Source organism: Lygodium microphyllum, chromosome 28 (genome assembly GCF_053477565.2).
Source record: "Lygodium microphyllum isolate KBCC chromosome 28, Lygodium_microphyllum_v1.1.10, whole genome shotgun sequence".
Taxonomy (NCBI): domain Eukaryota; kingdom Viridiplantae; phylum Streptophyta; class Polypodiopsida; order Schizaeales; family Lygodiaceae; genus Lygodium; species Lygodium microphyllum.
The window spans coordinates 75,450,173-75,522,261 of record NC_141162.1 but is presented as its reverse complement, the minus strand read 5'-3'; the positions used below and the strand labels follow the sequence as shown (position 1 = coordinate 75,522,261).

The following is a 72,089-nucleotide window of genomic DNA, read 5'->3' as shown; positions in this document are numbered from 1 at the left end:
CGAAATCACCCGCTATGGAATCACCCACTTGCACATTAAATTAACAAGACACCCGAAAAGGACAGGCGTCCCCATTGACTTTTCACACAAGGAATCCACCTTGTGTATGAGCCCCGGCAATAAATAAAATTTTACGAAATCCACTGCAAAACCTCACAGAATCCATCATGGAATATGCCTCCTAGCATCATACCCCCGTGTTGGGATAGCAATTGTCCTCAATTGCTATTAATTTAATGTGGAGCTAGTAGTGAGGGGTAAGCACTAAGGTCTCGAGTGTGTATCCATTGGGCCTCTTCAATAGGATGATTTTTAAACTTAATAAATATCTAGAATATCTACGGCCAGTTCTAGTGGTTATAAAGTTAGTATCTAGAATAGTTTCAGGCTCAAGGATTTCAGTTTCTTCTTCTAACAAAGGAGGGTTTTCATAGACAGGGTGTATAGGTAATTGTCCTCTAAAAGGTCGTAGTAAACTGATATGAAAAGTGTTGTGGATTTTCGAGTGTTGTGGTAATTCTAGTTTAAATGCATTGTCATTGATTTTGTGAATGATCTTGAAAGGTCCATAAAATCTAGGTGCTAACTTTACAACAGGGTGTTTGTCAGCACTTTCTAATCTTCGCTTTTCAATTCGTAACCAAATATAATCATCAACTTTGAAACTCATAGCTTTACTTTTCTTGTTGGCTTATTTTGTGTATGATTGCTGGGCTTTGGCAATCATATCTTTAACTTCATAAAAAATAGTAGTATGCATGTTAGCAATATCATCAACATCTTGGACTTTGTTTGACAATGATGTACCAGGTGTAGGTAATCTATATCCATAAATAATTTCAAATGGTGCTTTCTGTGTAGCTGTATGTGGTGTGCTATTGTATGCAAACTGAAGTAAATGTAAATGCGTATCCCATGTTTGTGGTTTTGAAATTGTGTATGCACGCAAAAGATCTAAAATGATACTGTTAGTAGCTTCTGTTTGCCCATTTGTTTCACGATGAAATGTAGATGAAAAATCAATCTTTGTTCCTAAGTTAGCAAACAAAGTAATCCAAAAATTATTGCACAATCTAGAATCACGGTAAAAAATAATTACTTTTGGCAAACCATGATTAGTGAAAATAGTTTTCAAGAACAATTGAGCAGCTTGAGATGCAGTTAATGTTTTCTTGCATGTAATGAAATATGCTTGTTTGCTAAACCTATCAACAATAGTCCAAATCATGCCATGATTAGCTTTAGTGTTAGGTAAACCAGTGATAAAGTCCATTGAGATCTGTTCCCATGGTCGTTCTGGAATTGGTAAAGACATTAATAAACCATATTGTTTACCATGGTGTCTTTTAACTCTTTGACAAATTAAGCATTCAGATACAAAGTTAGATACATCAGATTCCATGTGTGGCCAATAAAAATCTTCAATCAGTGTATACAAAGTAGAAATAATTCCTCTATGGCCTTGGTATGGGGAACAATGAATTTCATGCAAAACAAATGATCGAAATGGAACAGTTACACATAATCTTTTTTCATAAAACATAAATCCATCAGTGTAAGACAATGAATCAATGGGAATCCAGTTATTTGCAACTAGTTTATTCCAATCAGCTTGAAAAGTAGGATCTTGGTCATAAGTGTCTTTCATAGGAAGAAGAGAGTCAAAAGATATCACATAAATATTATGAATAGTCGGTCTTCTACTTAAAGCATCGGCAACAACATTCTCTTTTCTGGGTTGATATTGTATGAGTGGATGAAAACTTTGAATAAAAGCAGCCCATTTAATGTTGGTCAAATATTTGTGGTTGATTAAGGAGATGTTTAATACTTTTTTGGTTAGTTTTGATCATGAATTCAGATCCCATTAAATAGTGTTTCCATTGACGTAAAGCTTGTACTACAGCTAGCAATTCCTTATCATCGGTAGAATATTTAAGTTCAGAGGGTTTGAGTTTGCAGCTAGACTAGGCTATGAGATGAGAATCTTACATAAGGACTGCTTATATTCCAGATCCACTAGCATCAGTAACTACTAGGAAAAATGGTCTATTGAAGTCAGGTAATTGCAATATAGGAGCATGAGTTAAAGCATGTTTCAATAAATCAAAGGACTTTTGTTGATTGTCAGACCAATGATACACAATGCCTTTCTTTAATAATTTTATCAAAGGTAATGCAAGCAATGACAAATTTCTCAGAAACTTTCTATAAAAGCTAGCAAGACCTAAGAAAGAACGTAATTCGTGCACATTTTTAGGTATGGGCCAATTCAAAATTGCTTCTATCTTTTTAGGGTTAACTTTAATACCTTCAGATGAAACAATATGTCATAGGTATTCAATTTGTGTTTGCTAAAATTCACTCTTTTCTAGATTGGCATATAATTGATTCTCTTTCAATAATTTGAAAACCAAATATAAATGTTCATAATGCTCATTCTCATTCTTACTGAAAACCAATATGTCGTCAAAGAAAACAATGACACAATGTTGATGCTTCAAAAATATGTGATTTATCATACGACTGAATGTGGCTAGTGCATTAGTTAAACCAAAAGGCATAACAAGGAATTCATAGTGTCCAAATTGGGTTCTAAATGCAATTTTGAATACATCAGATGTGTCCAATCTTACTTGATGGTATTCAAATTTAAGATCTATTTTGCTAAATATTGCAGATCCTTGTAGCTTGTCCATAAGATCATCTACCCTAGGAATCTGATATTTATTCTTAACAGTGATTTTATTTAGGGCACGAGAATCAATGCACATGCGATATGTATTGTTCTTCTTCTTCACTAAAAGGACAAGTGCACCAAATGGAGAACTACTAGGTCTAATGAGTCTTCGGGTTAACAATTCTTCAATTTGGGCTTGAATTTCTTATGTTCAATTTGGTTATGTTTATATGGTGCTTTACATGGTGGTTGCGATCCAGGAATTAGGTCTATCTTATGATCTTCGGGACGTACAGGTGGTAAGCCAAGTGGTATGTCAGCAGTAAAACAATCTTGAAATTGTGAAAGAAATTTTGCATGCCTAGGATGCATCTGATTCTCTTTAGCTTTGATTTCATTCACCCATATTAAATAGGATTTGCTAGCTTTCCGTAATGCACGTTTAGCCTGAATATGACTAAGTAATGGAAAATTATCGAAAGTGTGCATACCATGCAATGTGATTTGTTTCCCATTAGAATGAATTTTCATTGAATGCGTAGAATAATCTATATCAGGATTATACTGATGACACTAAGGCATTCCTAAGATAATGTCACTAGACTGCAAAGGCATAACTAAGAAATTCCTACGTTCAACACAATCACCAATTTTAATTTCTAAGTCATGCACCTCTTGTGTTCCATTGTATTCAGTGCCTAAGAATGCACCCTTAATGCAATAATGTGTAGAAACAGTATGTAAATTCAATTCTTTGACCAATTTTGCAAAAATAAAGTCGTGTGTGGGGATTTGGCATATTTGGTAAAGTATCTAAAGTAGCACCAATGTCATCATCATCTTTCGTGAAATCTGGCATTTCTTCATGTTCTTCATCTTCTATCGCTCCCAAATAATTGATATGAACAGGTGGCTTTTTGGATTGACAATTTACCACTAAATGTCCAAGTTGATGACATTTGTAATAGACTATGGAATTGGCTTGTAACATCAAGAAGTTTAGGAATGTTGGGATTTGGCTGGAGAGATGGCTTAGGATTTGGATTTGTATTTGATGGTAAAGCAAGTGGTCATGTCCAAATTTACGGAATGAAGATGGAAGGAAACGAATTTGACTGAATCTTCAAAAATTTGAATCGAATTGTTTTGAACCAAAGTTACTATTAGTTTGAAATTGTTGTGGTCGCTTCTCTCGTCCTCGAATTTTGTCTTCGGTGTCATGAGCCAAGGAAATTGCATCTTCAAGAGTCGTTGGCTTGAACATGTTGACCTCCGCATAAAAAAGTCCAAGTAAGCCAAACATAAACTTGTGTTTATGGGTTGCCTCAAGTACATCTTCAAGCATTCGTAGTTGCAATAAAGCATTCCAAAAACGCTCGGTATATTGTGAAATATGCTCACGATCCCTTTGTTGCAGAAGATCCTGTTATTTGATTGCTTTTTCGTGGAATTGGGATGGAAGGAAATTTTGCAAAAAAATCTTTTGGAAAGTCTCCCAAGTAGTAGAACAATCAATGCTCTTGCAGACAACACTCCACCATAGGGATGCTCGGTCAACTAGATGATTAGTGACACACTTAATTTTGTCTTTCTCAGCATGCTGTTCTTCATGGAAATAATCATCAAATTGACTGATAAAAGCAAGTACAGTCTTTCCATCGCGTGACCCATTGAAAGTATGAAATTTGAAATTTCTTTTACTTATCTTTGTTTCTTTTCGAATAGATTGCACTGCAAGTGTTGCATCAATTATACGTCGTATAAGATCTTCAGATTGCCATCCATCTTCGTCGGCAGTGAATCATTGCACATTGGTCAATTGAGCTTGCAAGGTTTGACGTGCTCTTCGTTCCTCTTGAAGCTGCATCATAATCAAATCCAGTTTTTGCTCCATCGTTGGTTCAGGTAGGTCACCATCAGCCATAAAATCTTCCATGGTTTGATCAAACATCCTGCAAAATTCCAAAAGACCCCACACACTCAAAATCTCATTAGCGGGATGAGTGTAGCTCAAAGTCGAGTTTACAAGGCTTCTTTCTTTCTTTTTTTAAAAATGGCTTTTTGTAGTATTTCTCCTTTGCGGATGCAGAATTTGTTATCATGGTCGTCTTCCAAGAAAATAATCTTGTATGTAGATTGCATGTTGTAAATTGTTAGCTGGAATTGAATTTTGTCACAGCAAAGGGTGAACAGTGGCTTGCTAAGAGGGTAAAAACCAGTTCAGAGTTAACTAGTGTGAATGAAGGCAATTTGGAAGCTTCAAACCGGTTCAGGAATCCAAGTAATGTGAACACCCATGATAGAAGGAATAATTAGTTACTTTTATAACTAAGGTTTTGAAGCTTAGTAAAGATTATAAGTCATTTTTCTTCAATGGCGTGAAAAAAAGGGGCCGTTTATTGACGCCGCCTTCCCCCACGATGTCCTCTTGCCATGATTTGACGAATTGCTTAAGCTTAAGCAAATCTTAAGCTTTTCTTTAAGCTTTAAGCTAATATTAAGGAAGTTTCTTACTGTTCTTCTCTGAGAGAAAAAACGTGTTGATGAAGAAGCTTCCTGTGTGGTCGTTCGCCTGCAGAGGCCAGTCTTTCGCGATCTGACTACGTAGTAGTGGGTCCTTGACTGCCAGGAACACACTGGTATTGACGGATTGCCACAAGACTGAATGTAGAGCTCGATCATTCTAGGAGCTCCACCTCACCAAGAGATGGTAAGCGATTAAAAGCTCTTGATCTCAGCTTCGCTCTGATACCACTGGTACACAAATCGGATATTGTATGTGCGCGCAGTGAGCGTCCAAAGGTCCCCAAGAACAAAAGAACTCTACTTTTGCACAAAAAATAAGAGAAAAATCTTGCACGATAAAAATCAAAAGACTAATTGGGTACAATCTCCCCCCATGCCTTGTGTGAGCGCTCCACAAAGCATGTATTTGATATATTATTGATCTCCAAGCTCAAAAAATAGCCCAATTTACAATTAGCACGCTTTAGCTTTTGTGTTTGGTTTTGTCCCACTAAAGAATTAAAGCTATTGGGCGCCCAAGGAGTCGAGCGGTACCCAAAGACAATGTCCAATACAAATATTTAAATCGTGCGCCCATGTGCATACAAAATAATAAATAAATATCAAGCGCTTCAATAAATAAGTGCGTCGAAATAAATATTGGCGCCATGCCTAAGATACATGCCCATAAAAAATGATAATAACTTGAATACACGCTATCGCCCAGTGCTTCCCAATGACATTGCTGTCTGCTTTACACATCAACTGAAGTATTCACAATTGTTAGAAAATAATAAAATTAAAACAACAAAAGTGAATACTCAGCAGTCTTCAGCTACAAAATAAATAAATTGGTTATAACTCAATCTAACCTTAATTTATTACAAGTGCACACTCTAAACTCATAAACATCTATTAATTTAAATATGCATTTTGCGGAATCACCCGCTATGGAATCACCCACTTGCACATTAAATTAACAAGACACCCGAAAAGGACAGCGTCCCCATCGACTTTTCGCACAAGGAATCCACCTTGTGTATGAGCCCCGGCAATAAATAAAATTTTACGAAATCCACCCCAAAACCTCACGGAATCCACCGTGGAATATGCCTCCTAGCATCACTATTGCAACTCCCTTGGTGGATAGGCTTAAGAAAGGGGCCTTTTTTTGGGATGCCATAACTAATAAGAGCTTTAATCAGCTCAAGTAATTGCTTACCTCAACTCCCATCTTGGTTTTCCCAGATTTTTCGAAAGAATTCACCATTCAATGTGATGCTAGTGGAAGAGGCAGAGGGGCTATATTGTTACAGGAGCCTAGGGTTATAGCGTTTAAGAGCTGCAAACTTGCTGAAAATGAGATGTCCATGAATGTATATGACCAAGAGATGCCGGCCATCCTTCATGCCATTAAGAAATGGCACCACTACTTATATGGCAGCAGAGTTAGGATCAAGAGCGTCCATAGGGTCCTCAAGTATTTCCTCTCTCAGTCTAATCTTACCCCCAAACAACGCAGATGGGTAGCTACAATGATTCATTATCTAGAATGTGAGCTTGTAAAGTTTCGGCCATCATGGAACTTCATAATGATTGGATAGAAGAGCTTCAGGAGGCCTACTTATTAGATGTTGATTTCAGCCACATTTTCTAGAAATTATAGTAAGGGCATGTGGAAGAAAACTCTCCATGTCAGCTTTAGAACGGTCTCTTATGGTTTCAGGGCAGGATTGCCATCCCATACACTTCTTCATTCAAGCAAAAGATCATGCAAGAGATGCATTCCTCACCTATAGCTGGTCATTTGGGCATATTTAAAACCTATGACATGATTGCCAAAGGCGTTCATTGGAAGGGCCTATGGAAGGATGTAAAAGATTTTGTCTTGAGATGCATGCCATGTCAGCAAAACAAGGACAACACCTTAAGACCAGCTGGTTTCCTACAACCATTTTCTATGCCCAAAGGCAAATGGACACACATTACTATGGACTTCATTACCGGCCTACCGGTAACCAAAAAAGGATGGAATAGCATCTATGTAGTTGTGGACAGACTCACCAAGGTAGCCCATTTCATTCCTACAAAGACTCAATATAATGCTTCTCAAGTAGCCATCCAATTCATAGAACATGTTTTCAGATTACATGGCTTACCACAAGTCATTGTGCATGACAGGGATGCTAAGTTCATGAGTAACTTTTGGCATGCAGTTTTCAGCTCTATGGGCACTCAATTAGCCCCTTCCACTGCTTACCATCCCCAAACCGATGGCCAGACAAAGAGGGTTAACGAGTGACTGGAAACTTACTTGAGGAATTTTTGTTATGATGTGCAACATGCCTGGGACTCATGGTTGCATTTGGCTGAGTTTTCCTATAATAACTCCACACACTCTAGCATTGGAGTTTCACCTTTTGAGGCATTGTATGGCTATAAGGTGCCCCTTTCCATTGTTATCTTCAATGATAAAATAAACCCACAAAGCAAGGAGGAGTTGGATAGAATGAAGCCTTGCTTCAGCAGTGTAAAGACAACTTGAAGAAAGCTCAGGATCAAATGAAGCTTTATACTGATGACAAAAGAAGGGATGTTGAGTTTCAAGAAGGGGATTTGGTGCTTTTGAAGGTACCCAAGTCCAGATATGCCACCCTTAAGGATGGGTAAGTTAGCTCACAGGTTCTATGGGCCATACTGGATTGTCAAAAGAGTGGGAGACTTGGCATATCGATTGGCATTGCTCCCATCCATGAAGATTCATAATGTCTTCCATGTGAGTCAATTGAATCCCTTTATTGGATCATCAGTGGATTATGTTGAAGAGCTACCACCGATAGATGAAGAAGGCATCATTCAATACATACCCGAGCAAGTCATAGGACAAAGGGAAAAGAAGCTTCACTCTCGCTCCATCATGGAATACTTGATTAAGTGGCGAGGTTTACCACTTGAGGAAGCTTCTTGGATGCCAGCTTCAGTTTTGGAAGAATTTACATGCCTACTGGAGGCAGATTTGGCTGAAATCTAGCTAGCTATGGCCCTGTTTTCTCTTAGTTGATTGCAGTCAGCTCTCTGTTTCAATGCAAATTTTACTCTTTATTATGGATAGCAATGGACATAACACACAGGTTGAAAGTACTACTTGAGAGCTCTATTTTGATATATGGTACACCCCAATCCTAGTCTCCTACAGAAAGTTATGACAGATTTACTACAGCAAGGCCCTGTAATAAACAATTTGTTGTCCAATGTCTACAGCTCGCATTTACTCAAGATATTTGGGTCAAATTTCATTTTTTATAATTCCCCAGTAAGGCCCATGTATCGTACGTACCCCAATGACCCATCATACACAATAATACCTCTTCATTCATTAGTATACTCCTGTAATAATGCAACAGAGTAGTACTTTGATCTGCTCCTGCCCAGTTATCATAAGTGCCCAAATTGTTTTTGAGGGAAAAAACCTTCGGGTGGGGATAGAATGTAAGAGAGGGGGATTTAATAATGGGGAAACACTAGCTACAGTGACTGGTGTATAAGGTGTTAGGGACTTGATTTTGGATCATCAGATTATAATACAAGTCTCCTTTCATCTTCACCTCTCTCTCCAAGCTTTCATGGCTTCTTTCTCTCTCTCTATCTTTCTCTCTCCTTTTTTTGTATTTTTCTCTCCTCGTCACTCTCTTTCTCTCTCTTCCTGCAATCTTTCTCTCTCTTCTGCACACACACTCTCTCTTTCTTTCTCTCTCCCTTGTCCCCTTCTTGACATTCAAGTGGGATATGGGTCATGAACTCTAGACAAGCCTGAAGTATTGTCCCATATTTAGGAACCCAATTGGTGAAAAGTCATTGAGTTGTGCAAAGCTCAAGGTAACAAGTCATTTGAGAAAGCTTGGGATATCTTGCCCTTCATGTGCCCTAGGACTCTATAGTGAGGAAAGTGATAGGGGATTAGAAATAGATCTACCTAACTAAAGCCACTAAACACACCTAACTTGTTTTCAAACAATCCCAAAGAAGGAGCTACTACTACAACATTACAAAATATTGTAAGGTTGAGATGTCAATCTAGAGGAGTGGATTGGTATTGAGGAGATTTAGCTCAAAGTCCTCATGTGGAATCTCATCTCCTTTCACTTGTGCCTTATTATCTTTGTTGCTTAGCCATTCTAATGAAATGGTTAATGGTGTTGAAATGGTCAATGGTGTCTCTTCTTGAGACTCCTATTACTCTATGCTACTTTGTATGGTGCTTTTCAATTCATTTTTGTATGCATTTTGAATTGAGAATTAGGGAAGGTTCTCAATCTTTCCCTCTCCTCTACAATACACTTTAGTGGGGCTTCCTTCCCAAATACCATCTCTATTAAGGCTTCTAAATCCTCACTTGTCCAAGAACGAGGAGATTCAACATTCACACACTCTAAGTTCTATAGAAAATGGTCATATATATTATACTTATGAAGAAATTATCCATTCCCCAGATAATTTGGGCTTTGACTTTTGTCACACAAACCCCTTCATAGCTTGCATGAGTCTTTGAACCTAAAACATGCTTTGTGTGCTCAAATCTCCACTAAGCTCTATCTATTCAACAAGGTGAATAAGAACATGGATTTGGATTTAAAAATGTTGTATGTTTTTCCTTGTTCCATCATATGGAGGAGCTCCATGCACTCCATCTTTTTTTAATGGCATGTCAAGATAGTCATTGTCTTCTTATGTAGTCTATTTGTGACAATCCTAAGAGTCATGATAATAAGTTAGTAGATTGGTTATTTTTAAGAGAAAATGGATATTACTAAATAAGTATAATGGTAATTTTCAAAATAGTAATGGATACTTTGCAAGTGATGCCCATAAGTATATAAGTACTTGAATACCATTAAATAAAATTTGTTAGTATCAATAACAATACTTGTCACCCTAGAAGCCACCTAAAGAAAAGACTTAAGCTAAGGATTTTAGTGCTAGTCAATGACTTTTCCACTAAGAACCAACTTTCTAGGATTGACATTCAATGTCTAGAACACTAGCCTCAAACAAACCATCTCTACAAAGTCTTCTCCATTTATATTCCCTTAATTTCAAGTTTGTTGAATATTTAGGGCAGATGGTGCCATAGATTTTGATGTCATGTTATCCTTATTACATGTAATATGTACTTCTAGATCCACTAGAGATTCCCTTGTTCATTTTTCATGCTAGTCCATATGAATCATTTATGTAGGACAATATATGCTCTCAACATTTTCATTTAAATCCATTGCTTATTCTTTTTCTATACTATAGATAATCTGTAGAGATAGAAATCATTTAGATTGATGATATATAGCTTTTTCTAGTATCTTTCTACATTTGAGTGAACTCACTTGACACACATAGACAAGCCCTATATAACCATTAATTGAAATATTAAACATTATAGGGAACTTTGGATAATCCTTGTTCTCATTTTTTTAATAAATCTCTTAAATTGATGAACTTGATGCAAAATCATAGGCAAGATAGTAATGGATTATCCATGTTAGAATCTTGCAAACCTCCAAACTTCTTGCTTCTATAGTCTTGCATATATTAAGAACCTTTATTCCTTTCCATAACTACTATAGATTGTTGATGTGTACTTTGCACACATGGATACCTTTTATTAGATGTTTTTTTTTGTTCATGTCTCTTATCAATTGTGTGTTTCATAAAGTCTAGAATGCAATTTAGGCATAAGATTGTTACTCACATACCTTGATTTACTAAAAGTAGTATTAAGTACTATTTCTTAAGAGACATGAATGGTTGTAGGTTACATTAGATAAGAACTATTAGCCATGTTCATCCACTTTCTTGATCACATTGAAAGGAGATTGATTTCTTCAATTTTACTACAATATATGAAGGCTATACCAATGAAATCTAAGATGGAAATTTGTGAAAATTCTTTGATAATATCAAGTCTTGCTATCAGAATATGCATTGGTAAATATTTTGGTTTGCATACACTAGTATAAACAGTCAAGTATGTGATGAAACGCTCGTAAAAAAATACCTTGGTGTGCAACAATGATATATCAAGGAATATTCCAATGTGTGCAAAAAAAGAATACCAATGGATACAAAGAAAAAAAGAAGCAAGGATCTAGCACCTTGTAGGGCCATATCCTAGTTGTCCATGTCTCCTATCCTATTAGGCATGGACTAATGTTTGGACATGCATGAGTGCTCATTAGGTGTTTTTTACATAATTAGGACCAAGAACATTCTATAAAAAATTATATACAATAATCTAGCTTAACATAACAATATCTTGAAGGAAAATATAAGAAAATACTAAAAATGACCAAATAGTAACATTCTTTGTATTACAATATGTTGTAAATGAGGGTTGTCTCTCCTCTTTATTTTTTATTTTCTTTATCTTCTTTCTACTCTAAATTCTCTCTCCTCTCTCTACTCTTCCCTATATGTCTCCTCTATCATCTCCACTCTCTCCATTTTACTCTTCTCTTTGTACTTTCTCTACTATCTTTTCCCTCTCCTCACTCTATTTTGTCTTGTCTCTCATTTCTTTACTCTAATTTCTCTCTCTTTGCTCTACTCTTCCCTATCTCTCTCCTCTATTCTATGTACTCTCTTCATTTTTACTATTCTCTCTCCACTAAACTCTCCCATCTCTCTATACTCTCATCTCCTCCCTTTTCTCTTTCTCTTCTCTCTTTTCTCTCTCTACTTAATTTAAACAATTGGTATGAAATAATTTTTACTAAATAAATGATTAAGTATTTTAATATATTAAACTAAAAAACATCAATTTTACATCTTCTCTCTATCTCCCTCTCTTTCCCTTCCTTTATCTCCTCTCCCTCTTCTCTCTCTCATAATCCAACACAAAGACTTTCAAAAAATATTGAAACCTTCACTAATTTATATGTAGAATCCATATTCATACTTAAAGATTTTAAAAACATATTATGGAAGTGAGAAAAAAGTGAATAGCTATAGTTTTTGGAGAGTGCTTACCTAGAAGGTCAATGGCATTGAGATGAACAAAATAGTAAACTCCCAATGGCAGCAATGTTTCAACATCTATATGTGCCCTAGAATGTGCATTACAAAATGCTTTAAACTACATTGGTATACCTGTTGATATATGGGATGGTGTGTTTAGCAATAAATATCACATTGTTACTGATGGGTATCCCAGTGATAACACTGAAACTTATACCAATTGATACTTTTTTCAAAATTGTATATCAAAACTTTTCATTGGTAGTCCCCACATCCCTTATAGTGATATGTTGAGGTTCTAACACAAACTCTGGCCATATGGTATAATTGTGCTTGAATGTTGCACTTTCACTTGATATCCTCTTAATTTAGTCTTTGTCGAATATCCAATGTATGACATTGGCTAGTTTGAGGCTCTCTTGACACTCTAAAACATGATGCACCGCACTTCAGACAAGTAATAATACTTACATGCTCACCTCACTATGAAGTATAATCATTGTGATCATACAACATATAAATGGTGTAGTGGCAAAAATTTTAACAACAATTCACACAAAAATGTTTTAAAATGTTTGGACCAACCATCAAGATGTGATTGGTATGACCATCAACTTGAGATTGTTGTTATCCACACTTAAAATTTATTCAAAATAGGTGCTAATATAAATCTCGACATATATTATACTTCTACTAGTGCTTATTTTGACATGTGTAAAAAATGATACAGATGTATATATCAACCAATGTATAGAAAAAATATTTGTTACGGTTTGGGCCACTTGAGGATCCTCAACAACTTTGGTTCTCATACTCTCTCACTCCCATAACCTCAATCAATGGTCAATCCAAACTAAGAAAGCATGAATCATCATCCTCCATCACTAGAACTTCAATGAAAATCATCACCATAGTTTTACTTGACTTTAATTCCAAGATTTCAACCCCTTTTAAGCTTGAATAGGACTTCACTTTATACCATTGCGTTCATCATCCCAACTATATGTAATTTCTTCAAGAACACATCCAAAAAAATCCAACTTGTTCCATGCTTTTTCCGCTTTGGAGCTTGGTGCACTTTGTTGCGACAAGAAATATTTTGTGGATGTCATGGAGCTTTTTCATTCTACATTTAAGTGGGAATATTGTTTTGTTTGGCCTAACAAACATTTTGCACATTGATTTTTCCATTTCAATCAATTAATGGTGAGTTAATGGCTAACCAAATTTCTTCTTTTTTAATTGATAAGTTATTCTTTAAAATTCCTCTTCCCAAGTCTCATGGTGCAAATACATATTGCAATGCTTTATGCTTCTCAATGACAAAAGAACATGCCACTTCACATGATTTTCAAAGATTTGAAAGATATGTGTGGAAGATAATTTATCTTCTTGTATGCCTTTTCTCCACTTTGCACAAATCTTCAACCTACCATGGTAAGCTAGATTGTAGCAAGAAAACCATGCTCATCCCCTCCTAGCTCTTCTTCTTGATAGATTATAACAAGATAAACAATTACCACTACCAAGATATACTACAACAAGACATCCCCTAGTTCTTTGTATTGATGTATAGCACCACGAGAACAAGGCTTAGCCTCTAGGACTTAGAGTCTAGAATCTTAGATGTTTTCGTTAATTTTAAAACTAACAAGGCATCATATTTGTTGATAAATGATGTTGCTCTCCTAGGAATAGGGACAACATTGAAGAGGAAGAGAATGTGGCATTACAAATCGGCTATCACTATGCCAAGGGGTGAGCTACTAATCCAAGCTCAGATGTTGCCTTCTCCCCCTCTTTTTCTTCCTTTTCATATCTCACATGCAGTATTTTGAGTGCATCAAGAAGAGGGCAACTCAAGCCTAATAACGAGCGACAGGGGTTGCTAGTGGTAGGAGTATGTTGAGAACAATAAATGGATGGGGTGAAAAGACACAGCCATTGTGGGTGGCAAAACACTACAATTGAGGTGACAAAAAGAGCAAGGATAAAGTGTGGAGGGATCCCTCTCTTTCTCTTCTTTCTTATTTCTGAAATGGTCTCCTTCTCGATTATGCTATGGATGGCTAGTGAGATGCCATTTCTTTTGCTTCATCTATTCTTTAGGTACGCTTGACAAATAAGGTTGGCAATGTTGGGTGGTTGTCAACATGCTGCATGAGGCTAGGCTATTAAATCACTTTCTTCTTCTACTTACATCTTCTTCTGTTCTAACATTGCCACTTTTACTTCTATTTTTTATGGCCATGGTAGTAAGCAAGCAACCAAACAAGGAGCTGGACAAAAACTTTCTCTACTTCTCTTCTAACAATGGGAGAGTTTCTCATCCCTCTTCTTCTCACTTCTTCCAATTCTTATGAGGCTCATTCCATTATATCCCATTTCTTATTGGTACTTCCTCTTATGAGGCTTCCTCCATTTTATCCCCTTTCTTACTGGTGGTGCTAATAACATTTATTAAAGGTGCGAACTTTTCTTCTAATTTCCATGTTTTGAAACTAAGAAGTTACACAAGCTAAGGTGAGCAAGGAAGTAGTCACCACATAAAAGAGGATATTCAAGGTTGCATTGCTTTTCAATTTCTTTTTGCTATTTTACACAAAGTATTTCAAGAGGTAGAAGGCTACTCCTTACATCCACAGCATATTCTTTCAACTCCCTTGATTCTTCTTTCTTGCTCTCCTATATAGCAAATTGAAAATCCCACCTTTGTAAGGATGAGACAATGTGATGGTCTACAAGTTGTGGACACAAGCTTTGAGTGTGCACCGCCTTGTAATGTTGCCTTGATTCTTGACCTAAAGTTTTTGTCAATGAATCTCAACATAGAGTTATCCTTGGATACTTTGCACTTGCATGTACCATTTTGACCTTCTGCTTGGAATATTTGCCAAAAACCCCAAAATTTTGAACCTAAATCTTGAATGTTGAAATTTTGAAACATAGGAAGAATGCAAGGGTGCATCAAATCCCTCTTTGATCTAAATCAAACTAAACTTTCTTTACCTTCCTAACTATTTGCTACCATTGTTCTTGACCTCACCATTACATCCTAAAACCGAATGCCTAAATCCAAAGTTCTTATAGGTCAAGTATCCTAAACTTGAAACCTTGAACCCACATGTAATCACCATTCTTGAATATAAATCCATCTTTAGGATACATATTAAAACCACTTTGGCACAACATTTCTTCCCTTCTTTGCACCAAATCTTGATATTTTTGCCATAAAATTGTAGAATTACAACCAAACTACTCATTGAAGTTGAAACTTGAGACTTGAATGCATCTTCTTCACCACATTGAACTATTGCAAATTGTTATAGCATCTTGGCATCACCAAAACTTGCAAGACTTGTCCTCAATCCATCGTGTTGATAAAATGAAGTAGAGTTTCCAAGTGTTTATGGCATGGATGCATACAACCATGAAATCACAAAAGCCATAAAGGTAACAACAAGACAATAGACACCAAGGAGAGAGAAAGCCATATATCCATTCTTCCATTTCTTGAACAAGCAAGTCACAAGACAATACTCCTTTCTCTCATTAGATCCTTCACAAGATTTTCATATCCACACCTTCCCACAAAAAATGAAAAAGTGCCTCATAATAATGTGACTATTTAAATATAGATAATGAGTATGTATATTAGTTTTCACCTCCTAATAGTGAGTGCACATGCTAATATGAACTATTCAAGCCTAACATATCTCAATCATTCAAACCTTTTTGCCTTGTGAAAGGTGAGAAGGATCGAAGCTTGCATGGGAGAGCTATGGCAGTAGAGAGAGAGAGAGAGAGAGACCAAATGGGAAATTCAACAGTCACAATGTGTGACCGGGCCTTCCTTTATGCAAACTCCCACTAAAATAATAAAGAATAAAGTGATGGTGATGGGCACCTGCCACTTGCAGTGTGTAGTGGTGGGTATTGTCAGTGCAGTAATACATATGCGGCTAGGCAGAGGCGCAAATTTACCCCCAACAAACTCCCACTTAAAGGCAAAACTTCCCCAATGAGAAGTGAAAAGAAAAAGAAAAGACAGTACAATGTACACATGTACAACAGGATGAGGAAAAACGTCATCTCATCCAACGCCCATCACTCTCCTGAGGAAGGCAAAGTGCTCAGTAGTGAGGCTTTTCATGAGCAGATCTGCAGGATTTGCATTAGTGGAGATCTTGACAAGGTCAACAGACTTGTCCTCCACAACCCCACATATGAAGTGATACCTCACCTCAATGTGTTTCGTCTTCGCATGGAAGACCGATTCTTGGCTAGTTGAATAGCACTCATAGAATCCGAATGCAACATAGGCATAGAATCAATCCCAAGGTCATGAACCAAACGGCCCAACCATATGGCCTCCTTGCAAGCCTCAGTGGCTGCAACATACTCGACCTTAGTTGTAGAGGGAGCCGTACACTTCTGAACCCTAGACATCCAAGAGACAACACCTCCAGCATAGGTGACTACATAGCCAGAAGTGGACTTCCTACTATCTGCATGTCCTGCATAATCGAAGTCTCTGCACTTAGTTGTAGAGGGAGCCGTACACTTCTGAACCCTAGACATCCAAGAGACAACACCTCCAGCATAGGTGACTACATAGCCAGAAGTGGACTTCCTACTATCTGCATGTCCTACATAATCGAAGTCTGTGCACCCTGCAACTCCAGTATCTTGGCTACCATAGTAAATACACATATCTATTGTGCCTTTCAAGTATCTCATAATACCCTTCACGGCATCCCAATGTTTCTTGCCAAGTATAGCCATATAGCGTGCCACAACACCAACTGCAAATGCAATATTTGGACGAGTGGCTATCATGGCATACATCAAACTACCCATGACTGATACATAAGGGAACTTGGCCATCTTGGCCCTCTTCTCACCTATCTGTGGACAATCGGCATGTGAGACCTTCACATAAGAAGGTAATGGATAGCCAATGGGCTTCACGTCGTGCATGTGGAAAACAAAAGTAGGCGATGAAGCCCATGACCAATAGAATTTAGTAGTCTTGAAATTTGAGCAATGAAATTAATAATAATTATCAACAAATCCCTAGAAGAATTTAGATTCTTTATCAAAGGTTAAGAAGGAAATTACAAAAGAATCATTTTTCAAATACATAAGGAGGCTGTGGGAATGACGGTTCGATACTTGTTGCTATGATTGAGCTTAGGGGTTGTGTTTCATAACAATAGCAAGTTCATAAACTGATGGGTGAAAATAGGGTTGTGTTTACAATTTCATCAAGGCTAAGTACAAACTCAAAGGAATTTCTAGGAAATTCATGGGCTGCTCTATTGTTGCAAGTGAATATACTGAAGAAGAGGCATGATCTCCTCTTAGTAGGGCATTTTTGGGGTTAACAAGACAATTGAGCTAGTTTCAATGGATTTTTTGTGGCCTCAAATGTGGAGACTACTTAAGGACTTTGTGCATTCTTATAACATGTGCAATTGAGCTAAAGCCCCCTGACATCCCAAGCCAGCATACAAGGCTAGATTGGTAGCAAAGGGTTTTAAACAGGAGCATGGAGTTGACTTTGATGAAGTCTTTTCTTATGTGGTTAAGATGACCACCATGTGCTTAGTCTTGGCTTTGGTTGCACAGCTTGACTTGGACTTGTACCAAATGGATGTTAAGACAACTTTCTTACATGGGGACTTGCATGATGAGATATACATGGAGCAGCCTAAGGGCTTTGCAGAACTTGGCAGGAAGCATCTAGTGTGCAAGTTGAAGAAAAGTCTTTATGGCTTAAAGCAGACACCTAGGGAGTGGTATCATAAGTTTGATGCTTTTATGCAATCATAGGGCTACAATAAGAGTGCTATGGATCCGTGTCTTTATACAAAGAAAGCTCGTGATGGCTCATTGCTTATTTTGGTACTTTATGTGGATGATATGCTCATAGCCGGGAAAGCTCATGATGAGCTAGATGCTCTTAAATCCCAACTAAAGAAGAGCTTTGAGATGAAGGATTTGGGACATGTCTCTCACATTCTTGGTATGTGCATTAAGCGTGATAGACATTAGGGACTACTCTATCTCTCACAGAGGGAGTACATTCATCACGGCAGGCTCTGTTGTGTGTCTAGCATCCTGCCCAACACCCTGACCATGTGTACCAACTGCTGCTGCAGGTTGTCCCATTGATTGTGTAAGAGCACGTTGCTCCTCGTGGAATATAACCCTGTGTATCTCTACCACCTTCTCAGGCTGCCTATGCATCTTGTCTTCATGGAAGACTACATCATGGCTGTAGATGACTTTCCGCACTTGCAGATCCTAGAGGCGGTAACCCATCTCGACAACATCTCCATAGCCAGGAAAAATGCATTTGACACTCTTAGGATCTAGCTTAGTGCGCTTGTCCTTGGGCATATGGTAGAATGCGTCATATCCAAAGACATGTAGATGTGCATAAGACGGAGGTTTTCTAGTCCATACCTCCTCTGCAACCTGGAAATCCAAACAACTGGAAGGTGATCTATTTATGACATGCACATCTGTATTGACTGCCTCAATCCAAAAGCTATGTGATAAGCCTGCATGGCTAAGCATACTGTGTACACGCTCTTAGATGGTTCTATTCATCCACTCAGCCAAACCATTTTGGGGTGGGGTCATAGGGGGCAGTCAACTAACACTTAATACCCCTCTCATCACATAGCTGCTCAAAGGCACGTGACACATATTCTCTGCCACCATTGTCAATCCTAAGGAATTTCAGCCTATGCCCAGTCTGGTTCTCAACCAATGCAAGCCATCTCTGAAACACAGTTAAGACATCTGACTTAAGCTTGATGAGGTAAACCCAGACTTTACACGAAAAATCGTCAATGAACATCAAAAAATACTTTGCACCACCCATAAATTGATAGGGCATGGGCCCACAGACATCCAAATGTACCAATGCTAGGGGCTCACTCATATGTGTCCTATTAAACTTTTTATGCGTATTCCTAGTCCGTCTGCCATAAATACAATGCTCATATGATGTGAGGAGGCATATTCCATAGTGGATTCCGTGAGGATTTTTTATTCCACGGTGGATTCCTCGAGGTTTTACAGTGGATTCCATAAAACTATATGTATTTGTCGGGGTTCGTACACAAGGTGGATTCCTTATGCGAGAAGTTGACGGGGATGCCTATCCTTTTTGGGTGTCATATTAATTTAATGTGCATGTGGGTGATTCCACATCAGGTGATTCCATAAAATACATATTTAAATGAATGGATATTTCTAAGTTTAGAGTGTACTCGTATTAAATTAAGGTTAGGATAGAGTTCCAACCTATTTGATTATTTTGTAGCTCAAGACTGCTAGGTATTCACTTTTGTGGGTTTTATCTTATTATTTTCTAACAATTGTGAATGCTTCAGTTAATGTGTAAAGCAGGCAGCGGTGGCGTTGGGAAGCACCAAAGGCGAAAGCGTGTATTCAGATTATCCAAAAAAATTATTATTTTTTATGAGCATGCGCCTTATTACTAAAGGCATGACGTCAATATTTGTTTAGGCATGCTTATTTATTAAAGTGCTTGATAACTATTTATTATTTTGCATGCGTATAGATGCTCAGTTTAAATATTCCATTATTGGACATTGTATTTGGATATAGCTTGACTTTTGGGATGCCCAAACATCATATCTCAATATCCTTTGTCAAAACTTTTTTTTTTCAGAGAAGCAAAGAAGAAAAATTCAATTAGTTGGAGTTTAATAAGCTTAAAAATCTTAAGAGAAAAAGCTTAAGCCCCAAAGTTCAACGTCAACAACGACAGCATGTTCTCAACAGCATCGACTCTGATCACAACATCCTCTCGTCCTACGTGCTAGCAAATGGCTTATCAAAAGCTTTTTCCTTTAAAAGCTTAAAGCTAAGCTTTATTAAAGCTTAAAGATTTCACTCTTAAATCTCCTTCTTAGTGGGTGTTTACACTCAGCTCTTCCCAAATCAATCCCAAAAACTTCAACAAGCCTTTGTTCACACCTGCAATTTGATAGAGTTGATCTCCAACAAGTAGGCTATCACGCACGGTCTATTTCTCGCTTGGAAGAAGACCGTTATCAATTGCTATACACACGAAAGAAGTAGGATCGAAAAAAAAAGCTATTTAAAAAAATCAAGTCTTGTAAACATAAATTTGACCTATGCTCATCCCTCTAACGAGATTTTGAGTGTGTGAGGTTGTTTGAGATTTTGTAGAATGTCCGATCAAAACATGGAAGATTTTATGGGCGAATGTGATTTACTGGAACTAACTATGGAGCAAAAATTGGACCTAATCATGATCAACTTCAAGAAGAGCGAAGAGCACGCCAAAATTTGCAAGCACAACTCGCTACACTTCAACAATCCATTATCGATCAAGACGGAACACAACTTGAAGATATTATTCAACGTATGATTGACACGACACTTGATGCACAGTCTCTCAAAAAAGAAGCTAAGATAAGTAAAATAAATTTTAAATTTTGTACTTTTAGTGGGAAACATGACAGAAAAATTATTTTTGCTTTCCTTAGTCAGTTTGATGATTATTTTCATGAAGAACAGTCTGTTGAAAAAGATAAACTCAAATGTGTCACTAACCATTTAGCAGACAGAGCATCATTATGGTGGACTATTGTCCGCAAGAGTGTGATTTTTCCTCTACTTGGGAGGCATTTCAAAAGAATTTTTTGCAAAATTTTCTTCCACCTCATTCCCATGAAAAAGCAATCAAACAGTGGGATCTTCTGCAACAAAGAGATCGTGAATCCATCCCATAATACACTGAGTGTTTCTAGAGTGCCTTACTTCAACTTCGAATGCTTGAAGATGTTCTTGAGGCGATCCATAAGAGCAAGTATGTTTGGTTTGCTTGGTCACTTCTATGCAAAAGTGAACATGTTCAAGCCAAAGACTTTGGAGGATGCGATTTCTCTAGTGCATGATTCGAAGATAAAATTCGTGGACGAGAAAAGCGACCACAACAATTTTCAACAAATGGTAACTTCGGTACAAAGCAATTCAATTCTAACTTTTGAAGATTCAATCAAAATCACTTTATTCCTTCTTCTTTCTACAAACCCTAGACTCGACTCCCTACTTTACCATCAAACAAAAACTCAAACCCTAAGCCATCTCTCCAACCAAATCTCAACATACCCAAATTTCTAGCCCTTACCAATAATGTTTCCAAAGCAAAGTCTATAGTTTGCTACAAGTTTCAACAACATAGATACTCAACAGTGAATTGTCAATCCAAGAAGCCAGTTGTTCAAATCAATTACTTTGGAGCGACTGAAGACAAAGACCATGAGGATATGCCAGACTTCACTAAAGGTAATGATGATATCAGTACTGCTTCAGATACTTTACCAGGTATGTCAAATTCTCATTTATTATTAATGATGAAATGTCTTTTGCATGGTCAAGAAAATATTATTTTGCATGCTGATGGAAGCACACATAATTTTATTTTCTCAAAGTTGGTAAAAATATTAAATTTACCTACTGTTCCAACTCATTATCACATAAAGGTTGCATTTTTAAGCACTAGATATGATGGTACATGATAAGTTTCTGATTTAGAGATTAAAATTGGTGATTATGTTAAGCTTATAAATTTCTTGATTGTGCCTTTGCAAGCTAGTGATATTATTTTAGGAATGCCTTGGCATCACAAATATAATCCCGACATAGATTATTTCACACATTTCATGAATATTCATCTTAATGGAAAACAAATAACATTATATGAAATGTACACCTTTGATCATTTTTCCTTGCTTAGTCATACACAGGCTAAACATGCATTGAGAAAAGGTAGCAAATCATACTTAGTATGGGTGAATGAAATTGAAGCTAATAAAAATCAGATATATCCTAGGCATGCACAATTTATTTCACAATTTAAAGATTGTTTTGTTATTGACTTACCACTTGGTTTACCACCTACATGTCATGAAGATCATAAAATAGATTTAATCCTTGGTTCTCAACCACCATGTAAAGCACCTTATAGACATAATCAGATTGAACAGAATGAAATCCAAGCACTAGTTGAAGAATTGTTAACTCTAGAACTCATTAAGCCAAGTAGTTCTCCTTTTGGTGTACCTATCCTATTAGTTAAGAAGAAAAATAATACCTATAGGATGTGCATTGACTATCGTGTCCTAAACAAGATCACTATTAAAAATAGATATTCGATTCCTAAGGTAGACGACCTCATTGATAAACTACAAGGAGCCACTATTTTTATTAAGATAGATCTTAAATTTGGATATCATCAAGTACGATTGGATACACCTGACATTTTCAAAACTGCATTTAAAACTCAATTTGGTCATTATTAATTCCTTGTTATGCCTTTCGGTTTGACTAATGCACCAACTACATTCAGTTGTATGATGAATAGAATAATTTTGAAGCATCAAAATTATGTCATTGTTTTCTTTGATGATATATTGGTTTTTAGTAAAAATGAGAACGAACACTGTGTACGTCTATCTTTGTTTTTTAAATTGTTGAAAGATTCTACCTATGATAAGGAATTGTTAGCTGTAGTTCAAGCCTTACGTAAATGGAAACACTATTTAATGGGATCTAAATTTATGATCAAAACTGACCAACAAAGTATCAAACATATTCTTAGTCAGCTACAAATCTCTGACCGTCATATTAAATGGGCTACTTTCATTCAAAGTTTCCATCCATTATCCAATATCAACCTGATAGAGAGAAAGTTGTTGCCAATGCATTGAGTAGAAGATCAAGTATCCATAATATTTTTATTCTATCTTTTGATTTCCTTATTCCTATGAAGAATACCTATAGCCATTACCCCAATTTTCAAGCTGATTGGAACAAATTAGTTGCTAATAACTAGATTCCAATTGATTCTTTGTCTTATTCTAATGGATTTATGTTTTATGAGAAAAGATTGTGTGTCACTATTCCATTTAGATCATTTGTGTTGCACGAAATTTATTGTGCTCCATATCAAGGCCATTGAGGTATTATCTCTACTTTAAGACCATTGGTTAAAGATTTTTACTGGTCACAAATGGAATCTGATGTTTTTAACTTTATTTCTGAGTATTTAATTTATCAAAGAGTCAAGCGATACCATGGTAAGCAATATGGTTTGTTAATGCCTTTACCAATTCTTGAACGTCCATGGGAACATATTTCAATGAATTTTAAAACTGGTTTGCTTAACACACAAGCTAATCATGATATGATTTGGACTATAGTAGATCGATTTGGCAAACAAGCATATTTTTTACGACGCAAGAAAATATTAACTACATCTCAAGCTGCACAATTGTTTTTAAGATTGTTTTCACTAATCATGGTTTGCTAAAAGTTATTATTTTTTATTGTGATTCTAGATTCTATAACAACTTTTGGACTACTTTGTTTGCTAATTTGGGTACTAAGATTGATTTCTCATCTGTATTTCATCATGAAACCACTGGGCAAACAAAAGCTACTAATAATACAATTTTACATCTTTTGCATGCATACACAATTTCAAAACCATAAATATGGGATACATGCTTGCATCTACTTCAATTTACATACAATAATACACCACACATAGCTACACATAAAGCATCTTTTGAAATCATTTATGGACATAGATTACCTACACTTGCTACATCATTGTCGAATAAAATTAAAGTTACTGATGATATTGTCAATTACATATGTGACTATTTTTACTGAAGTTAAAAATATGATTATGAAAGCCCAGCAATCATACACTAAACAAGCTAATAAGAAAAGAAAAGCCATGAGTTTAAATATTGATTATTATGTTTGGTTATGCATTGAAAAGAGAAGATTGCAAAGTGTTGAGAAATATCCTATTGTTAAATTAGCACCTAGATTTTATGGACCTTTCAAAATAGTTCACAAGATCAATGACAATGCATTTAAACTAGAACTACCCCAACTTTGAAAAATCCATAATACTTTTCATATCAATTTGTTACCACCTTTTAGAGGCCAATTACCTGTCCACCCTATTTATGAAAATTCTTCTTTATTAGAAGAAGAAACTGAAATCCTTGAACGTGAAACTATTCTAGACACTGACTCTATGACCACTAAAATTAATCGTAGTTATTCTACATATTTGGTTAAGTTTAAAAATTATCATGTTGAAGAAGCTAAATTAAGGTTAGGACAGAGTTCCAACCTATTTGATTATTTTGTAGTTGAAGACTGCTAGATATTCACTTTTGTGGGTTTTATCTCATTATTTTCTAACAATTGTGAATGCTTCAATTGATGTGTAGAGTATACAGTGATAGCATTGGAAAGCACCAGGCGATAGCGTGTATTCAGATTATCTAAAAGAATTATTATTTTTTATGAGCACGCATCTTATCACTAAAGGCATGGCATCAATATTTATTTAGGTGCGCTTATTTATTAAAGCACTTGATAAACATTTAATATTTTGTATGCGCATAAGCACTTGATTTAAATATTTCATTATTGGACATTGTATTTAGGCACAACCCGACTTTTGGGACACCCAAACACTTTATTCTTTATTTGGGCAAAAGCAAACACAAAAGCCAAGAGCATGCTAATTGTAAATTTTATAAATACATGCCTTGTGGAGCACTCACACAAGGCATGGGGAGAGATTGTATCCAATTTGTCTTTTTGTCTCATGTCGTGCAAATCTCTCTTCTTGCTTTATGAGTTATTGTAGAGCTCTTTATTCTTGGGGACCTTTTGGCGTTCACTACGTGCGCATACATCATCCGATTTGCACACCATTACATGAATCAAAACATGCATAGTCAAGGGGTGGTAAGTACTACAAACCGAAAAGCATTTTCATTCCCTTCAAAGATATATGGCCCAAACAGGCATACTAAAGAGATACATGTGGGGTGGAACTGACTGACAAAACATGGTCAACACATGACCCATCAACTACAAGAGGATAGAGTGTTAGATATGATCAATGCCCCACCCTCATTAGGTGCTACCAATGTTTCATGGTGCTCAAAGTTGTAAGGCCCCCATTATGAGGAGAAGCCATATGTGAGCCCAGACATTGGTTGAGTCCTGACTTGTATATCAGATGAGGTCTATGTGACCGGATGGCAAAAAGATGACCGTTGTGGGTCTAATCTTTGGGTTAGACAGAGTAGTTAAGTTGGTAGCAAATCGAGGCACGTTGCATCGAGTTGTGGGGTAAGAGAGTTATCAGGGGCCCTAGCCAATGGTAAAGGGAATATTCCCTAGCCAACTAGTGGAGGTGCACATGAAAGGTCAATAGACACATGGGCACATGGAAGGTCAACAGACACATCTGCATATGAAAGGTCAACAAACACATGTGCATATGGAAGGTCAACAGACACATGGGAACATGGAAGGTCAACAGACACAAGTGCATATGGAAGGTCATCCATCATGACCCCCTTCACAAGCTATAAAAGCTAAACCCCTTCATAGCTATCTATCACTCATCTTTCACCCAGTCAGAGTTGTTGTTCCAGCTAGCCTTAAGCTTTTCACCTATCTTCTATCTAGATCGCCATCTAAGCTTCACACAGTGGAAGCGCACGGGTGGACAGAGCCATCTTTGTATCAGTTGTTTGAAGTTAAAGAATTTACTGATTCTCCTCTTATCTGTTGTGTACTCTCTATCTCTTTCTCAGATTCTGTTCGCTGCGCCGTGTAATATTTTACATGGTATCAGAGCCCAGGGGGCTCTAGAGATCAGAGAGCGTGCAAGAGGCAAAGGCTTCAACAGCAAAGAGAAACTATGTCGACTTCCGGAAGCGGTGCAGGAGGTGGTGTTGCTGTATCGACTATTCAAACACTGAGGATTCGTCCACCAACCTTCAGCGAAGGCAAGTTAGATGGTACAAACTACACCTTGTGGAAGTTCAAAATTACAACTATCCTTGATTCTTATGAGCTTCTGGAGACTGTGCTGGGGACTGATGCAGAACCACAACCTACCCCCGACCCATCAAATCCTAGTGTGATGATTCCTTCGAATGCAGATCTTCTGCGAGCTTGGAAACGAAGGAATGCAGATGCATTGTGTGCCTTAGTTACAAGCTATTCTGACAGTGTTTTGACTTTGATTCAGCATACAACCAAAGCGTCAGAGGCTTGGAATGTACTAAGGAGTCAGTATGAAACACGAAACCAAACAAGGATTCAAAACTTGGAGAATCAACTAGCAGCGGAGAAGTTTGCTGAAGGACAGACGGTTGAAGCATTCATCACTCGGATTAAGAATCTGTGCGACCAGATGGCTGGCGCTGGGATACAAAAGACTAGTGAAGAGCTAGCTCGGAGGTGTCTTCGGATTTGTCCATAAAAGTTTGATGGACTAGTAACTGCCCTTAATACTTAGGTGAGACCTCAAGCTTTGACTTTTGAGGAGTTTTGTGCATTATTAATGGAGGAGGAGTTGAGGCTGAAAGCCCGAGAAGGAAGCAACAATGGAGATGCTGCATTCTCTGCCAATGCAAAAGGCAAAAGTGTTTTCTCCACCAAAAATGATGGTGAAAAAAAGAAGAAGGGCGGCAAGAAGAAGTTTCAAGGAGAGTGCTTCTACTGCAAGAAGAAAGGACATGCAATTGCAGATTGTCGTGTCAAGAAGGCAGATGAAAAGAATGGTACCCTTAAAAGTAAAGGGAAAGAGACAGCCAATACGGCTGAAGCAAAGTTGGAATTATTCATGGTGACCATTGAAGAAGTGTGCTCCTCGACGCAAGAAGAATCTACCACTGACTCATGGGTGTTGGATAGTGGGGCCTCCCGTCACATGACCAACAAGAAAGGTCTATACAGTTCTATGCAGCCTCTACAAGAATCCATCACTGTGACGGTTGGAAATGATGCTAAATGCCCTGTTGCGGGCATAGGTACTATTTCTTTTGTAGTTGCAAATGGTGAAGTCAAAAATCTTTCAAATGTGTTGTATGTTCCCGAAATCAGGAGAAATCTCTTATGAGTTGCTGCCATAACTGATCTTGGTCATGAAGTGAGGTTCAAGAAGACAGGTGCAGAAATTATTGATAGTGCTGGCACAATTGTTGGCAAAGGAGAAAGAAGGAACAACCTGTATGAGCTAAGTGCTCTTACAGCCACCGCTGGAGTGGGCACAAGTAAGCTTTGGCATGAAAGCTTTGGACACATCGGATTTGCAGTATTGAAGGAGATGCAAAAGCAAGGTATGGTTGCTCACCTACCTACAATAACTGAATTGAAGGAACCATGTGAAGCTTGTATGATGGGCAAGCAACACAGAAAAGCATTTCCACAAGAAAGCAAGAATAGAGCACAGGCTCCTCTAGAGTTGGTGCATGCTGACTTGTGTGGTAAGATGCCTACACAGGCCTTGGGGGGATCTTCTTATTTTATGTTGATTGTCGACGACTTCAGTAGGAAGATGTGGATGTACTTCCTTCGTGATAAGGCTCAAGCTTTTGGCAAGTTTAAAGAATGGCTAATACTTGTTGAGAATGAAACAGGGAAAAGTGTGAAGAAATTTAGAACAGATGGTGGTGGTGAGTTCAACTCAAAGGAGTTTGAAGGCTTTTGCAAGAGCAAAGGGATCAAGCATCAATTGACGACGCCTCACACACCTCAGCAGAACGGTGTTGTGGAACGCAGGAATCACACCATTGTGGAGATGGCAAGATGCATGCTAAAGGGCAAGGGATTGCCTAACCATTTTTGGGCTGAAGCTGTTAATACTGCAGTCTACATTCTTAATCGGAGCTATATAAAGGCTCTCAAGGGAAAAACACCTCATGAGGCTTACACTAGTAAGAAACCATCTGTCTCACATTTCAAAATTTTCGGATGTGAATGTTATGCACATGTTCCAGATGAGAAGAGAAACAAGTTACAACCAAAAAGCAGAAAATGTATCTTCTTGGGTTATAGTGATGAGCAGAAGGCTTACAAATTATATGACCAAGAGGCAAAGAACATCGCGAGCTGTGATGTGGTGTTCAAGGAGGAGCTGCATACAGTGGAGGAGGAGAAGGCAAGTTCTTCCACTTTATCATCAAGCGAAGAAGTAGTCCACTATGAACCTGTCCCGAGAGCTATCCCTATCCTTAAGGAGGAGGAAGCATCATCTTCAGATGATGAGGAAAAAGTTCACCAACTTGACATCACCCCACCGAAAAAGCCATTGCCGCGCTGGGTGAAGCAGCTCTATGACCACAATAATCCTATGCTTGCATCTGTTGAGGAGAAGGCAGACGGACCAAGGTCTCAGAGAATAGAGGAGCAACGGAGGGCTTCTGCTCACATAGTCAATATGGCCTTGATGGTTGAGATTATGAGAGAAGTAAAGGAGCCAACTGATTTAGAAGAAGCACTTGCAAATCCATCATGGAAGGCTGCTATGCAGGTGGAGTATGACAGCATAATGAAGAATGACACTTGGGAGCTAGTGGATTGACCAGCAAAGCGGAAGGTTATTGACACCAAGTGGATCTGGAAGGTAAAGTACAAGGCTGATGGTACCTTAGAAAAGTACAAAGCTAGACTGGTTGCCCAAGGATTTTCACAAGTTGAAGGGTTTGATTTTCAAGAGTCATTTGCCCCAACTGCCAGAATGACCACTATTCGCATGGTACTTGCAGTGGCTGCCCACAAGAAGTGGCCAGTGTACCAAATGGATGTTAAGTCAGCGTTCTTAAATGGTGACCTCAAGGAGGAGGTGTACGTGGCTCATGCACCAGGATTTAAGGCCCCCCATTCTGAAAACAAAGTGTGTAAACTAAAGAAGGCATTGTATGGGCTGAAACAAGCCCCCAAAGCATGGTACCAGCGGATAGATAGGTTCTTTTTAAACCTAAACTTCAAAAGATGTGCCTCAGATGCTAACTTGTATGTTTACAGGGATGGTAAAAAGTCTGTAGTGATTGTCCTATATGTGGACGACCTTCTTATTACAGGTGACTATGAAGATATGATCAACCAAACTCGAAAGGCTTTGAGTTCTGAGTTTGAAATGACAGACTTGGGCTTGCTGCACTATTGTTTGGGGATTGAAGTCTGGCAAGAGCCAGGAAAGATCTTCATCTCTCAGAAGAAGTATGCATGGGAGATCTTGAAGGCATTTGGCATGACCGAGTGCAAGGAGATAGCTACACCTATGGAGGTGAATGCAAAGTTATCCGTCGAGGATACATCAACACTAGCAGACGTTGGGAGGTATAGGAGGTTGGTCGGTAGTCTAATCTACTTGTGTAACACCAGACCAGATATCAGTTTTGCTGTTGGTGTTTTGAGCAGGTTCTCAAACAAACCTCATGAGAGTCATTGGAAGGCTGGGATGCGGGTGCTCAGATACTTGAAGAAAACTCTTGATTATGGTATCACATACAGTTTCGGAACTTCTCTTGTGGGGAACTGTGACTCGGATTGGGCAAGAGACATTGATTCCAGGAAGTCAGTTTCTGGTTATTGTTTCTCTTTGGGTTCAGGAATTTTCTCTTGGATTAGTAAAAAGCAACCAACAGTGGCATTGTCTTCTACCGAAGCAGAGTACAAGGTAGCTTGTTTTGCTGCATGTGAGGCCATATGGTTGAGAAGGATTCTATGGTATATGGGAGTGCAGGATGAAGAACCAACTGTGCTGAGATGTGACAATCAGAGTTGCATCACCATTGCCAAAAATCCAGTGTTTCATGTACACACCAAACATATAGAGATCCAGTATCACTATGTGCGTGATTTGATGGAGGATGGGATAGTGGAATTGGTCTACTTTCCAACAGAGGAGAATGGAGCAGATATCTTCACCAAAGCACTTACGAAGGATCTGCTTCAAGTTCATCTTCAGAGACTCGGCATTGGGCCAAGGAGATAGTTCACCTATGGGTGGACATTGAGGGGGGTGTTAGATATGATCAATGCCCCACCCTCATTAGGTGCTACCAATGTTCCATGGTGCTCAAAGTTGTAAGGCCCCCATTATGAGGAGAAGCCATATGTGAGTCCATACATTGGTTGAGTCTTGACTTGTATATCAGATGAGGTCTATGTGACCAGATGGCAAAAAGGTGACCGTTGTGGGTCTAATCTTTGGGTTAGACAGAGTAGTTAAGCTGATAGCAAATCGAGGCACATTGCATCGAGTTGCGGGGTAAGAGAGTTATCAGGGGCCCTAGCCAATGGTAAAGGGAATATTCCCTAGAATATTCCCTAGCCAACTAGTGGAGGTGCACATGGAAGGTCAATAGACACATGGGCACATGGAAGGTCAACAGACACATATGCATATGAAAGGTCAAGAGACACATGTGCATATGGAAGGTCAATAGACACATGGGCACATGGAAGGTCAACAGACACAAGTGCATATGGAAGGTCATCCATCATGACCCCCTTCACAAGCTATAAAAGCTAAACCCCTTCATAGCTATCTATCACTCATCTTTCACCCAGTCAGAGTTGTTGTTCCAGCTAGCCTTAAGCTCTTCACCTATCTTCTGTCTAGATCGCCATCTAAGCTTCACACAGTGGAAGCGCACGGGTGGACAGAGCCATCTTTGTATCAGTTGTTTGAAGTTAAAGAATTTACTGATTCTCCTCTTATCTGTTGTGTACTCTCTATCTCTTTCTCAGATTCTGTTCGCTATGCCGTGTAATATTTTACATAGAGACTGCCAGCCTTGGCACCTCTAGCAAGCACAAGTCTGCCACGTGTGATCTTCCAAACAGAATCTCCAAATGAAACATAAAACCCTACATCATCAAGCTGCCCCTGTAGACATAAGATTGCATGTAAGTGTAGATACATGATGTACATCCTATAACAGAAAAGTACTGCCAGTAGAGAACTGCAGCCATACATCCCCAATGCCAACAGTAGCAAGTGACTTGTCATCACCCAAGCGAACTGAACCAGAGACAGTGCGGTAGAAATGGAACCACTCACGGCATGGTGTAACATGAAATGAAGCACTAGAATCCAAAGCCAGCACTACGCATACATAGAGTGAACCTCGGTCAACGACGTAGCATCACAAGAACTAGTTGCGAGTATATACTCCCCATCGGAGTCATTAGTATGCATGACATTTATCTCCTTGATTTTCACACTCGATTTCACAGGCATAATGTTGTGATCAGTGGACTTTTCATGTACTTTGTATTTTCCCTTTTCTTTGTCCTTCTCATTATACAACTCATGACACTTTGGGCGTATATGACCCTTCTTGCCACAATGATAACATGTCACATTAGCATTTCTCCCATGAGACTTGCTGTGCGACTTACCACGCGACTTAGACTTAGACTTCTACAAGTCTCTGCCATGTCCATATCCACGGTCATTCTTTCCATTACCATCTCTACCTCTAACAGTCAAAGCATGCGACACACGAGAGACATCTAAGTTCTTACGATTGATCTCTTCCTATAGAAGATTACTCTCTACATTAGGAAAGTTCAAAATAGCAGGAGCACATAAGGCACTGTGGAATACATCCCATGACTCACTCAGAGTTCCAAGCAAAAACAATGGAGTAACCTCATAATTAAAGATAATGCACTACGAAGTCAAGTTCTTGAGAATAGCATGGAACTGGCTCAAATGAGTAGATATTGTTGTATTCTCCTTCATGCGTAGATCCATAAGCTGCTTCAGCCAATACATCTGACTTGCTAGACTTTTCTTGTCATCGAGATTCTTAATTTTATCCCAAAGTTGCCACTCTGTGCTTCCTCAAACACATTGTAATGCACCTGTTCAGTGAGAGACAAGATGAGAGTGGACTTGCATAACTCATCAAGCTCATCCCATTTGTCATCAGTCATAGTTTTAGGCTGCTCACCATACATCATTATTGGCTTTATCTACGATTTTTGCACCAATAATGGCTCTCCCAATAGGCATAATTCGTACCATCAAGCTTAGTGATGTTGAAGATAGCACTGTCAGAGGAAGAAGATGCCATACTATAGTCCAAAATGGTGCAGACAGTTCAAGATTGCTTGTTGTTTTCTATTGTAAACAGCCAAAATACTACCAAAACCAAGGCAAAATGACCATGAACTGATAGCTAATGATGCTGGCCACTTAGTACCATAAAATTGAGATGATTCAACATGAAAATTCCATGTTAATCCATGCATAACTGCTTGTTGTAATAAATTATAGCCAGGTACAATGAGAGCAAACTGTAGACAAAATGAATGCACCAAGTCAACCGCTGACTCTCAAAGCATAACCAGTATCAAGCAGGCATAAATTAGCATGTGAAAATCATACGGACATTGAGAAAACACCCAAGCATATCAAATGAATCCGTTAGTAAGCCGGTACACCCCCTGTGTAATAAGGCAAAGTGTACACAACACTAGCAAGACCTAACACAAAAAGGTGTATGCTCAGGGAGTGCAAAGCCCAAATCAGCCCAAGTACATCAGTGAGGACCACTGCATATTGACCATGCAACATCCGAGTGAAGATCCTAGTCTCAAGTATTTGAATGCTCAAGTAGCATAAACCGCCTGCTCAATGTTTGTCAAGCGTATTAAGACACTCCAACTGGCACAAAATTTGTAAATATGAAGCAAAGAAGCTCAACAAGGGCATATGATAGCACTAATGCTAGAAGATCCAAGATCAAGCTTCAATAAGGCCTCATAAGCATATAGGCCGTATAGCATCCATACATAGCATCCATAGACATCAAGTACATCCAAAATGTAACTATGACAAGCCGAGAAATAGCCAAAGTAAGCTTCGGGCAATTGAATGAGTCAAAGCAAGGCTCAATAGCATCCAACTCCAAACAATGTAACAGATATGTAGTAGTGGCATAGGCCAAGCATGTCAAGACGACTTGTCAGACATAAGCAAAGTACATGCCATAAGTACATTAGAGATGAAGATCCAAATGCTATGCGAAGTGAGCTCAAGCTCAACCAATGATTCAAGAGCAAATCCAAGCTCTATGTTGATCCCTGAGAGTCACTACATCAATGTATACATCTAAGACATAGCCCAAATGCAATAGGCATATCCAAACACAAGCAAAAGAGCTTCAGTCCTGAATATTCTAGCAGTAAATAAAGGTCCAAAACTGAGTAAATAATGGCTCAATCCAAGCTCAAAACCATAGACAAACCATAGGCATACTTTCCCATATGTACAGGTACCAACCGTGCATAATCGGGAATCAAATGACTATGTAGCATGAGCATAAAGTGTAATGATAGAGGGCTGCCCTGTTTTGGGTTGATTGTGGATTGTGTAAAACAATAAACGAAGGAGAAAATTTAGTCCCAAAACATCTCATATAATAGGCATAAAATCCCCTAGAATTCGGGGAGCATTCGGGACCAACCGAGCAACCAATGTCAATGCTAACCAAGCATAAACATAAAGTGCTAATGTAACACTGTTTGTGGCTGCATGTGGACTATGGAAAACAATCCTGGATTGACTCAGGTAAATCAATCCACAAATCAATGTCAATGATAACCACCAATGTCGAGCATCAAGGGGGTGTTTCCAAGTGCCAAATGAAGCGTTTTTAAGCTGCCAATGAGTGCTTAGGGAGGGCTAAAGTAAAAAATGAAACTTTTTTGCAGGTCTTCAATCTAGCCCAAACTGATCTGTGGCCTGTGGAAGGGCAAGGCAAGATTGGGGGAGTAGTCAAGGACCCCCAGGAGCTCCCTTTTGAAGTGCAAAGTCACCGATAGAGAGTAGGCATCACAAGAAGCAAGAGGACATGGCTACCCTACTTCACAAAACCTATGGACTGAAGTAAAATAACAAAAGAGAGCTCCAATACCTTTGAAGGAATGCCTTGACGGTACCCAAATGGGCCGGGTAGGTGATTGAGAAGCCGAGGAGTGATGGGAGCTCTGGAGAGTTAGCTATGGTTGCCGTGAAGGAGACCCAATGAGTGTAGGTAATCGATAGAAAGCTGAAGGATTCACAAACCAAGTCGGAATGCTCGAGCAACCATGCTCTGATACCATTTGAAAGGTCAGAAGGATCGAAGCTTGCACAAGAGAGCTATGGTGGGAGAGCAAGAGCAAGAGCAAGAGAAAGAGAGAGAGAGACCAAATGGAAACTTCAACAGTCACAATGTACGACCGGGCCTTCCTTTATTCAAACTGTCACTAAAAGAATAAAGAATAAAGTGATGGTGATGGGCGCTTGCCACCTGCAGTGTGCAATAGTGAGTATTGTCAGTTTAGTAGTACACAGGCGGCTAGGTAGAGGTGCCTTTACCCCCAATACCTTGAAGAGGGTGTGGATTCCATGAATGAGAGATTCACATGGACACTTGGAGAGTAAGACCTCTTGGGAGATAAACCCAACTAACCAAGGCATTTAGGCCAATGGGTCCCCCTTATACCAATTGAGCAACACAATAATCAATCTTTGTCTTATTGAGGCTCATTAGTAAAACCCTCTTCCAAAAAACATTTAGTGAAGAGGAAGTGCATTTGATTGAAACATGGCTTGAAAATCGATTGGAATAGAGTTGCTTAGAAGGGATTTTCCCCATAAATTACAACAAGAGATTGTAAAATCATAATAAGAGAAACATAATGAATCGATCTACCAAATCAATAGCCACTCTATGAACCTCTTAGGATCCATTTGGTAAATTCTCCCACTTACATGAATCATTTGTTGCATTTATGAGAGATTAAAGACTAACTTGAGTATGACGACCACTTCATTTCAAACTACTTGATTGTCATGAGTAGTTGAGCTCAAAATACCCATACAAAACTCACATTCCATGGATGCATTGTTTGCATTTCCACCATGAGAGACTATAGAATAACTTGCCTATCATGAGTACCTACTTTTAACATACCTATGTAAAACTCAAATGCCATGGATGCACTTTTTGTAGATTTTCAAGCCTTGTTCTAACCATTCTTGTGCAAGGCTTCTTGTTCAAGACTTCCTTTTTCCTCCATGGTAATAAAGATGAAGTGTGCTACATGATGCAAGAAAGGTAAGTACTTCCTATGCAAACTTGTTTTCTTTGGAGATACACCATGTACTTGAACACCTACTAGGGGGCCATCTCCCCTCCAAATACTAGCCGAGAGGGTAGACAAGAGCTTTGTTGGCATTGCTGCTATATGCAAGTTTGCTCATCTCTTGAATATGCAAATTCTTGAGCTGAAGCCTTAAGGTTTCTATATGTTACTACTATATTATTTTCACTATAGGTTTGGAAAGCCCTGAACCTCTAAAGGGTTTCCCGAACCCACCTCCTTTTCCAAACCTCCCTTTTCCAATCAAAACCCCCTCCCCTCCCCTCTTTCTCACATGTGTTCTCTTATTTTCTCTTCTCCCTCCCTTTTTTCATTAAAGCCTCCCTCCCTCCCCCCATTTTAAAAATTAAAACCCCCTCCCCTCTCTCTCACTTATAATCTATCTCTTTCTTTTTCCCCTCCCCTTTTTAATTAAATTCCTCCCCTTTCCCCCCTCTCTCTCCCTCACTCACTCACTCACTCACATTTAGATTAAACTTTTTAATTTAATTTTTTCTTTTAATTCAAAATTTTTAAAAGTTTTTTAATTTAAAGTTTTTCGAACGTAATTTTCACACACTTTGAGAGAGAGAGAGAGAGAGAAGAAGAAGAAGGGGGGGGGGAGGAGAAGAGGAAATAGAATAGTCATTTTAAATTAAACATTTTTCTTCTCCCCCTCCCCCCTCTCTCTTTCATGTGTAAGGCCTAGGTTCTCTCTCTCTCTCTCATAGTTAGATTAAAATTTTTAATTTAAACTTTCTTTTTAATTAAAATAAGGAGAGAGAGAAAGAGAGAGAGAGAGAGCAAAAAAGAAAGAAGAGAGGGAGGGTAGAACAGAGAGAAAGAATTATGAAGAGAGGAAATATAAAATATAAAAGAAAGAGAGAGAGAGAGGAAAAAAAGAAGAAAAAGAGATGAGAGAGGGGAGAGAGAGATAGAGAAAAGAAAATGAGAGAGAAAATAAGAAGAAGAGAGAGAGAATTATAGAGAGAGAAAAGATAAAATTTAAAAGAAAGAGAAATTTAAATAGAGAAAAAGAAAAAAAAGAGGAGAGAAAAGGAAGAGAGAGAAGAATAAGAAGAAGAAAGAGGAAGAGAGATAGGATATAAGAGAAAATAGAAAATCATTTTTAAAATTTAAATATTTTTTTTTAGAGAGAAGAAGGAGAGAGAGGGGAAGAGAGGGAAAAAGAGAGAAAAGATAAAATTTAAAAGAGAGAGGGAGAGAAGAAAAAAAGAAATTTAGGAGAAAGGGGAGGAGAAGAACAAGGGACGGAGAGAGAGAGAGAGAGAGAGAGAGAGAATAAAAGGAGAGAGAGAGAGAGGAGAAGAAGAGAGAGAATATAAACATAAAGAGAGAATTATGCTTAGAGAAAAGATATAATTTACATACTTTAAGAGAGACTGAGGGTAGAGAGAGGGGAAGAGAGAGAGAGGGAGAGAGAGTATGTAGAGGAAAGATAAAATTAAAAAAGAGAGAATAAAAAATAGAGAAGAAAGAGAGAAGGAAAAGAGAGAGAGAGAGAGAGAGAGAGAGGAGCGCAAAGAGAAAATAAGGAGAGAGAGAGAGAAAAGAAAAAATTTAAAAAGAGAATAAAGAGAGAGAGAAGAAGAAAAGAGGAAAAAAGAGGAGAGGGAGAGAGAAAGAAAAGAGAGGAGAGAGGGGGGGAGAATAAAAGGAGAGAGAGAGAGAGAAGAAAAGCAGGGATATAAAAAAAGGAGAGAGAGAAAGAGAGAATCAAGAGAGGAGAAAAAAAAACTAAAATAAAAGACAGAGAGAGAGAGAGAGAGATTACATTTAAAAAATAATAATAATAAAAGAAGAGAGAAAGATGAGAAATGGATTGTTGAGTGAAGTTGCCGTGTGATAGCACCGCAACTTTGCTTGCCGCTTCGAGGCGGCCTAGCGTTTGGTGCGCACGAAGCGTGCGTGGAACACTAGTAGTCTATTTAAAAGCTTTTCTTTTGCAAGTGCATAATACCCTAGGCAAAACTTAAAAGGGAAAATGAGAGTTAAATAATAAAAGGGTACCATGGCCTGTAATGGTGCATGAAGTCCCTGTGGCGGGCTACCCGGAGGGCAAGTACTGAACAAATATAATGATTGATTATCCATGACCACTGGGATTCTTTTCATGAAATGGAATTTCTCGAAGAGAATCAAAAGATTGCGAGTGACACAAAAGAAATGAGTGAGGAAAAAGGAAATTTCTTCTCGGTCAAATCCCCTTGGATCGAAGTTGAAACTCAGTACATTTGGATGAAGCGTGAAGGTTTTGTTCCCGGTCCCGTGTGACTAACCCCCCTTTTCAATGTAATTATTTGACTGAAGTATAGACGCCTAAATATTAAAAGTTGTAGCACCCTTGAAAATGGGTTTCATCCTAGAGAAGAGGTAAAATTTTAATAGCGTTCACATGAATAGCAGTAAATATCCAAAGAAAGAAGAAGCTATATACCTCTCTTTAATATTTATCGATGGGACTGGTCCCAGATGTGAAATCAAGCAACCCTTCGGCATGACTCACGTGTCAGGTACATGCAAAACAACAAGCTGATCTTCAGAAGTCGTCCTATTGACCAGACCCACGACCTTTAATTTTTATCTGTACGTTTATGTCATTCTTAATCTCAACTGTACATTTATCTTATGATACTTGCATCTCAACTTCTGCATTAGAAAAAGCAAACTTTACCTTGACTTTTCGACTAGCTTAATTGTTGTTTTTCCTCTCGAGTCTAGTGGGCACTGGGCTCTCTGCTCTTTTTTTAAAGATATTTTAAAAAAATGCGCCCATGTGATACAATGTTTTGAAAGAGTAAAGATGCATAGCGTCAAAAGACAGAGAAACGTCAGTTACGTCACAACGCAGACCTTATCACAGCAATTGAATAATTCTACTACTTTATACTTTATAAACGTGGCTAGTGGGCCGTGCCACCTGTCTACCTGTTCTTTTTGGCAGCAATTCGAAAGCCTGTTTAGTACCTACTACCGCCCGTAGCTTTGATGAATCTCAAAGCTGCCTATAAATTTCTTCACAATATTAATTAATAATATACTATTCTCCGCATCATAAAAAAACTATTTGTGTTGGGCCCAAGTTTATCTAGATCCGATACATGGAGAACTGTTCAAGAATCAGATTACTGGTACGGGAGTACATGTCTCTCTCAAACCGAGAGAGCGAGTTCGGGGGAGAGAGAGACAGTGTGCGTGCGAGACTCGTGTTAAAAAGTCTTTTCAGGCCCTGGCCAGGCAGGTATAGCCTTGGTTATACATGCCAGCAGAGGCACACATACACAGAGAGAGAGAGCGAGCGAGCGAGCGAGAGAGAGTCTGTGTGAGAGCGTGTGTTTTTCAATATGCAAGAGCTAGTCCCTGCTCACCGAAATGTCTCCTTACTCAATAATCCTACCTCTAGGCTATCCAGCCCCGTGTTCAGCCCTTGTAACCCAACTCTGCTAGGCTATGGCACATACGTCCAACTTACCCACCATCAAGCGCATCATCGTCGTCATCATCATCGTCATGAATATGATCCTGTGATCGTCAGATCAGCCTCTAGCGGCAGCGCGCCCAGCAGTGGCACCAGATCGGGACTCGAGCAAGAGGTCAAGTCCGTGCCCCCCACCACAACCTACAATGGCCCGGCATCAGAGTCTACCGCTGCTGCTAAATTCGGAGGAGGAGCAGCGGCAGCGGTGGAATGGAAAGGCACTGCGCTTGTGGAGAAGCTCAACTTCCTGGACCTCAACAACGCGGTGGCAGATGTTGCCGACAAGTTTAGTGAGCTGTTTGGCTCGCGCGTAAACCTACAGCTCGTCAGCGAGGACGCCCTTGACTCAGGCAAGTCATATAGCTCGCTCGCGAGCCATCCACTCTGATCGCCCGAATCTGAATCAATGACCTCTTCCTCCTCCGAAGCTCGTGCTGTGACCTCCACGGTCTTAGCTAACATTTACTCTGGTGAATTTCCTGTTAGTGACCTCGTCAATTTGATGTTTCGAAGGTGATCATGGGTTGATATGGCTTCTAGCTAGGCCCTTGTGACTGCCCGGCTTTCAAATCTAATCCCACGCAATTTCCATGTCCTTACCCACGTCGCCACGTCCTGAAACCATGATCGATAGGCGCGTGGGAATCCCCTCGAGGATAGCATTTCAAAGTATTGTGTTCTTGTTGTGTGTACACACTCACCGTTCACGTGTTCCCTCGATAAATTGCCTTTCTATCTTTTGCTCGTCTTTCACATATCATTGCCTCCTAAAAGGAACCCTTTCTCACCGTGAAAAGATCGCTTTTGACTACTCACGACCCGAGCGGCTTCAGATTGAGTCTCACATCTCTAAGTCAACATTCGTACGTTTGCAATCTCGTTTGAAAGAAAGGCTTGACCTCATCCTCAGAGTTAAACGTGAAAATTTGAATGTTTGCAGGTACAAAGTGTGGCAAGAAAAGTGTGAAGGTGTGCTTGGAAGGCTGGTTTCAGACACCAAGTAGCCTTGTTGCCGATCAAGGTACAAAATACAACATAAGCTTCAAGGTGGACAAAGATTTTGGACAGCCAGGTGCCATTCTAGTAGAAAATAACCACCCAAATCCTTTTTTCCTGAGGAGCATCAACCTTCAATCACCATCTCAACCCGATGATATTACCTTCACATGCAATTCATGGGTATATAGCCCCAAATTATCAGGTGGCCCTCGCATTTTCTTTACCACCAAGGTGATGAACTTTATCTAAAATCACGATTTCTTTTATAACCATATTCTACCTCCTCCTCTGTGAGCTTTATTAGTCATAGTTGCATAATTGTATTGATCTCTATTTTGGGCTTACATTTTCCATTTGTTCTTACATATCTTACGACGGTCTAGACTTAAAGATAATAAGGTCCAAAAAAAATTGCTTCATTTTGTGCTTATGCCAACACATTTCCCTCGAAAAAGGTCAATGTTTTTTCGGTCGGATGTTTGCCAACATTTTTCTAATATTTTCAAACGACTGATTCTATAATGTTCATGCTGCAGACAAGGTGACTAGCATAGGCCCACGGCTCTTAAGTACTTAGGTGTCCCTTAAAAAGAAAGAAAATAATAAATATTACATTAGATTAAAAAAAACTAATATCTTACATTTTAGTATCTTACATTTTAGGGCATGGGCCACTGACCAGCCCACAGTTGGCCATGTCACTTTTGCCAATTTTAGACCCAAGCCACACGCAAGTCGAATGACTCCTCAAAGTCAAAGTTTTAGGTGCATGATTGGGATGACTGAACTTTGCTTCTGTGCAAAGCGGAACTTGAAGGAGTTCTAACTTCTCACCAAGTGCCTCTCAAAAGAGAGGTGCTCAGTGAACCTGTCATAGTTGAAGTTGAGTGGCAATAAGCTATTTTGCTGGAGAATGCGATGGTGGTCTCTCGCCTTCCCCGCAAGGGTCCCATCGAAATTTGGACTTGCGCGGGGCTGCGAGACTATGGGTTGTTCTCTCTCCCTGCGTAGGTCTATTGACCTACTTACTGCACGCGGCACAGCACGTCTCTTATGTACCATACCTGCTACATTCGAGTAACTCCACACTTTATACTTGATTGGAGACTGGAGAGTTGAGACTCCACGGAGCAATCCTTTGTTTACAATGTGAGATGTGCTGGGATGATGCCCTACGAATGCCTTACAACTTTATAAGGGAGGGCTCCTTGCTCTTTTGTGGGTAGTGCTTGGAGTTGGAACTCATTTCCTCGAACTGTTTGTTGTCCCTACCCCACTTTAGATCATTCCACCAAAGACGGTGCCCGCACGTGGAGGTCTCCATCAAGGCACTTGTTATTTGCAACTGTTATTTGAAAACCCTTTCACGCCCCTGCCTCAAGGCATTTCACTGCTTTACGAATTACAGCTTTCTCTGGGAACTCGGAAGTACCTAACAGAAACTTCACACAAATTTCTATCATCGACGACACCCTCAGCATATCTCTTTATTATTATCAAGCTGTTTATGTTTCAAGAGGATATTTTTTGGAACATTGAAAAGTTGATCGTTCTCCCTAATCGTGACTCTCGTACCTATACGTATAGTAACTCCTGCTTTTGCTCTATTCATTGCAGCTTCAGTATTGTCCTTGTAAAGTTTGGTTGGCAAAGCCACCAAGATCACATTTTCTCCTGTCGCTCATTTTCTTTGCCGATTGATTACAGCGGTGTGTTCCCAATCAAACCCCTCTTGGTTTAGAGACCCTACGAGCACAAGAGCTCCAAAACCTACGAGGGACAGGAGAAGGCGAGAGGATTGTCTCCGACAGAATCTACGACTATGATGTGTATAATGATCTCGGGCGTCCAGATGACAGTCCTGAGTATGCCAGGCCTACTTTAGGTGGATCAGAAGAGTTTCCTTACCCTAGAAGATGTCGGACCGGGCGTCAAAGAACGAAGACAGGTAGTGTTAAAATTATTAATTGGATGTTTGAGGGAAGCTTAAATGCCTTTCATGTTAACCCTAGTATAATATAAAAGGTCAGCTTCCCCCCGCCCACAACACTTCAATGGATGGGGATGGGGTTATTGATGGAGAGAGGGTCTTATCAGGTTCTAGGTCGCTGAACGATTAGGTCAGGGCCGCACCATACATGGTCTTCCTTGGCTCTTCTCTTCGCAAACAATGTTTCAGAGGTCTTGTAGCACAAAATCTTGTGGTCCAAAGAGCAAGCTATCACATTCTGTAACTGCAGTTATCATTTGCTTAGATTTTCGTGTCTAAATTGGCCTACTTAGTAATTACATACGCAGTACAGTGAAATAGCACGTTCATGTAGTTCTAAGATTTTAGTGAGGTGGCAGATCCGACGGCAGAGATGCCTGTACGTGGAGTGTATGTTCCTCGAGACGAGCAATTCGATCGTCTGAAGACGTCCGATTTCTTGGGCGCGGGTCTAAAGGCCGTTCTCCACATCGTCCTGCCAGCGCTTCGATTGCTGCTGAGGGGGAGTGCAGAGTTCCCATCGTTTGAAGCCTTTGAAGCACTGTACGACAGAAGCAGCATCGACGCCACACGAGCCGTCACCAAAGAGAGACTCGACAAGTATACACTCTGTTCTCTCTCTCTCTCTCTCTCTGTGTCTACGTACCTAACATAACAACAACAACAAGAAATTCGAGGCATCTTTCAAATTTCAAGTCTTTCTCTTTTAAAAAAATAAAATTAAAAGAACGTTTTTTAAAACCAATAAGTAGCCTTAAATTTGATCACAAAACTGCTAGCACATACAGTACCGTCCCATTGAGGCAGGCGATGCGGTAGGAGGGAAAAAAGAAGAAGAAACACCTGGTCCTTTCTTTCCGGCACCTTACTTTAGAATCCAGGAATTTTGTCCATGGGCAATTGTCCACACTAATACCTCTGGGAAGGTGCTGCAAGTCATTACGAATCATTCGATTGGAAGACTCGATTAAGTTGCTCCGTCACCCCTCTTTCGTGCACTTTTGACAGGATATCTTCCCTACAAAAGGAGAAGGATGCTCGCCCTAGCAGCCCCTCTCCGTTTGAGATAATCCGAGAAATAACAGACCCCCAAGGAGGAGATCCCAAGCTCTTCACCTTTCCTGTGCCTCAAATCCTTCAAGGTATGCATTAATCCAACCCACTCTTCAGAGCATATAGTAAACCACAAGCATATGCACATGACTACACGCACATTAATTTCATGCAATGTTTTACTACGAATCACACCCACTAAGCTTAGAGTACTATAAGGTACGGTGGAATGCAATTCCAGTAACATTTAAATACTTAAATAAATCAACATATGCACGTGCACGTACATGCACACACACACATGTGCAAGCCACAATTTACTTGGGTGTCACAAATCAATTATTATCAATCATAATTGTTCTCATTACATCTTTCTATGTGCAATCTCAATAATCAAACAAAAGAGACATGGCATAATTACTCAATATGTGCAAGAAGTACAAGCAAGCCCTTTGAGTATTCTAATGAGATGGTGTGATGAGCCATCTAAAGCCATGCAAATCTTTAGATTTTTTGAGCTCTAGCTTACTAATACATTCATACCTGGAGTTTTAAGTATCTCCACATTGCATTGTGTCTAAAAGTAGTAGCATGGGCTAACAATGATAGCCCTAGATTTGTGAAAAGATTTAATGATTGAGCTATGTTTCTCGTAACTACATTAGGGAGAACGAATTGAATGATCTAGGATCTATTATCCTTCCATATGTATCCCATTTTCTCTTTACTTTACTTCAAATAATGTGTATTGAATTCACACAAATCATTGAAGCACTTGTAATGGGTGCGCTATTGCATCCACTTGGTGGGCTTGTAATGCTAGCATTTCCTCAACTTGAGGCCATTGCTATTGATAAATCCTCTTTTTTGCATCCTTACCATGGTGTTGTTTACATTTTTGCTAATATGATGGGAACTATATGTCCATGCCACTAGATCTTGTCTCTACATGAGCCTTTACTTCTTAATTGTATTGAAACCACAATTAGTTTGTATGGAATGTCAACTATCCAGAATTAGTGCATATGGGATGTCAATTATAAATTTTTGCCACATTTACAATATGTTGGAGATTTTGTGGCAACAAGGTAGTATCAATAGTCATCACCAATACTATTGCAAAGAGTGAGGATCAAGATGGCACACTTCTAGATGTGACCTTGACTAGGTCTAATAGGACACACTCCAAGAGGTTCAACGAGGCATCAATGAGCTAGTCAAGGACAAACTACATATAGTTTTGGCTATATTTGACTTCCCCACTATTTGCAGACTATTTTGGATAAAAAGTGCAGGGTTTAGTACTAAATTTATAAGTTTGAGACTAGTTGCTGGAACAGAAAATGAATACACTAGGCTCTAATCTAGCTAAATTGTATAGAAAAATTGAAATAATGTATGCATCCAACCTCTTTAACAAGATGGATCCATAAATCCCCAAACTATCTTTGCAATGCGGTCACGACAAAGCTCTATCAAGAGGTTGCTATTGCAAACTAAAATCCCATGAAAAACCAATGATAATAAACCTCGAAAAATCAAAGAAAAGCATGTTTCGGATCTACTCTTGTTGACATAACACTTTGAATTTTACAATTTTCTTACTACTCTCGATTGCCAAGCAATTGAACTAGCTAGTCAATTGTTGACTAGCTAGTTTGAGTCAACACCTATTTAATGATTAATCTTGCTTTCAACCACTTCAAGATCAAAATTTGAAGATCACTTACAATATTGTATCAAAAAATTTTAATTCATGTTTTGATATAACACAATTATCAACCTTCACACACTACTACCCCGAATAGATAAGACCCGAGCAAATAGTCTATTCTAGTAATCCTTGCACTTGCAAGCATGGTTCAATGTGCTTATACTTTAGAAAATCAGCACATGCCAACATGAAAATAGAGTTTTTTTTTTCAATTTTAAGGCCAATTTAACCTTGATTAAACTTTCTTTATAGAGGGGTACAATGTCCTAGACTAGCTAGTTGTGATCCGTTGCTTTGCCTTTATATCTCATGAATTATTCGTGACGTTGCCTAGTCTATTATAGTGCATGCAACAAATGAATACTAGGCAAGTGGGCAAGCTATTTTTAGAGATTTTTTTTCTTTTTGGATTGGTTGAAAGAAAAATTCTAACCAGACAATTGAATTAGTTGAATATTCTAATCTCTACTCATATCAAATCCATGAATTGATTGCCTTTTAATGCAGGCTTCCTAAGCTATGTCATAGAAAGTTTTTTCTAGTGCACACATCTTGACATGAAACCCATCTTGCTAATGTATGAGGTTTCTCTTGGGTGGATGGTAAGGATGTTCAATAGTTCAAGAATTAGTCGTGTCATGCAAGCAGAACCAAAGTGTTGCCCTTGACTATAATTGTGCCTAACCTAGATGGATGGATGCATATTGATTTGTGCACTCTTGATCCCTTCAGTTCCTCATGTGCCTTCACCCCATGAGTCTCCTAGCCTAGCCTATCTCTCCAATCTAGCCAAACCAAGGAAGCTAATCCTCAATCTAGTCTAATTGTTGAAACAAACAAAGTGATATAGATGAATCAAGAGATACACATTGAGTTGTAGTCTAGGTGATTCAATGTGCTTCCAAGCTTTGCAGATCTCATTGGTAGCGCGTATCACTGAGCTCTAGAAATCTCGATTCTACAAGCACGTGCAAGGTTGTAGAGTCCTTGTTTGTTTCTCCAAGTTGAACGATACCACACACACACACTCTCTCTCTCTCTCTCTCTCTCTCTCTCTCACTCAGTCACTTCACCTTTCTGTCACCTCTCTCTCTCTCTCTCAACCAATCATGGCAAGTGAAAGGATGGAGAAGAGAGAAGCAAACATGCTAAGATGAAATTGAAGGTTGCCGATTGTGTTTAAAAGCAATCCACAACAATAGGTGACCTTTTTTCCTCAATCTATGGCATGCATGGAGATGCAATAGAGATGGGAAAGTAAAAAGGGATATCCTTAGTTTTAATTTGCAACCACTAGAATCCACTAGAATACCTTTAGATTAATCTTTTGCACTTCAAATATGAGATGGACTCACTTACAAATGTGTAGGGCCGAGTAACTCATGGTGCCTGTGACTAAGATCTCTTTTCTTATGCAAATGTAGGGTTGACTTACTTGTCCAGTCACTCACTCACTCTTGATAGTTTATGTTTATGTAAATTTTAACATACAAGTTGCATGGGAGTGTGCTAAGCACTAGAAAATGGTTTTACTTTAGATGTTCTAGGGAGAGGGAAGGGGGGGGGGGGGGGGGGGGGTTCTAATATTAATTTTAGTTCCTACATAGTCCTAGGTGACATCTTCTAGCTATATTCAGATTTTTCTAACTTTATGTGCTTTTTCACTTTGAGCTTTGGGGTCGTGTTTGTCTCTTCTTGAAGTCTTGGTCCTTATTGCACCTTCACTTTTTAGAGTTTTGGGTCATACACCCGTCACTTTTTCCACTTTCTAACTCTTGAGCATTTGCCAACCTTGAATAAGGCTAACAACTTTTGTATGCTAGGGGATCTTGGTTGATCACCAACCACCTATATTGACAACTTATAGGGAATATGTCTCAATGTTATGATAGAGACCCATGTTGAGTCAGACAACTTAATGTAAGGTGCATGTAATGTCTGCTTTATTATCTTGATCTAAGGTTAGGTCCGGATAAGTCATTTCATAACCATTTGATTTACTATGCTCAATCTCTTCTAGTGTCTAAATTGGGAACCATACCAATGTCCAATGCACATCATGATTTTGCTCATTTGGGTCCCTACAATATTGGGCATGAGCATTTAAGTCTCATTTAGAAATGAAAACAATGAAAATATCGTTTGATAGGGAGAGTAAGGTGGTTGAAATTAAAGGATATGGTTCCTAGAACTCTATTTTTTAGGGTTTAAGGTAGTTTATTTGGTGTTTGAATGCTAAGGTTGTGGTTCTTTTGTTAATTGAAGTTGATAATACAAGTGCTTTTTAGGGGTTAAGGTAATTTATCTGGTATTTCAATGCTAAGGTTGTGGTGCTTTTGTTAGTTGAAGTTGATACTACAAGTGTATGCTGATCATATCTTGAATACCACAAGTGGATGTTGATACTACATGCGTATGGTGAGACAAGTGTCTAAATTGGGCACCATACCAATGTCCAATGCCCATCATGGTTTTGGTCATTTGGGGCCTTACAATATTGGGCATGAGCGCTTGAATCTTTTCTAGAAATAAGAGCAATGAAATAAGAGTAAGGTAGTTGACATTAAAGGATATGGTTCTAAATTTTCACTTTTTAAGGGTTGAGGTGTACTAAGGTTGCAGTTCTTTTGTTAATTGAAGTTGATACTACAAGTGTATGTTGATCATATCTTAGATGAAAACATATGGAGAAATAATTAGAGTTTTCTCACAAATATTGATCATTTCCAGGTTAGGCTCTTGTTAACTCCTACAACTCAAGGTATACTACTTAGGGTGTTTATTAGGCAATAACCCCCTCTAGTGTTTGAAGTGGGAACTCTACCAATGTTCAATGCCCCTCATTCTTTCTCCCATTTGGGGGATAGAAGAGTATTGGGAACTTGAACCATAGACATCTTGAGAGGTGGGGATTTGAGTGTCTTCAAATAAAGTTGGTAACATAATGGTCATGAAAGGATACCATTCTTACTTTCTAGTTTTTAGGGTCTAATATTTTTGTTAATTTTTATTTGAATGCTAACATTGTAGTTATTCCATCTAGTGTTGAAGTTACTTGACAATTGTTGCATGTTGATCATATAGTGAATACGGATATGTGGCGAGATGATTCAGAGTTTGCTCGACAAATGTTGGCAGGGATCAATCCTACAGCCATTCGAAGATTGGAGGTAACATGTGCTTTTTGCTTTGAGTATGGTCATTACCTAGTCATTTAGGTTTGTCTTGTTTTATTGGCCAATGAATAGGTCTTCCCACCAGTGAGCACACTTGACCCTGAAAGATACGGACCTTCTACCTCAGCAATAACTGAAGACCACATCAAAGGATTTCTTGATGGGATGACCGCACAAGAGGTTAGTCACTAGATTTAAGGAAAACATATATGTTTACAATCTTTTTGTGCATGAACTACAATATGGGTGCTTATTCTTTCACCAACTTGGCCCTCGAAGCTATCAATTTTATTTGTCCATGCTTAGTGTGTACAAGAACGTGTTGCATCCTATTGATTGATAGTAATAGGCCCCAATGCTCAAAATCAGGAATTGTTATAGAGTGTTTTTTAAGATTACACATAAGTTGGGGTCACACATGTTTGTGAGTCATTCACAAGATTGAAATAGATTTATAAAAATGACTTGAAAGACTTTCTCCCCTCTTTACAGGCTATCACAAAGAAGAAGCTTTATATCCTTGACTACCATGATGTTTTTATGCCCTACATTGAGGCCATCAACAAGCAAGATGACAGGAAAGGATATGCAACTCGAGCTTTATTCTACCTCACAAGGAAGGACATCCTTCAACCTATTGCCATAGAATTGAGTCTACCCCCGTCCTCTGATGGGAAGGTGGAAGCAAGCCAAACTGTATTTGTTCCACCTCCGCTTGGTCAAATAGATGACCTTTGGAACTTGGCCAAGATACACACCATTATCAATGACATGGGTTTTCACGAGCTAGTAAGTCATTGGTAAGTGTGCTTGTTAAAAACAAAGGCATTGCAAATATGATTAGCACAACATCAAGATTTTGTACCATATTGTTTTGATGATTGAGATGCTTGTCACAAAAATGAAACTCAAATTGCTTGTATTTATGTATGTAGGTTGAAAACACATGCTTGTGTGGAGCCCTTTGTCATAGCAACAAATCGGTGCTTGAGCGCTATGCATCCTCTACATAGTCTTTTAATTCCACACTTGAAGAACACCATGAATATCAATGCTTTGGCACGTGGCAACCTCATTAATTGCTATGCAGGATCGATCCTTGATGGAGGTATTATCGAGTATGGTTTTACGCCCGGCAAGTATGCCATAAGAATGAGCTCAAAGGCATATAAAGGGTGGTCGCTAGATGAGCAAGGTTTACCCGGTGATTTGCTTAAAAGGTGAGGGAAAGTACGAATGCCTGTGTCTCTATCCTTTGTTCGAGTTGTTTGACTAACAAAAGATGAATTATTGTACCAAGTTTTCTCAAAAAGCTTGTGTCAAAAGTTGTAGGATCATCAAGTTTGTCGAGTGTTACTCATCACTCACATGGGTTAATGTACAAGCTTTTCAAGTGTGGCTTTAGCAACATAAAGAAAAATTGGGAGTTGGCTCCTTTGTCGGAAGGGGATAAGCTTTTCTGTGTGTCTTCATCAAGGTGAATTGTAAGACCCCTCTGGTCTCTCGTCCTTCCTTTCCCCACCTTTTCCTAACTCCCATAACGGTCATGGAGGAGAACTTACGCGCCTATGACAACAAAGACAAAGGGTCATAGTAGGGTAAAGGGGCCAATAAAGTAGCGCCCTCGAAAAGGAAAACACACCCCACCCCAATTGAGTGACAATTTTACAAGAAAGATGTGGTTTTTAAAGCCACTTAACAATATAATGTGAATTTTAAAAATTACAAATGAGCTTAACTTAAGTCAAACAATTGAGCCATGTAAAATTTTTAATATTTTAGATTTTGTAAAACCCTAAAGCGATGCATCCTCGAGTGTCACTTTATTGGCTCCTCAATGCTCATCTTTTATGAACCTTTGATTTGTAGCTAAGGCTACTTAATAAAAATATCAAAATATTCTAATATCTTTTCTTTAAGCTCTACATAATATAAATAATTTGACCATTAAAAAACATTTATGCAGCTCACTTGGAAAAAAAGTTTGTAATGGAGGATTGTTAGTTAGATGACAATCTATTGGCCTCTTTACCGTAGAGTAGTTAGTTGTGGCACGTGGGTGGATTGAATGAATAAAGTTCCAGACTTGCGTAAAGTTGCTGATTTTCTTTTGGTCTTTTTCGGGTGTGGAAATCAGGGGCATGGCCGAGTGCGACCCATCTGCGAAGCACGGCCTCCGTCTATTCATCGAGGACTACCCCTTCGCGGCGGACGGCCTTGACGTGTGGGCGGCCATCAAGGGTTGGACCACGGACTACGTGGGCATCTACTACAAGAGCGACGCCGACGTGGCGGCCGACGTGGAGCTGCAAGAGTGGTGGTCCGAGATCCGGTACAAGGGCCACGGCGACAAGGCGGGCGAGGATTGGTGGATCGAGCTGGATACCCGGGAGAGGCTGGCAGACGTGGCAACGACGGTGATATGGATGACGTCTTGCCTCCACGCGGCGGTCAACTTCGGGCAGTACGCCTACGGCGGGTACCCACCGGCGAGGCCGAGCATGGGCAGGCGTCACGTGCCGGCGAGGGACAGCCCCGAGCACCGGGAGCTGCTGCGGGACCCGGGGGCGTTCTACATGGCCACGCTGCCCCCGGCACCGCAGTGCCTCATCATCGTGGCCACGCTGGAGATCCTGTCCTCTCATGCTGTCAATGAGGAGTATCTGGGCTACGCGCCGCTGGTGGACGGAGCGAAGCCCGAGTCGGAGGTGGCGCGCTCTTTGCGGCGCTTCCGCCAGCGGCTGGAGGACGCGGAGGCGGACATCCGAGAGCGCAACGCCAACCCGGCCTTGTTCAACCGGCGCGGCCTCGCCTCCATCCCCTACACCCTCCTCCTTACCACTTCCAGTTATGGCGTCACGGGCCGCGGTGTACCCAACAGTATCTCCATCTGAATTGGTAGCTTTGGCCCCACACCCCGGGCACTATCGCAGGGTGCGGCATGCCGTATTGTTAATCGTTGTTGTTGTTATTACTATCACCTGCTGATGCCGCAAAACTATGTTTTAAGCGTTTCCCGTTGGCAAAAGTAGGGTTGCCATTTAAAATCACCGCCTTTCATTCATGTAAGAGAAATACTAGCTAAAATCATAATACAAGGGATCTATGATGAGATATGGAGAAATGAAAACTGATCAAATTTGCATACAAGCTTGCGTTAACCAAGAGGCAATCGAACAGGCAATGAGTACAACTAATGTGACTCTCAAAGACCTTCCCTAAAGCAACTCTATCTCTCTTATCATTGAGTATCCATTTCCATATTGCATGCATCTCCTTTTGGTTGAGGTCCTACTTACCTCATTGATCATCCATTTTCTTATTGACTGCAGCTCCTTTTGGTTGAGGCCCTACTTACCTCATTGATCAACTTTGACTGCTTATAGCAAGTAACAAGTGTGAGCTTTTGTGTTTCCAAGATTCTACCCTTGTTTTCTAAGAATCAACACCCCCCTTAAGAGCAAGTTGTGTTTAATTGATTGCATTGAATGGTTAGAAGTACACTAACACCCCGTCCCCCCTTCTTTTGCCTTGGTTCCTAACCAAAACCCCTACTTTTGGCCTATTAGCTACAAAGCAGACTTATGGATCATTGGTTTATAGAGTCTTTTGGGTAGTAGAGATTACAATGAATTTTGATTATAGATACAAGAGATTCCTAAAGATGAATAAACTCTAATGTTATAGTAGACTTGTCTTCTTATTTCATGATGTTTGTTAACTTGATTTCTCTTGTGTGTTTTGGTGTTTGGGATAATCTTTTGCACCTATAACACATGGGGTTCATTTTTGTGATAATAGATTCCCTTTTCATTTCTAACTCTACCATAGTGGTTGCACATGCACCTATTTACCTTGGTCGTTGGATTGTGTCTTTTGAGAAAAGAAAATAACTCTCTTGTGGGAGTGGTTCTAGTTGCTTATTGCCCTTTAAGTTCTTTTTGTTGAGTAACAAAGAAGAGATATAAAGCTCCAAAGTAATTGTTTCCTTATGTCTAGGTGTTGAGTCATATTTCCTAGGAAGTATGGCTATACATAGGAATGGATCCATTTGTGCCATTTGGTTGTGTCACAATCATCCTTAGCTCTTTCACATGTTCAACTATTGAGTCTTTGAACTTCAACCTAAGTCCATGGAGCTACACCTAAAGTTCTCGATTTTTAGTATTGGGACCACAAAATTTACATATTTCATCGCAAGTTATCTTTTTAGTTAGTGTGTGGTAGGCAAGAATAGGGCCTAAGTGTAGACCAATGAGGGCTAAGTCTTATTGATCATTTCCTTTCCAATTTGAAATATTTGTTCTTGGTATGCTATAGTAATTATGTCCTATAGTCATTATTTGTGCACGAGGAGAAGGTCACATGTGTTGATCATGTATGAAACATTTGATTGTTAAGTTTCTTTATGTGAATACATAAGCTAAACTTGCCATTTCTAATAGAGAGATCTTATTGACTTACAATGTCACTAGTAGGTTCTTATTCTTTAAAAAAGTATGGAAATAGATTGAAGTATGTGACTTAATATCGAAACATAAAGGGATGGCCATGGGAAAAATAAACCAAACTCACTTTTGAAAGGAGCTCAAGTGCTCTTACAAAGATTGATTACAATAAATATAATAGGTCTTGAGCAAAGGGTTGTCTATATATATAGCTAGGTTTTCAACACTTCTCTTTATTCTTTTACCTCTTCTTGGTGATGCCCTTCTTCAAAGCCTTGAATGTATACTTGCAAGTCAATTCCTCTTCTTATAGTTGTTAATGCTTGCAAATGTTGGTGGATTCTTGGCATTGATGGGATTCTGGGTCTTCCATTTGTTTCAACATTGATTATATAGCTTGAGGATACAATGGATATGACCTCTTGGATTTGAGATTCACCTCACAAGAATGTTCTACAATGCTTATGACAATGGGACCTAAACTTCACCAATATACAAGGCATTGAAGTAAGATATAAGATTTTGGATAATTTAGGTGAAATGATTGAGCTTGAAGTTTAACAATTGAGCTGAATATGAAGTGAGTGTTTAGAGTTCTTTTAAGGCAATAAAAGACATTGTTCTTAGTCGAGAAAGATGATATGTAAGCTAAACAATTTTCCTTAATCGAAAGAGATGGTATAAAAGCCAAATAATTGAGAAACCTAATTGAATTGCAAACCTTGATTATTATGGAGTTTAAAGGTTTAGATTTAAAAATTTCCATTTAGTGGAGGATGATATGATCCTCCATAGCTTCTCTAAGCTCCAAATTATGCTAAAGGATTGGTAATGGCCATTAGCCATGCTCCTTGGAGGACCGTTTCCAAAATTTTCACCTACTATTCACAACACCTTTGCGATCACATTCTTTAGCCAAGTTCCACCTTTTTTGAAATCAAAGCTAATGTGTTCCACAAAGAAATGATACTAAGGAGTTTTATGGGGATTTTAATAGTAATATACTTAGACCCATATAGTGGTAATGATGTGTTTGAACACACTTAGAACCATTGCAACACTTTTTTTTGCTCATTAGGAGGTCTTTTTTCTTTAGCCTTGTATACATATCCATTCACTCTAAGGAAAACTTATTCTTGTAAATATTCTACTTTGATACTTCTCAATAGACTTTATGTTGTATGCTTGCAAGCTTATTATTTGTTGAGCTATATGTGTGTTGTAGAAATTACACAGCACAATGGAGAGAATCTCAGTAAGGAGTAGAGAAGACACATCAAATATGAGAAAAATAGAGATTGCTTTAATTTCAAACGAATTGATATAAAGATGGCTCTGTCCACCCGTGCGATTCCACTAATAAAGCTTGGATGGCGATCCAGATATATGATAGGCAAAAAGCTTAAGGGTAGCTGGAAGAACTCTGATTGGGTGAAATATAGATTTTCGATGGCTTTAGAGGGGTCTTCCTTTTATAGCTTAGGAGGATAGTTTAGTCAGTACGAATCTTTTCGAGTCACCCAAGGAATATTCCCTCTATTGTTGGGTCGCAGATGCTACCCTTGGCAGGGGGGCTACTACCCCCTAAGACCCCCCAACCACAAGGGCACCCCAAAACAGGGGCCCTTGATAACTCCCACATCCCACAACTCGATGCATTGTACCTCGAGTTGCTACCGGCATAACTATATCTAACCCAAAGGCTAGATCCATAAAGGTCACCTTTTTGCCATCTCGTCATATAGACCTTATCTAACATACAAGTTAGGCCCCACCCAATGTCCAAGCTCACACATGGCTTCTCCTCATAATGGGGCCCTTACAACTTAGAGCACCATGGATCATTGGTGGCACCTTATGAGAGTGGGGAATTGAGCATATCTAATATGTGCATAATTGTAACTTTGAATCCAACATTTGATATCATAGTGGGCTTTGACCTCTTGGGTAGATTCATGAACACCCTTTGCTTCATGTCCTCTAATTGGTATGAAATTTGATGAGCATTCGTGGGTTAGCTGATAGTAAGGGCGAGTCTTTGGAGCTTCGCATTGTCAGATTTTTATTTGGGTTTATTTAGACTCGATTTGTACTCTTGTCAACACTATGCAAGCTTTTTTCCTCTCTCTAGAATTTCCAATAATATTCATTTCTACAAATAAGGACTTTTACAATTTACTTTGTGTTATATAGTACAAGTTGGTATTTGTTGTACTTTTCTTCTATACATGCGACTTTTTCATCAATTGCACTCATGGACATGGCTGATAGCATCTGTGCATTCAGTCTGTTGGTTGTTCAGGATAAGTTTGATAAAACCAACTATTTATTATGGGCTTATATAAATATCAAAGATATTGAAGGATAGATATTTAATGCAAATTAAGTTTCGCCAAGTAGTTCACTTGTGCAGACTATTCTCAATGGCCTTGTTTCTTATTAGAGTTTTGTATCTACTTTTTGTTTAAAGATGAAATGAAACTCCAATGCTTTGTCATTTGAGGATTGGATTTTTACTTTACTGCAAGAAGAACAATATTTGCAAACCAAATCCATTATGTATGTTGGAGTTCAGACAAGAAGAACAATATGTACGAACTAGATCCATTATGTGTGTTGGAGTTCAAGCTTTTGTGACTAGTCAAATCCATTATGTGTATTGGAGTTCAAGCTTTTGTGGTTTGTCAAATCCATTATGTGTTGGAGTCCAAGCAAAAAGTAAAAATTTGTATTTATTTTTTACACAAATAAGAACAATAAGGACAACAAGGAAAATGCAAAGCTTTTGCAAGCATTGTAAGGCAAGAAATTGTGTTATTAAGAACTATCCCAAACTAGTTGTGAAAGAGGCTAGTATGACTATTATAGATACCTCTCCTTCGAATTCAAAAATTGCAATGTTGGGAAAGATAAAGAGTGGCATTTAGTGTGCAATGTAGTTATGACCCTTTTCTAGATGATTTTTGCATGTCTAATATGGATTCAGATGTGTGTACAGTGGTGCCACTAAGTGCATTACTTTGCAAAACACTCTATTCACTTCTCTTGAGTCTACCCTTAAGGGTAATACTATCACATATGTTCACTTTTCTTAATTCTATCCCTAAGGATAGTACTATCACATGCATTTAATAACTCTTGTTATCTTGTTAAATGATTCGGTAAAATTATGTTGACTATTACTAATGGCAATACTCTTACACTTTCAAATGCTTTACATGTATGCAATATTAAAAAGTATTTGATGTCAATTTTTACATTTGTCAAGATTGGCTTGATTTCTATATTTGCGGATGATCGATGTACTATTCATGGTCCCTCATGTGGTGATACAATGACTACATTTCATTCATTATATTTTAGGTCACACAAGCTTAACAAATATAGGATATGTGTGATATATATGGTATGTACAATTCCAGATTGATTTGTTTTAAGCACAAATCTTTGGTGTGCATATTTTGATCATCTGAGTTCTGCTAGTTTATTATATATGGGTAGAATTTTGATATGGTGTCTTCTTCATGTACTCTTAAGGTACATGTAAAACACAATTTTGAGAGCTTCTTTACGAGTGTGCATTGGGTGGCAGTAATCAAAGCTGAATTGGATTCTATCACTAAGAATCAAACATGGGATTTGGTGTCTTTGCCATTTGAGAAGAAAGCCATTGGAACAAAATGGGTCTACAAGTTGAAACGAAATGCAGATGGATCCATTGACAAATACAAGGCAAGGCTTGTAGCTAAAGGCTATGCACAGAAGAAAGGCATTGACTATGAGGAGACATTTGCTCCTACTTCCGGCATGACGACCATCAGGCCTATGGTTGCTTTGGCTGCTCATTATGGATGGACTGTGCATCAGTTGGATATTAAAACTACATTTTTACATGGGGAACTTCATGAGGAAGTTTATGCTTGTTTCAGCCCATACAAACTCCCTTTGAGTTTACAGACCATCTTCTCTTTGCCTTTAGCAACAAAACCCTCAGGCTGATGCATATATATGTCCTCATGCAAACCATCTTCTCGCAATGCTTGTTTCAGCCCATACAAACTCCGTTTGAGTTTACAGACCATCTTCTCTTTGCCTTTAGCAACAAAACCCTCAGGCTAATGCATATATATGTCCTCATGCAGATCACCATGTAAGAGCTCCCTAACTATATACAAGTTGTAATTCGCAAATAACTCTCATTGAACCATCTTTTGAAAATGAAGCACATTATATTACCCTTGGATCAAGCTCACACACCTTTATTTTTTAGTCGCTTGATCTATGTAGACATTTTCTATGTATTAGTGATATCTTGTCATGATTGTACCAATCGCTTATTATGCGATCATGTATTTATTTGATGTATTAGTTCTATGATTTCAGTATACATTGTTTTTGTTTGCAAGCGCATTGTACACAGTAGTGTAGAAACTATTTTGTATGGCTCTCATAAAGCACAATGTGCTATATGTGCCTGCCACAAATTTTTTTCTTTTCCTATTACTGTCGCTATTATTGTCGCAAATTTTACTGCTCATGTCATTATTGGCGTCGTTATATACGTCACAAACCATCGCTATCAGCGCCGGTATTGGCATCGATATCAATATCGATGCTGATAGCGATGGTGATAGTGACTGTTCTATGGCGTCGCCAATAATGACGCTTTTTGCGACGACGGGGATAAATTTTGTTATTTGCATTTTCGTCGCTTTAAACATCGGTATAAGGCCTATATCTTGTAGTGTGTGTCATACCCATATTCTCAAACAACCCTTCCAAAATAAACTAGTCATTTGAGGGTCTCGATCATCACTGACAAGTGACTTTGGTATTTCATGGTGCTTAAAGATGTGCCACAAAAATAATTGTGCCATACGATCAATCTTTATTTTCTTCCTCATTGGAATGAAATGGATATGTTTGCTAAACTTGAAAATGATAGTCCATATCCCATCATTTCTTGTAGATGTCCTAGCAACCTCAAAAATAAAATATATTGCAATGATGTGCCAAGGCCTATCTGGAATAGGTAAGGGCTCCAACAAGCCTGACATCTTTCTCCTATCATGCTTTACCCTCTAACATACAATACATGTCTTGACAAACTACTCTATATCATACCTCAAAGCTCGCCAATAAAAGAAATGCTCCACTGCCTTGACTGTGGCATCAATACCTCTGTGTCTTGCATATGGAGGAGCATGACTTTTAGTGATAACTCTAGGTCTCAACTGCTTTATGACACACAATTGTTCATGCATCCATCTCTTAGCACAAAGTGCTCATGCCTTTGGCCATTGCAAAGCTTATTATAAACATTAGCAAAGTTTGAATCAGCAATATATTTCTCTTTCAGCATATCCAACTTAGTGTGATAAACCATGTTGACATCTAAAATTTGTGGGCTTACATGACAGTGCATTAGCCACAACATTCTTTTTATCATCAATGTGTACAATCTAAAAATGAAACATAGAGTATATGTTTCTCTTACAAATTTGTCTATATCATCATAAAGTACCTCAAAGTATGATGGTCTGTCTACATTGTAAAATTAGCCCCTAACAAGTAATGTTTCCATGTAGACAATGCATGAATCATAGCCAAGAGCTCTTTCTCATAGACATGCAATTTCTTCTCTACACCATGGAGAATTTGGCTCTCAAAAGCCACAACTTGAACATCTTGTATAAGACCACCCCCAATGCTATTACCACATGCATCACACTAAACCAAGAATGACTTCCTTAGATTGGGCAACACAAGCATCATATTATATTTTATATACTCCAAATGGCTGAGATCTTTTGAGAATTGATTGAAGGAGGTGAGAGACTGCCACAAAGAGAGAAAATTTAGAGATTTCTTGTGGAGAAACCCTCAAATCTACCAGTTGTCTCTTTCAACCAATAAGAAAAGTAGTTGTCTACAGCCTAGAAGCACTAGAATTATTGTCACTAGCTAGTTCATGATGTCACCTACACTTGATGGGCCTTGTCCTACTATGGCATGCATGTTAATGGCTCTAGATGGTTGTCACTTGCTGTAATATGCTATTTTCTACTCAGAAAATGGACCCACATCCTTCTCTCTCTCCTCTTCTAGTTAAAAACTAATCCGAATGACTAAAATTGACATTAGAAATGATCATGTTATAATCTTAGAACTTTCTTTCATTGAAATAACTATGATAAAAATTCTAGAATTTTTTATATGATCAAACAACACTCTTTTCATGCTCATATTTTAGAGACATGTTTACAATAGAAATAGTTGGCTTCTGAGGAGGCTTTACTAATGATACAAAATTTTCCATTAGATACACCTTGCTCTCTTTCCTAAAAAGAATATTCTCCATACAATCATTCAAACATATGGACCCATATTGACACAATACCACTTTACTACTTGACTAGTTATTAGATCACACACACACACACACACACACACACACACACGCACACACGCACACGCACGCACGCACGCACCCACGCACGCACTCACGCACGCGCGCGCACACACACACACACACACACACACACACACACACACACACACACACACACACACACACACACACACACACACACACTCAAAGTATATATATTTTCTTTCTCAAACACATTGCCTTCTTGTGGCTAGACCTATTTGTGTATCCACATCACATAAGAAATACATTGTGATAATGGCCATGCATGCATACACACACACGTGTCTCCCTTAAGACACTCATTGCTACATAAACACACTCAACTTTTTTAATTATGATAATAAAAAACCTACTAGACTTGTTATCACACACACACATTTTTGACTTGACTTACATATATACCATAGTATGCTTCTACCATGGTGCCAATGTCATCCATGTGTCGCAACCTCAAAACTTTGACAAGCAAATCTAAGGGTGCCATGTGAACAATACAAGTTTCATTGTTTGTGCCACACATACACAATTTTCACTATTTGACCATGTGTGAGGACAATAGGAAAAACATAGACATACTTTGTACTACTTGAAATAATGAGACAAACACACATATATAGTCATTGTAACGTGTCCACTAGTATGGTCCAGGACACGTCTTAGCAGTCCATCGGAAAGGATGTCTAGAAAGCTCCACCCGGCACTCCCATGGAATGTTACGGGATTTGCGATCTAGGACTTTCCGCGTCTGCCACATAGCGGAAGTATTCTGGCCGTTCCCACTTAGGATCGACCGGAATTAGGGTTTTCCTGATTGGTCATTACCTAACAACAATTAGCGTCGGACCTACGCGAACTACTTTACGCAGAAACGCCAGGTCCGAAGCGCATTCACACTGCACTTGGTTCAAGGAGAATGGGAAACGAGAGGGATACAAAGCTCAACCTCTCTGCCATAAGGCATAGTCCCATTCCGTTCCCCTAAAACAACGTAAATCGGGTAAGACATAACTCTAGGTCATCACTTTTGTTGTTCGTGTCCTTTGACGATCATCCTGCTGTTCTTCGAGATTTGAGAAAAGTTCCCGGCCAACCGGGACCACCCAACCGTAGGACGAACCCATGGCCCATCCTCCGCACTTTCCTCGGTTTGTTTTAGTTAGGTAATTATCTAACACATTTAATTGGACATGTAACAATCAGCTTCTTTAATTAATCCATTAAGCACTAGTTCTTTCATGTAATCTTATCACGTGACATAGAAAAACAATATCAAACAAGTTCTTTATTAAGATATCATCATATTTATCTTTGAAATACAAGGAGTTCCACCCGTAGGCTTGTCCATAATCCGCTCGAAGGCTATCCAGTAATCCACAGGGATCACTATTTCAAGCTTCCGCCCGTAGACTAGTATGCGGGCCTCGAGATCCGATCCCGAGTCACGTTAGCCTCTTGTGCAGGACTCGGGAGGTGAGGGATTTACGGCCAGAGCCCCCTTGGCACCCAAGCATCCTCCTGCTCCAAGTAGAGCTCAACGGAGAGCCCTCTCGCAGTGGGTTCGGTCCACGTTCTCGGCGCGGTCAACAACCCCCTTGGTTAGGGTCAGGCAGGCAGTGGGGGGTAACTGAAATTGCCTCTCCCTTCAGGCCTTCAACCTGAAGTATAAATATTCATTTAATTTGTAATTCATAAATCAAACAGTGCTCTAAAATCTCTAGCAAGCACAAACATTTCCATTAATCGATCTTGTTGTTGGCAAACTGCTAAGGAATGATTCTTTCCTTTCGAATGCATCAGCACTCGATCCAGGGTGTCTTGCAACTTGGCAAGATCACTTATATTCTGGGTTAGGGCGTACCCTATTAACCCAACTTGGTCAACCCTAAAGTTCATTGGATACTTTAGTTTTCGGTTTTTAACCTTCCTTGCTTAGAAGGATATCAAAGAATACATCCTTTTGCAAGATAACTTGCGTAAGGATCAGCCATCCTTGTTGAGGGTATTTAACCCTTCTTCTTGTGAATCAATCACAAGACCATATGACTTCGTACTTGCTGCACAAGTCTTGCATCGTAATATGCGATGAAACAATCCGTTTCAGTTTCTTTAAGCTGACGTGACCTAGGGTCTCCTTTTATTATTTTCTTTAAGAACCTCAGGGACAAACCCTAGTTCTTCTACGTTACGATTTATTGACCCTACAATCAGGGAAGGTGGGCAAGTATTTAAGGTATAAACGTTTCTTGGATTTTTTTAAATCATTCCCAATGCATATTTCGCAGCATAGGTATTTCTAAGTTTATATTAATTCTGTTAACTTTTAGAAGGTAGTATCGAGATCACATCGGCACGATTTGTTATCTATGTGACAATTAATTTTTCAGTCCTAAACTTTATTGCTTTGAGGTTAGGTAGATTCAATTAAACTTCCTTTTTCCTTGCGAACAAAACTCATTCCAAACAATCTTTTCCTTGCTAAGATATACAGTTAGCAATGATAACTTCCTAGAGTTTAAGCAACGTAAGAAACCTTTCATGAATTTCACCTTCTATGATGATTCGTTGCAAAAAAAAAGAATAGGGGTTAATGGTGCAAAATGCACTTTTAATTCCTTCAAGATTTAACTAGAATATACTACTTTAGTGGGTAAATAATCTTGCTCATAATTCGTTTCAGTGCATAAGGCTATTTGAAGGAAAACTATGTTTTATACTTTATCCATTTTGCATGTTCAACTAAACTAAATTCCTTCATCGTAAATAACTAGGACAAAATATATCTTATCCCTAACAATTCATCTTGCATGATTGAATTAAAACCGATATAAAACCAAGAAGGAAAAACATGGTTTTGGGGTGAGATATCCACATGGATACCGGGAGATGACCCTCCCGCAGCTACTCCTTGGACTTTCTTAGGCAGCATCGTAGTTGTAATCCTTTGAATGTGAAGGCAGCTTTTACTCTCCTTTTCGAAATTCCACCGTCGCTTCGATACTCTTCTTCTCTCTTTCGAGGCAAGGAGCCATTAAAGGATTGACCACGAGAAGGGGGGTAATAAGAGCTTTAAGGTCTTAGCTTCTTTAGGAGGAAAAGGTTTACAAAGCCTAAAAAGGCCCTATAGGGTATATACACGGCAAAAAGGTTGTGTGTGAGTATGGCTTTGCAACCATATGAACCTTGGGAGATCTTTGAGCACGGGAGTGAAAGGACTTAGGGGTTTTCAAATCCAGGGGGGAAATTTGAAGGGTAACACAAGGGTTTATAGCACGGGGGAAAAAGGGGACACGGGGGTTAAAAAAGGGGCTTAGGGGAGGTGTGATAAAAAAGAGTATGAGGGGGTGCAACACGGGGTTTCAAGGAAAATGCAAGAAGGGACTTATAAATTTAAGCACGGGGGGGGGGGGGGGGGGGGGATTTGTGGTTTATGAGGCCAATGGGAGTGGGGGTTTAATGGTCCCACGGAAAGGGTTAAAGGTTTAAGACCGGGGGGGGGGGGGGGTGAAAGGATTCTAAGGGGATAAAACCGGGAGGGGGGTGAAAGGTTTCTAAGGGGATAAAACTGGGAGGGGGGTGAAAGGATTCTAAGGGAAGGGTATAGGAAGGGGGGCTTAAGGAGCCCCCCCTTAGAAGCTTTAAGAAGCTTCTGTGGGAGTCAAAAGCCATGTGGGGGGGGGGGGGGGGATTTGATGGCGATGACGGGGGGTGAATGTTTGTAGGCGGTGACGAAGTGGCTATCCCTCCCTCCTTCCACAGATCGCAGGGCCGCAGCATAGCATTCAACAGCTCTCAACGCTCTCTCTCGTTTTCTTCTGGCGGCATCACAGCTCCTTCTTTTCCCTCAACGGTAGGCGGCATCATTCGTCTCTATCCTTTCCTCCTCCTCCTCGTAGACCACGGCCCTCCCTCAATTTTATAGGGGAGGGGAGGGAATCCTCCCCCTCCTATGTGTCATGGTGCATGCCTGTGGAGCCGAGCAAGCTCCAGTGAGGAGCTTGCTGGCTCCTCTATCCCCTTCCCTCCTTCCAGCACGATGCGCCGCTGAAAAATGAAAAATTTAATATCTGAAATATTACAGTCATACATGCATACACGTGCATGCACACATATATACACAACTAAAATTTTCTCTTCTCCTCATATTATTTTTCCCTCCTCACTTGTACCTAAATTTACATAATTCTTGTCTCTGACATGAGCTTTTGTTGTGCTAATTTGATTAGATTTTTAGATGTTTCTACTTGTTTTCTAGGATCTAAATTACCTATTTTTGCATGATTTTATGGGTTTTATCTCTTTTGCGAGTGATTTAGAAAGTGTTGGTTTAGATTGAAGATATTTTTGTAGCTCATTGAGGTTTTTGGTTGGCTTGTGGTGACGTGATGTGTTTTATTAAATGACTGTTTTGGTTCTAATATATTATGTTTACCTTTGTAAGGTCTTATTTTTGTTCTATTTGACTCGTGTTATGGTTGTGGATGAATGTATTGAGATAGTTTGAAGATCTTTTGGATGTATTTTGATGGGTTGATAAGGGTTTTTCCTTTGGATTATGGTTTTACTGCCTTCTGTTTGGGTTCTACACCTTTTAATGAGCTTTTATATTCATTCTGCAAGCTTATGCTTTTGGCTGTATGTGTTTTATTTGATGGTTTCTTAGCTTGGGGATGTTTTCATACTTTGTAAAGAGGATAATAGAAGCTCATATTAGATGGCTTGAGTGAAGATAGTACAAATTGAAGACTAAAGTTCAAGATTGGGAGTGACAATGTAGTAGTTCACTATGAAGAGTCAATATAGTAGCTTTGGTATCCTTTTCAATCAGCCATACCCCTTAGAGGTTGCCTCCATGACCACATGGGGATTATGGATTGTTATTCTATGGTATTCCATTGTATCATTAAGAGAGAGAGAGAGAGAGAGAGAGAGAGAGAGAGAGAGAGAGAGAGAGAGAGAGAGAGAGAGAGAGAGAGAGAGAGAGAGAGAGAGAGAGAGAGAGAGAGAGAGAGAGAGAGAGAGAGAGAGAGAGAGAGAGAGAGAGAGAGAGAGATTTGGACACAAAACATTGTATATGAGAGAGATATTGTGAGACTACGAGAGAAAAAGGATATTGATTCTTTGTGGAAGTTATAATACAAATACTATGTGATTGGTTCCATTCATAAATTGGTATATATGAATTCTTCTTCTTTGTGGTTTGTTTCTATAGAGAATATGATGTGCTTTGATGACTTTAATATATCAGGAGATACATTCTATGATGCTACATGAATATGTTTTTCATTGTATTTATTTCTCTCATGTACTTTCGTTCTTGAAATGGATGCAGGAGACGTGGGAGAGAAGAGCACACACAATGTAGGTGCTATCAATAATATTATGACAACCTTATTTCACTTTCATATATATATGAATAAAGAATATGGGCGGCCATTGTACACAGGCAGGCCCAAGGGCCTTTTACCCCAATAACCTTCCACTAAAAGGCCAATGGGCCAGGGAGTGAAAAAACAAAAGAAAAGAAAAGAGATAGGGTGAGGAATCATGACATATCACCCAACGCCCAATCGAAAAGCGAGCTGTGCAATAAGTGTCAGGAATCTCCGAGTTAAGACATCCAGGAGGCAAGTGATCTCACGGCTCCATACAACGGAGCAATCCAGCACAACTCATGAGTGCAAGGTTGTACATCATCATCATCAGAGTAGCGCATAGCATTAGCGTGGCGCATACAAGACAACAGAGAGCATCCAAACTCTCTAAAGTCAATCATGAAAGAGGGCTAGCATCCTGGACACAAGTCAGACGGGGTCTCAAGATAGTATGCGGCCTCAGCGAAGCGAAAGGTTGACATATGGCTCTAGAATGAGCCAAAAAGCGCAGTGAATGCGCATCAAGAGGCTTTAGAGGTGTCTGCATCTCATAAAAGACATCATGACGGCTGCGTAGAACTTGCTGGGCATCCGAATCCCAAAACCTGTAAGTCGTAAAGTCACCATCTACATAACCAAGGAGAAGACATCTGCGTGACATAGGCTCATGTGGCATACTGACAGTGGCCTGGCAGCCAAATATCCTCAAGTGATCATAGGAGGGTCTCATACCACTCCATGCCTCATGCGGTGTAATACCATCCAAAGTCAAGCACGTTGTCCTGTTAACCAAGTAGACTGCCATCATAAGGTCCTTAGCCCAAAAGCCATAAGACAATCCAACTGTGGTAAGCATAGCAACAACCTTTGCCTGTAAGGTCAGATACATGCCATGAGCAATCCCATAATACTGTGGGCATAAGAAATCAATGCCATATTGCTGACAAGAGATTAGTAAGCTGGGAGAGATAGCATGCCTCTCATAATCCATCTGCAAGAATCTAAGCTTGCTACTAGCAGAATCCATAAATCTATCAAGCATAGTAACAACATCCTCAATCTGTACCAAAGGGTAAGCCCAAACATGGTGGGTAGCATGATCCATGAAGGTCACAAAATACGACGCTCCACCAAGTGACTGTGAAGGCATAGTTCCATATACTACAACATGGACTAGATCTAGATGAGCATGCCTCACACAATCGCCATAAGCCAAAGAGGCTTTGCACGGACCATGAGAACAATGAGGGCAAGTAGCATGGGGAAGAGCAGGCAATAAGCCCATATCACATAAAGCATCCATCTCAGTGTGTCGTACATGGCCTAGCGACAATGCCATAACAATACATGTGGTATCTGAGTAATTGCAACCATAGAATCTCCCACATGAGAGACATGCACTACATAATCACTGCCATATCTAGCACCTTTGGCCAATACCAAGCAACCACGATGGATTTTCCATGAAGTATCCCCAAGAGAGACATAATACCTTGCACCATGCAATTGATTGGCTCTTACTGAGCCTAGGTATATGCAAGACATCACGGAACATAAGAGAAGACCCATTTGGCAAAGCCAAGTGTATATCCCCTGTACCAATAACATGAAAATCCTGCTCAAGGCCCAAAGAAATACATATGTCAATCTCCCTGTAAGAAGAGAACCAAGCTCTATGCGGAGTAACATGACAAGATGCCATATTGTCTAAAAGCCAATCAAAGATATAGGTCGTATCACTGAGCAAGTAATCTGCAGGGTAACACGATGCCAGGAGTCTAGACTCAGCTGCATCATCATGGGTAACTACATGCACCATACCACTATCAATAGTGGTCTCACCTACTGTATCACTAACTTTGCTCTCATGTCTAGTGCAGCACAATCTTTTCTGCTCTCTAATCCACTTGAAGCATTTATGCTTCACATGCCCTGTCTTTCCACAATGAAAGCAAACAGAACCTGTAAAACCTGTAGAAGAGGACAATTGCTCTGTAATAGAATGAGTAGGGCTGTCCAATACATCCAAGGAGCTCAAAGAATCTGGGGAACTCTCATCAGAGAGAATAGGCTCATCAAGAGGACTGTCTGCATGACTAGAAGAACTGGAAATCGTCATAGCATATTGCAAAGGGGACTTATCCAAACCAAAAGGGAGAACACAAAGGCATCAACTACAGATACAAAAGCTCCCACATGGACAAGCCTAGTAGACAAAAGCATGACATATCCAACCACTGTAGCTCGCAGCCATAAAAGCATAAGAATGCATTGGAGCCATAAACGCATAAGCATCCCTGAAACATAGGAGTATACATAACTTTGCAGTGTCTCATACCATGTACTGACATACATGTCCAACCAAGAACGACACGTGGCAAATAAACTTGCAAGAATCAAGCTCCAATAAAAGCCCAAATATCTGTGTAAAAGCATCCAGGTAAGAGGCTCTATAAAATACATAGCAGCAGACCATGTGCATACACGATTGGCCATAAAGATCAACTACTCCCTGACATACACGGACAATAGCAGCCCACATAGCATAGATGCCATACAACAGAGAAGCAGGACGGCCATAACTATAAATCCCAAGCACTATCCAAGTCCACTGGTCAATAAGTATCCCGCATATCAAATGTAAATAAGCAATCACAGCTCAATAGGCAACTGCCAAAACAAGGGAGCAGTTCACTGCTCAATACCTGTAAGTGCATCCAAGTAATAGCCAAGATCCATAATCAAAGCATCAAATCCCATATAGCATCCAAGGTCATAACGAAAAAAGCCAAGTCATAATGGAAAAAGCCAAGTCAATGTCCAACTACTCAAGGGAATACTCAAATGAATGTTGAGACAAGCTCAAACAACTGCCATCCACAACCAAACCATAAAGCATTCACCAAGTCATCATAACCCGTACTGGGTAGCCTAGGCATAAGCCATGTCATAGATGAAATGCCAGCTGTAAAAAAGTGACAGTCAAATCCAAATCGAGTTCTAATCTTAGCGCAAAAGCATTCTGGATCATAAACAAGACGTGTGGCATAGTCCAAATACATCATGACATCATATCGAGTAGCCAGGAGCAACTCGACCAATAGGCATAACCCAACTGTAGCATAAATAGCTTCAGTCCTAAAGTTTCCAACAGCAAATAATAGTCAAAAACTTAGTAAAATAATGCTCAAACCAAGCTCAAACCAAGTACCAACTCATAGGCATACATTCCCAGACATGTAGGCACCAACCGGGCATAATCGGGCTTCAAATGCCAATACTTGTAAGCATAAAATTGAAGTAACAGGTGGCTGCCCTGTTTTGGACAAATGTGGGACTGTTCAAAACAATCAATGGTAGAGCTAACTCAACTCCAAATGCGTCTCACATAAGAGGCATAACATCCACAAGTGATTCGGTATCAATAGACATCAGTAAAAGCATCACATAAGCCATAGGCATACAAAAACATGCTGTCTCAGACCTGAAATCTATTGCAGAATATTTTGTCATCAAAATTTGGTAAATTCGATATCACCATCATGTTCGGAGCTTGCCAAAATCCCAACTTAGACTCTTACCTTACCTGAATTGGGTTCCGAATGCCCGAGATATGACAAAAAGAGTGATTTTTTAGCCATTTTTGCAAACATGTGCAAATAAAACATGAGCATGATGTTGTACTGGAGGGGCCAAGTCAGGGTGGGTAGGGGATAAGCAAGAGCCCATTGAAGGCCTACAATAGGCCTACACAAGCCTAGGACAAGTCCAAGCAAGAGGTGAAGAGAACAAGCTTCAATGATGGAAGCTATGGCTGCCTCTTCATGAAACCCTATTGTTCATGTCAAAGAATGGCTGAGAACTGAGTGAGAAGCAAGCTCTCATACTTCGTGTAGATACCGGGGAAGGCCGGGAAGCGCTTGCAAAGGAGTGGCTTTGATACCAATTGAAAGAGATGCAGGAGACACGGGAGAGAAGAGCACACACAATGTAGGTGATGTCAACAATATTATGACAGCCTTATTGCACTTTCATATATATATATATATGAATAACGAATATGGGCAGTCACTGTACACGGGTCGGCCCAAGGGCCTTTTACCCCAACAATACTGATATGAAAAGTATGCTTGTTAGTGAGACAAAATAGATTTTCTTTTAGTTCTTTCCCCTTTTTCTTGGTGTTCTCTCAAGACCTCCATGTTTTGGTGTACAATTGGAAAAAACTACCATCAATAGGCACTCAAATAGGCTAAAAAAGGAGAAAATGATATTGTTAAAAGGAGAATAAATCGATGAAGAATTGTACAATTTCTTCTATCCCAAATGGATTGAATAAATTCATTACCAAGCCACTTTCTACAAGAAATTCATTCCTTAATGAAGAAAACACAATGTTATCCTAATACAAGCCCTATATAATGGACTATATAATGTTATCCTAACAAGCCCTATATAATGGACTATTTCCGCTATCTTCTAAAGGTATCGAAAAGTACACCATTGTAGCCAACTATATGAAGAAAAATTGAAAGAAAAGAAGTAAGGAGAATGGTTAGCAATGGGGGACTTAGCCTTCATGGAGGACTTGCTGGACAACAAGTGGGAGATGATATGGAAGCTTGGGGAGTCTTAGTTAATGAAGGTTCACAAGAATAAGAAAGAAGGAGTTGGAATATGTTTGTGGATGTACAAGAATAAGATATGCAGGATGCTTGGTATATTAATAATCTCATATATGTTCAACTAGTAGCCCATTGCAAGTTGGTGGATTGTCTTTTCTTCATGATATATATTATTGAAATCCTCAGAAGCTAGTATTAAAAGAATGACAGCATAATGGCTTTTAAGGCATATGAGTTTGACAACTTTAGAACCAATTTCCTCCCTCTCACCTATTAAAATAACCTTATCATTTAGCACATGCCTGCCTCACAAATTCTTCACAATAATAGTAAGGGTTCCCTTTATTAATGCAATAATGGTTTATAAAATATTGACTCAAAGTCAATGCCACAAGTTATTTAGGCCATCATCTTGTAAATAGTTTCTCTATAGAATTGGTCAAGATCTATGTCCTCATAAGTTGGTGGTTTCTTTCAAGTGTGGAAAATAACATATTTCTCAACACTTGGGGTGTCCCCAACATCCAATTCCTAAAATAAGGTTCCACACAATGATAGCCCACCCTTTCCTTTGGTACTATCTGCATGACTTGTTGATACAAAATGGTCTCAAGCATCAGTTCATTGTTGATATCAAGTAATTGATCATCCTATGAAGCATATAGATATAGTATATGAGGCTGACTATCTTTAACCTTTCCACCAAGTGGACTCATACAAAATAAAAAAAATTGGCGCATATAGATTCCCATATCTGTCTAACTTCTTAGCAAAAAATCAAGCATATACCCCTCAAGGATGAAAAAAAAACTAAAGGAATAAATATATTCTCTATGGTCTTGAACATAGCTTCTCAATAAGAATAGTTGTGAGAAGAGATGTTAGTTGGTACATCAAAAGAAAGAATTTTGTCAACTAGACAACCTCCTTTTCTCCACTTTCTTATCAATTTTGGTATGCATAAGAAATTAGTGAAACCCAATCTCAAGGATTCAAATATGTGTTAATTTTTCTTTTATTTGTTGATTCACCTATATTTAATTATTGCTCTAATACCACATATGAGGCTGTTAACCCCAAGTCAAGAAGGCAGAAAAATGAATGAAAAATCGAAAAAGGGATGGAAAAAGAGCAAAGATATGCAGGCGGCCTCTAAAGCTAAGCCAGGGCCAAAAGCGTAATTTTAAATGAAAGGCGCCTCAAAAAACTCCAAAAACTTGTGTAAAAGAGCGCCAGGCTCCCTCTTGTGCCAAGTGTAAAATATTAGATGGGTGTAGACTACAGGCATAAGGCTAGAAGAGGAAATAGGGAAAGGACCTTGAAACAACAACCGGTCATGTAAAAAAGGGATGGGTGCCCATGGGATTTTAGGGTTTTGTATATAAAGTTCAAAAAGTGAATGGAAGCTCATTCTTTGATGTGTGGCTAACAAGAGCTCCCTTCTTCTTCTCTTCTCTTCTTATTGCTTGTGTGTGCTCTTGAGAGAGGGAGAGTGAGAGAGTGAGTGTGTGGGAGTGAGGGATCAAGAGGGTGAAGCTCTTCACCATCTCCTCTTCTCTTCTTCTCTTCTCTTCTCTTCTCTTGCGCATGCGGCTATGGTGGATGAAACTTGGAGATGGAGGAGGCTTGAGGATGCTTGAGCTAGCATCTAGGATTGTGGAGCTAACGGTGTGTGTGAGAGAGAAGGCAACTCATATCGGAATCAAGGTAAGCTCACTACACTTGTAGGATCGACGACGCATCGCTAGGTGAGAGATAGCCATTAGAACTCGCTTGAAATGCTTGAACTAATAAGCGGTCTGTGGGTCTTGGCAGTTGAGCAAAAGCTTTCAAATTTTGGTTCCGTTTTGCTGAGACCAACGGATTCAAGCTTGAGCGCTTGTGCGCCTTATATCGAGCATCGAAGTAAGGGATTTATCCCCGAAACGGAGCTTGAGATAGGTAGGAATTTTGGGTGTTTTGATCTTCGAAACAAGTAAGTATTTTGGGTTAGTTAGTTAGTTTGATGATTGAAAACATGGAGAAATCATTTCAGTTTGTTGCTTTCGATTTTTGTTGCATTTAGCATAGGATAAATCGTCATCACAAGACATTCATTGCGCCACGTTCGGTTCGTCCAAGCAGCCGTTTTTGGGTCGAGTCCCAGACTAGGCCCTCGGCCCTTGCCATTTGGCTGACTTGGCCCGGAAACCCTAATCGGCCCTCGGCCCAAAGTCCACTCAGCCCCATTTACCGATTCAGCCCCTCAGCCCAAGACCCAATTCGGCCCTTGGCCCAAGACCTGACTCAGCCCAAGACCTGACTCGGCCCGTCCGAGTGATGGCACTCGGCCCACGAAAAGTTTGATCTTCGGATCAGTGTGATTCGGCCCTTCCGAGTCACCCACTTGGCCCCTGCAATTTGGACTAGTTGGGCCGAGTGTAAATTTGTCTAAAACTTTCAAAAGTTTGACCTGACCCGGCTAGGGCTGAGTAGCACAAACTGTCACAGGTCCTCCTGACGCTCAAAACTTGATTCTGACGCACGGAATAGACAAAATCATAAGGTGCAATCGCTTAGCAGCTTGAGTAGGCGAGACCTAGAGACCTAGAGGAAACCCATTGAGCCATAAAACCCTGATTGGACCCAAAACCGAGCAAGGAAATGTAATAGAAAAACCCTAAACCCTGTCAAGATGGCTAGAGAATTGATCGACAAAGCCTATCAGACCCAAAACGAAGCGAGAGTGCGTAAGACGCCTAGAGATTGGTTGCCACACTCACCTTGAATTTTCGCACTTGAAGTACACTTAAGGAAAATTGAAAGCCTAATTAAGCACAAGTGCACTGAAAAGAACACACACATTGAGTGGAGATAAATTGAGGGTTATATATTTAACAAGTCAAGGGACTCACTCAGATAAACCACTCAAGGAACCCACCAATAGGAGAGGACCCAAAGATATAGACAAACCATCAACATGTGAAGTAGGACCAAGCAAGCGGCGCCAACGAAGTGGATTTGACAAACCTACTCAACTTGATCGATAGCTTGGTGGAGCACGAGAACTTGACTATGGCAGAAGAAATCTCAGACCGAAGGTCTAACAAGGAACTCGACTTAGGCGTCTTCCCAGAGGCCATTCAACAGCTGGTCAGTAGCTATGATGCACACGCCCAGTATGAGTACCGCAGCAGGACATCAGATGCTATTATCACAGACTTAGAAGAAGAGAGAAAGCTAGTCCATAAGGTATTGCAAAGCATAGTTGAATACAATAGAGACAAGTAGGCTAGGAGCCAAAGGCAAAGCACGGAGTTGCGTGAGGTGCAGTGGGTGCTAAACTTAGCTGGTGGAAACCGAACGGATCGCGAGAGGGCCCTAGAAGGGGACTTAACCCTGAGCGAGCTTCTCATGAAGCGACTGCTAGACAACACCGCAGCATTGGCGATATCACTGTTGGTAGGATTAGGAGCAACCCAAGGATTTAAGAGCTAGTCTAAAATCCCAATAGTCGCAAAGCAGCTCGACAAGTACCAACCCCACGACGATCCAT

General features: G+C 39.4%; 1 protein-coding gene across 2 annotated transcripts; it reads left to right on the top strand.

Annotated features, from left to right (window-relative positions):
* The first annotated feature begins 38,511 nt into the window (after positions 1-38,511).
* On the top strand, positions 38,512-51,151 carry LOC148011611 (linoleate 9S-lipoxygenase-like). Of its 2 annotated transcripts, none has more exons than XM_087670307.1 (10): positions 38,512-39,094; positions 39,685-39,974; positions 41,451-41,691; positions 42,093-42,333; positions 42,742-42,875; positions 47,585-47,670; positions 47,749-47,856; positions 48,169-48,476; positions 48,612-48,896; positions 49,814-51,149. In XM_087670307.1, exons 1-10 carry the CDS (start codon positions 38,611-38,613, stop codon positions 50,568-50,570), a joined length of 2,934 nt encoding a protein of 977 aa, XP_087526433.1. In that variant the 5' UTR covers positions 38,512-38,610; the 3' UTR covers positions 50,571-51,149. The 2 variants fall into 2 exon arrangements, with proteins under 2 accessions (XP_087526433.1, XP_087526434.1); XM_087670308.1 differs by having other exon boundaries at positions 39,078-39,214; positions 49,814-51,151.
* Positions 51,152-72,089: the final 20,938 nt, after the last annotated feature.

Excerpts from the sequence above, each read along its gene's own strand:
- LOC148011611 (XM_087670307.1), top strand. The coding sequence starts at position 38,611 with ATGCAAGAGCTAGTCCCTGCTCACCGAAATGTCTCCTTACTCAATAAT. Across the intron at positions 41,692-42,092 it reads GCGTCAAAGAACGAAGACAG|ATCCGACGGCAGAGATGCCT; the intron begins GTAGTGTTAAAA and ends GTGAGGTGGCAG. Across the intron at positions 42,876-47,584 it reads TGTGCCTCAAATCCTTCAAG|TGAATACGGATATGTGGCGA; the intron begins GTATGCATTAAT and ends TTGATCATATAG.